The sequence below is a fragment of the Mauremys reevesii genome, linkage group 15, assembly GCF_016161935.1.
Source record: "Mauremys reevesii isolate NIE-2019 linkage group 15, ASM1616193v1, whole genome shotgun sequence".
NCBI lineage: Eukaryota > Metazoa > Chordata > Testudines > Geoemydidae > Mauremys > Mauremys reevesii.
Window position 1 is genome coordinate 44,481,155 of NC_052637.1, and position 70,393 is coordinate 44,551,547.

The following is a 70,393-nucleotide window of genomic DNA, read 5'->3' on the forward strand; positions in this document are numbered from 1 at the left end:
ATATTTTCAGCAAAGTTCTTGGCAGATTCCTGAGGCAGATGGTTAAAGACCATCAGTGTCCGACATTATAATTTTCACTCATCACTCTCTCACCCACAAAGCTGGAAAATTAGGCATTTGTTTTCTTTCTTTTGCTGCCCCTGTTCCAGTTAACAAAATGCATGTTAGATTAGTTTGGCTGCAAAGAATAATTCTAGGTACACTGGGGATAACCCCAGATTCCCATCAGGCTGCAGAACTGGGCTGACACCAGAATTCAAACATCCTCTGCAAGCAGAGGCATTCCTCTAATTATTTGGACTTGATGTGATACAGTATGGATGTCATGGATAATTCAGACCAATGGGGAGAAACAGAATAAAAATCAGTGTTTAAACACCTTCTGTACCCTGCACCCATCCCCTCTTGAGGACTTCTGAACAATGTAACAGCACAAAACATATAACAAATTTAAAGAAAGCCTTTGTTTGTTAGCATATGTATTCCTCTGTTAAAGCCATTTAAAGAATAAATGTCCTCCCTAGCGCATTCTGCTCCTTTAAGGAGCAGAGCACAGCCCCAGCCCTCCTGGAGTGGGGGAGGTAGGGCTAGCCCCAAGTCTTCCCGGTACCCCATACCCGCTAAAAATCTCTTGCCGGTACTGCATACTGGCAAGTACCAGCCCACTTGCACTCCTGAATGTGAGTGTTTTGAGGTACCTTGGTCTGAGGTAACAAGCCACACATAGTTTTAAATTTTTGCGCAGTAAAAAGCTTCTGCTGAATTGTTACTGCAGTTCCTCCTTTTGCCCAACAGAGGGCGCTGTGGCCCAAGAACAGCAGCGGCTCCCAGCGGAAAATAACTTCTGCAGTTCCAGCTTTGCCCACCAGAGGGTGTGTGGCGATAGAACACAGCAGTCACTCCCAATCAGCTAGGGAAGAGAAAGAGCCTGCCTTCTTCGCACCTCTGTCAGGCCCGGTCAGGAAACAGGGGCTACGGGGAGACAGTGTGGGGTGCTGCAGGGGGGTCAGACAGGGGCTCATAAGGGCTAGTGGGGGAGGACAGACTGGGGTAGGGGCTGAATGAGACTGGAGGCACAGGGCCACGGCGGAGGGAAGTGCAGAGTGATGGTGGAGGGGTGCAGAGCTACATAGGGACAGGGTTGTGGCTGGGTGGGGGCACAGAAACACATGGGGACAGGGGGAGGGGAGTGTCTGGGTGGGGCACAGAGAGATGGGGACAGGGTATAGAGCCACATGAGAGCAGGGGGAGGGGTGCAGGGCCACGTGGGATGTGGGTATCTGAGTGGGGGTGGAGGGACACATGTGGACAGAGAGTGCAAGGACACCCGGGGCTGCAGAAACACATGGGGACAGGAGCAGATGTGCCTGACTGAATGTGAGAGGATAAGGGTCAGCCAGGGTCTGCATGGGGAATCTTCCTAATAATCCCTCCTCACCCCCCCAAAAAAACTGTTCCATACTTTTCCCACCCATACCTAACAACCCTCCAAGTTCACACCCAGGCTCCTTCCCAGCAATTTACTTTCCTCTCCTTCAGCTCCTCCGTTATCCGACTCCCCCAAACCTTTGCACTGCTTCTGAGGGGTGCGGAAAATACAGTTCTGTATTGTAGTTTAAATTAATTATTACTGAGAGTTCTGTATTAATATGCCTAGTAAGGAATCTATTTGCAAAAAAAAAAAACGTCCTGAATCTTTTTGGCTGTCTGTATTGTTACAGATATACCTGATGACAGGTATTTTGAAATAAATTACCAAAAATAATTGAAACTGGTGTAATTATACTGTGTTATTTTGACAAAATATGCAGAATTTTAAAATATTCTGCACAGAATTTTTATTTTTTTGGTGCAGAATTCCCCCAGGACCAATTTATCTAAAGGCATCAGAGAATCTGCTCAGACTCTCATGCTGCAAACTTTGGTTAAGTGATGGCTGAATCCAGGTCTTAAAGAATTGAAAAAGTGGATGGAGTCTAATCCCTCAGCCCCATTGGTTCTGCCCTCTCCCCCTGCTTCAGTTCCTCTGGGCCTTGACCCCTGCCCTTTCCCAGGCTATGGAGGGACAGGGTGGGGCAGAGGAGCCCTCCCATTGGTAAGGAGGGGAGGTTGCAAAGCTGCCCTGAACTGCTGGTCTGGTTAGTTCCCCCCAGGCCCCATCCCTTTAAGAGCAGCTTTCACTGCCTGAGGGAGGGGATGAGAGCTTCACTTGCTTCCCACAGAAGGTAGGGAAGTGGGCAGCCAATCACCAGGGTTTTGCCTGCCAGGGATGCGGGAGGAGCTGAGCCCATGCCCATCAAGTGGACCCCAGCCCAGCATAGGCATCACAGCTACCTTGAGCTGCGCTCTCTGGCCTGGGCAACTCATGGGCCCAGCTGCCCATTGTCCTTGCTTGCATGCAGGCAGTCACAGAGCAGGTCTTACCCTGCACTGTGAAAGCCCCGGGCAGGCTGGGGATCATCCAGCCCTGCAGAGCAGCCCCGCTCCACTCTCCAGGGATCCCAATTACATCACCACCAGCAGGGATAGGCAAGGGGCAGCCAATCCTTTCACTTGGCCCACTGTAGCCCAGCTTGGGGCAGGCAATCTGGTCACCAGGGCCAGGAAGGAGGCAGTGTTGTGAGGGGAGGGCCCCACCTGTTCACAGACACATAGAGGATAATAATCATAGACTATCAGGGTTGGAAGGGACCTAGTCCCACCCCCTGCTCAAAGCAGGACCAATCCCCAGACAGATTTTTGCCCCAGTTCCCTAAATGGCCCCCTCAAGGACTGAACTCACAACCCTGGGTTTAGCAGGCCAATGCTCAAACCACTGAGCTATCCCTTCCAGGGGATGCTAGGGCAAGAGGCAATGGGCCAGAGCAGGGAGTAGGGCCCAGCCCTGTGGGACAGGAACTGGTCCAGGATGGGTGTGGGGCAGGCTCACTCTCCACTCACACACCCTAGGACTTCTGAGGTCCTGGCACTGACCAGCCCCTCATATCATCCCCTACAAGGGGCAGGACTCAATCCTCTGACCCCCATGTCAGACCCCTGAGGCCAGGACTTAACTGCCCCATCACACACCCCTGGCCCGCCAGTGGGCTTTAGTGGATTTTGTGGCCCTCTAGTTCCTTAAAGTTGCCCATCCCTTAAGTACAGTATCAAAGGCAACTAATAGAGCTTAGATTTGCCCCTAGGAACCCCACTTTTTGCTTTTCTCCCACACAGCCACAGCATAAGAATTCACTACATGTTTGAGACAAGACTTCTGTTACAAGCACTGTAACAGTCGTCCCACCTCCACCTGACTTATGTCATCGGTAAGCCGGAATGTCCCCTGAAGATGGGTCTGGGGAAGGGGCTCCATCAACAAAAGATAGTCATAGAGTGCACTGAGAGTGACCTGCTGGTAATACCCTTGTCTCCCGCAGAGGGTACACCATCAGGACAGGTCCCTTGCTCCAACCCTAGATCCAGAGGGTGGCTAGTTGTACAAATTGAGCCTTCAGCCTCCTAGGAGCAGAGAGAACCCCCGTCTCCTTCCCAAGGCAGCTGTCAGAAAGCTTCTGCTGGGATGTGCAAAGGTCCCCTTGTGCCCCTGAGGTAAAAAGTGGGTGAGTTGAGTTTGTTTCTGATGCTGCATTGTCTAGTGATATTAATCTATCAAGGAGTGGGGGGTGTTACCGTCATGTTAGTGGGAGGGGAGAGGCAAGCACTTGTTGCAGGTTAGAGAGTTTTCTGCATGTCATCTTGACAGTGCAGCAGCTAAGCAGCTCAGCACATTGTAAAAGCTGCACCTTCAGCACACTCACTAACAAAGACTTTTAAATTAAAGCAGATTTTGTGGGTAATTACAGAATGGTGGAATTCCCCCTTCTCCAGGATAATCCAACCAACACAGCTGGGGGCAACCGTCCTGCTGTGGAAAGTCCTATCTTCAAACTGCTTCTCCTCTAAGTAGGTGCACCACAGACGGACCAGAGCAGGAAAACTGCAAAGTCACTATGTGGATCACAGCCAGCAGTGGGGAACAATTATTCAGGGAGATTTCACTTGGAAATGAAGGTCCCAATAGGACTTGTCTATATGTGCAGATAAAACAGAGGCTGCATTTTTCACTGCCTCTGTTCAGCTCTGCGGGGCTTACAGCTGTCACCTGGGCACCTTCTCAGATGATTAGCAGGTCCTCATCTTGTTGCTAGATGCCTTGGACTAATCACTGCACTGCACCCAGTCACATTTACCAACCCTTCTCTAGTCAGCAGCTCACATCCCCGTCTCCAAGAATCTGCCTGGCCCAGCACTTTTCTGTTTAATGTATCTTAGGGAAACAACCCCCCACCCCCGAGTCTGCCCGTCATAATATTCCACCAAACACGTCCCTCACCATCAGATCACTCACCCTATTTACCCCACTTAGCACATCCTTTTCCTGGAACACATTACCTTTGAGCTAGACAGTGCTCTGCATAGGAACAAATGCAGTGTGCAAACACTACATTCAACTTTGCAACAGTTTAACCTCCTGCTCACCAGCCAGGATTCCCCTGGGATCATGGTCAAATCCTTCCCTCCCACCTGGAGTCCCAGTAGCTAACAGACCTGGGTTGGACTCTCAGAATTCATATCAATGCCTCAGCCAGGGCAGTCCTGAGGGGAAGCACTATCTCTTCCTATTGAACCTCAGCCCCCTTCTCCATTGTTAGTCTTTCTGCAGGGCCCGTGACTTCCCAACCTTAGGAATGTCCCCAGAAACTCATAGTCACCCATGCTGGGCCCTTTGTTCCAATATTCAGGAGTCTCCTCAGAGGAAATGAACTCTATATTAAACCAAGGAAGCGGAGAGCTTGTCTCTTCTAGCCCCTTTCCCAGCATCTGCTGTGCTGTGGATCCTGCTAATAGACAGTACAGGTGTTGTGGTAACAGACGGCTCTTAGATTAGAGGGGCTAGTGCCTTGCCCCTGGGCAGCGTGGGTGAATTATGTCAGTCTAAACAAGTAAAGGTGCTTGTTTGGAGACAAAAGCCCAGCTCTGTGGAACTGCTCACTTGAAGGGATGGGTTGGTGATAAAAGGGTATGTGATGCAGAACTGCCTGAGTAGAAAACATCTTGTCTTGTGCAGGTATAAGTCAGCTCCTACCCACCCCCTGGGGTGTGTGCGGTATTATGAATGAGATCCACCTGGATGGGGAACTTGGGAGATAGACAGGGGCTGACAAACTGACCAAATGTCACACTCTTGGCATCAGAACTTTTTGTTGCCAATTGGGCCCTGCAGATATAAATACCTTATACAAGAGATCAGACCATCACCATGCTGTGCTACCCACCTCTCCCCTAGAAATTCCCTCACCCCAACAGCTCTTCAGCAGCTCCTCTTTGCTGTATCTACATTTTCTCAATGCTACTGAAACGGCAGGGAGCAGCAGGGTCGCTACTGGAAATGCTGACACAGGAAAGAAGGTTTTGCAGCTGCTTCTTGTTTAGGTGCCTGTGATGGTGCTAAAGCAAGTCACAGCCAAAATGTATTAAGCCTGGAGGGGAGGCTTACTTCCTGCGTGAGAAGTGCTACTCTCCCCAGGCCAGGCCCAGCAGCCACCTGTGCTCCGAGCATTGGGGGAGTGGGTGCTGCATAAACATGAGGACATGGTTTCTGGCCCAAAGAGCTTCCAGTCTAAAAAAATGTCAGCAGAAGGGTAAGAGGGATATGTGCATATTCATGGTACTCAGAGGCACAGCAACACACAGGAATTAGGGTGACATGCTGGCTAAAGGTACTATGTCCTGGGAGGGATATGCTCTCAATCTAGGATATTCAGCAGGATATTCAATACACTCCCATGTAACACATGGAGGGGGGGAAAATGAAGCCAAACCCTGTATATGTTTTGAATGGGGGTTGGTGGGCCCTTCTCTGAGGGACCAGAAGACCAGCTGACCTAGAGCTCTCTGAAGCCCAGCTTGTAAAGTGAGTGCTAGAGCAGGGCTTTCCTTCCAGGGCACCCTCCCATGAGTGATGGTAAGGGCACTGGCATATCCTGATGTGCCTTCTCTGGAGGACAGAAACCTTTTAGCTCTGCTTGTTGTTCTTTATTGCACGCTGCCAGAGCCACTGTTTAGAACATTCCTTTCTCCAGTGAAGGCCAATGATTGCAGGTCAGCCCTAGGTGTGCTCTGCTTCTGCCCCATGGTGGTGCTGTGATCACCATCACAGGCACAGCTAGCTACAGGCACAGTGGCTTTTTGTTAAGAGGGGCAGAAGCCCAGGCCAGGATCTCAGGGGATTACAATTTCAAGACCCTTAACTGGCACAATTCAGCCAGAAAGGTTTTTCCCTCCATGTTTTAGACCACTAAAAGTCAGAGCTAATGAACCTGTGAGTGCAGCCTCTGTGCTCTTGCCCCCAGGAGCCAGGGTGAACAGCAGGGTTGGACCTTCATCTCCCACCTTTAGGAATTAGCCTCCAATGAAAACAAACCCTCCCACGTGACTCAAAATGAGTGCAGTGAGACACTGGTGACAGCTGGGCACCCTGCCAGTGAAGGGACACACTTCATGACCACACAGATCACACTAGCCACAGGCTGAGAAGCAACATTTATTCTGGAAAGAAGGAGGGGAAGAAAGTGTGTCTAATTCAGCAATAGTGTCCCACGCTGCCTCTGCTAAGCAGGAGCCGGGACAGCGAGAAAGCTTTTACCTTTGTGCCACCGACCGTGTGTCTCCACTGCAGCGGGGAGTGAGCCTCCCAGCCCAGGCCAGATGTGCTAGCTAGGCTTGAGAGAGTGCACTACAAACACGTGTGCAAAGTCTGACTAGCCCCCTTCCCTCAGTTGCAGGAGGGTGGGTCAGTCTGAGCTGAGCCGAGCCATATCTGCCTGTCTGGGGTGGGAGGCTCTCTCCCAGCCGCCGCAGGACACACCCTACATGCTATCTGCGCTGGGGCTCAGCCCCAAGGCTCCGTGCACAGAGGCCTGGCCCCCGAGGCTCCAACACCACCAGACTGAAAACCTCAGCTCTGAGACAGAAGCCATGGGCTGGGGGTGGGGGGAGGGGGGAGAGAGACTACCCAGCAAGTGAAGTGCTGCTGCCACCTCCCTTCTGGGTCCAGCAGCAGTCAGGATGCTGACAGATCAAGAACAATGCTAGCACCTGCAGACAGACTTTCCTTCCAGCTCCTGCCTTTCTTCTCCCCACCACCCTGTTGGAATAGAGGTAGGAAATGGTCTAGAACAATATATCATTGCCATGCCTGCTGGCTTCCACTGCACCCAAGGGAGGGCAGGAGGCTGTTGTCTACCCCATTCAATTCTTTGGTGCGTGACAGGGTTTGCACGGAGAGCGAGGGGTGTCAGCAGGGGCAGGGAAGCTACGTAAACATAGATCAGCTTAGCCCCTTGCTGTAAACGAGTCACACAAAGCAGTGAGTGAAATATTGATAGGCATCTGCCTGTGCTGCTGGTCCTGGAGTAGCTCCTAATGTAACTGGACAGAGATTCAACACCCACCTCCAGGGCTAGTGTCTGCCAGCCCAGGCATTTCTCCTCTCTCCCTTTAGTGCACCACCTTCCAGGGAGCTGGAGATGGGAGGCCATGTGACCGATAAGAGGAGAGGCAGGAAAAGAGAGAAGGAATGCAGCAGGGCCAGAGGAGGAACTGACAGGGGCTGCAGTACAGAGTGGAGAAAATTTGCAGTTTGAGCTGGAGCACAAAAGGTGGTGAAGCTGGAAACCATCAAGGACTGATGTAAACATTGGGGAATGAGATGAAATTAGAAAGGAATCACATGCATATGGAGGAATCCTGTGAAATCAGCTCTAAGGGAAGGTCTGACAGCCTCTGCATACACAACTGGAAAAGACACTGGGAAATGAGCAAATCCTGCTGGGGCCTGGAACCAGGTGTGACAATGTGGGTTCCCCTTCCCCTCTCTGCCCCCAGGGCAGCAGGTAGAGGACATGCTAAAGGAGCGGAGAAAGTGTTTCAGACATGGGATGAAACCTGAAGTATTCAGTGGTGGTAAGGCTGGGACGGGACCCTGGTCAGGCAGAAGGGAAAGGGAACACTCGCTTGAGTTGAGGCTTTTTAAGCTGTTCATCCAGGAAGGGTGCTGAAGGAGGAGAAGTGGCTGGGGCCCCAACAGTGTGTTCAGGAGGGGGATGTTCAGATGGCCTGGCCTGAAAATCACACCAGGCACACCAGAGATACATGCTCTGAGATCTGCACAGAAAGATACGTGGTCTGCACCAGGCAGCTACTGAAATGTGAATTCTGGGTGGTGAAGAAAAAGAGATGGGGATAGGAGCCATGGAGCCATGAGGGCCCCGCTCTAACCTTCAGAGCCAAGTAGCAGCAGGATACGCCTTAAAATAAACCCATCACAATATACTACTGCCCAGGAGATTATTGGGGAGTGGGTTGTAACTTTACAGAGAAGCCAGCCCTCTGGCCAGAGGAGATGCTTTGTGTCCCTGACAACCAGCTGTGCCAGTGATGGAGCAACCGCCCTCCCCCAAAGGGCAGAAAGTGCTAGTGACTGTGTTCCCACCCTCAGCTGGAAGTTAAGGTCCCTTCTCTACAGCTTTGCACCGCCCCCAAAGTTGCTGCAGGCCAAGAGCCAGGCAAGGGGCTGGGAACACCTAGGACTAGAGCTTTTCCTTTACAGAGTGAGAAGAAAGTGCATGCAGGGGGGGCGGGGGCTGGTGCCTGGAGGAGCCTCATCCCTTCAGTTCTTCTTGCTGTTGGGTGCCCAGCTGCTGCTGAACAGACTGACTTTGCTGGCAGAGGCCATGGAAACAGAGGGAGACTCCAGCTTCACCTTATCCAGAAGGGTCTTCTTAATGGCAGCTGGGGAGACCTTCTCCTGATCCGCTAGGTGCTGCAGCTCCCTGCAGGAAGAGCCTGTCAAGTTAGTGGGAAGAGCAGAACCACAAAGGAGAAGAAGGCATCTAGAGAGAAAGGAGCAGCAGAACTCTGCAGCCTTCCCTTTAAGGCAACAGCTGCCAAGTGTCAGGGAGGCCTTACGCCTGCTCACCTTGTGCGAATGCAGGAAGCCTCCACGGCATTGATGAGCAGTGAGCGAAAGCCTCCACTTTCCAGGAAGTGCAGGGCATGGATGGTGGCTCCCCCAGGTGAGCAGACATTGTCCTTCAGCTGCCCGGGATGCTGCTCAGATTCCAACAGCATTTTGGCAGCACCCTGCAGCAGGACAGGGAGGGGAAACATGTCAGAAATAGGACCAAGAGGATTCCTAACAGCTGCGAGTTCCAGTTCCCTGCTGCTAGATGGCTGCAGTAGGCAATAGGCCCCTTTCTCACATTTGCAGAGCTACTGGAAACCCAGCTCAGAATTGCAAGTCTGTAGAGGAGTAACGGCCTCGCTCTTTCCATCCCAGCCTCCCTCAGAGCCATCAGCAACTCCAATAATCTCTGGGAAATCCATCCAGGGCGATCTTTATGTGAAAAAAAAATGTCAGTGTGGGCCTGATTTGATCCAGTTTGCAGACTGATCTGGATGTGACAGATGTGAACTGAATGAAGTCTGGAAGAGAAGATACTGACCAGTAAGGCCTGGGCTCCAAGTCGGACAGCTAGCCTGCGGGGAAGCCCCATTTTCACACCTCCATCTGCCAGAGCATCCAGGGCTGTGAATGCCTGAGAGACCAGAAACAGCATGACAGTGATTCTGAAGTTTGGAGACTAATGTGTGCTCTCAAGGCTGTGACATTCTCAGGCAGAGGGACAGTGCCCAAGGCTCTGGGGTCACTGTGGACCTCCACCACTTAAAGGGACTTGATAAAAATCACTCTTTGTTGGGGACAATCTCTTAAGCAAATGAAGATGACAGACTGGGCAGACAGGAACTCAATCCTTAGGCTCCCCAGCATGTGCTGCAAACCAAGCCTCACATCCACCCAGAGGGCCTCGGTCTTGAGCAGGGCGATTCAGACTCTGAGGCCATTCCATCCTTGGCCTCAGATGAAATTGCTGACAAGTGGCCCAATTAGCACCCAGTTTTTGTAATGTGGACTCTTGTCCACTAGGCACTGAATAGAAACCCACACTCATTACTCAGAGGCCAAGCATAGTCTAGCTGTTAACAGGCTCTCATTGTTGAGCTGGCCTGGCTTTGAATGAGACACCTACGGGTTATAGAATACACACTACAGGTGATTAGAAATTCAAATATATCCCCTTGGTCAAATAGACTCAGAGTCTTTAAGGTCAGAAGGGACCATTATGATCATCTAGTCTGACCTCCTGCACAATGCAGGCCACAAAATCTCACCCACCCACTCCTGTAACAAACCCCTAACCTATGTCTGAGTTATTGTCTGCAGCCTAATCTGATACCATTTTAAGATGCAGGTGTGTTCTCAGCATTTCAACCCCAATGTTCTCCACTTGACTTGCATAAGCAAAGGAAGTGGCACCTACATAAGCAGGGCCGCTGCCGCTGAGCCCTGTAACAGCATCTATTAGGTCCTCTTCTACTTCAGTGCAGAAGCCCACACTGGCCATCAGCTGTTCCAGGAGCTTCCCATCTTCCACTTCTGCATGAGTCCCCGTGGCATAGACGGTAGCACCTTCCCGCACGATCACAGGTGTGTTAGTCATGCACCTGATCACTTTTGGGGTGGGAGAGAAGGCAGAGAGTTTCTTGGGATGGGAAAGAGTTGGAGACAGAACAGGAAGGAGAGAGAGACAGAGAACCAGATTTAATACACCTTCTACATCTGGAGTAACCCCCCCTCTAGGGAACTCCCAAAGGTCAGAGGGAATCCAGCAGGGTAAAGGACCTCTACCTCACCCCAACCCCAGGCACCTCTGCAGGATGGTCCTCAAGGGTCCCTCTGTTAAGCCTTGGCCAAAGGGGACAAGCCTTTAATGCAATGTCCCTGGGAATGTAGTTGAAACTCAGTTACAGAGTGCTGGGCAGACCCAGCCCATCCCTTGGTAGCAGAAGCATTATCATTCTAGCATGGCCCCTGTAGTTTTGGGGCCCCTGGGGACAGCTCCTGCAGACATCTAACATAATGAGTTTCCATGAATGCAGAGGGACTGGCAGCCCTCAGCAGGGAAAGACAAGACCTATTAAAGTTTCATATGATTATGGGGAACGGACAGGGACGATGCAGAGGTCCTATTAACATAGGCCCCAATTCTGGGATGCTTCCCAGACATTGCATGACAATCTTGCAGCAGAGGGGCTGGAAAACATATGGACCTCCCTACTGGCATAAGAAGGATTCCCTAGTGGTCTTGGGCCAGAATAGACCTACATCCTTTGTAGGACAGGGACATTCCATCTGTGTCGCTGGAATGCACAGCACTCTGATTATTGCGGGCTACCAGACTGCCCCTTACCGACCACTGCAGCCAGGGAGTACGTTAGTGACTGTTTTAGCTTATCCTGGGTATGATTAGGAGGTGCAAACAGGACCTAGTGCAACCTTTGCTCCACCAAAAATTGGCTGCAGTCCAGAAATACGCCAGAGTCTCATGGTGCTCAACTCATGAGCTGTAGTGGTCTCAGTGCCAGAAATGAACATTGTACTCAACTTCTGGCAGCTGGGAGAACAAGTCAGTCTCAAAGTCAGATACCCAGAGCTCCAGCCCTCTGAGAAAAGCTTTCTAGAGTTTTAGGGTATGTCTACACTGGAAACTTCAAAGCGCTGCTGTGGGAACGCCTCCAACAGCAGCGCTTTGAGGTGCGAGTGTGGTCGCGCGAGCACTGGGAGTAGCTCTCCCAGCGCTCCTGGTAATCCACCTCCACGAGGGAATTGGCTCCAAGTGTTTGGAGCCTGTCTACACTAGCAATTTAAATCACCCCCCTGAGCCAGTAAGTTAGAGCACTATAAAATGTAAGTGTAGACAAGTCCTCAGTGCCCTGACTTCAAGAAGCTTCAGGTGCAGATGCATGTAGCATGTAGTCCTATCTCCAGGCCCTCTGACCCCATCAGAGCTGTGCACCACACTGTCCCTCACCTTCTCGATGGAGCTGATAGTGACACCAGCAGCACATGAGACCACGATGTGGCGATTCTCTATGTCTGAGCCAATCTCGTCCAGAATGAAGGGAATGATGGGAGGTTTCACAGCCAGGAACAGAACATCGCTGTTTTTAACTGTTTCTTTGTTACTTATAGTGAAGTTTACACCTATTTTCTGAAATAATTTGAAAGTTACATAGCAGTAGCACCTCATCCCTAGAACTTCCTTGCATTCTCAGGTCTTAGAAATGGCATTTGAGATCAGGATTCAGCCAAGCTGGGTCAGCCACCAGCAGAGAATAATCTTGTTCACTAGGAGTCATATTTGATCAGGAGAGAGTACAGCAGTAACCCAGTGAGAAGAGGACAGGTTTTTTTTTAGTTACCATAGGGGGAAAAGCAAAAAGTTACATCCCCAGCCTTTATAGCTCATGATCAGTTCCACATTGCACTTTCACTGTAGTGCAGTCATGCACTTTGAACATGTGACTATTGACTCTATTTGTACCTTCAGATTCCCAGAGTGGTTCTCAACTGGCTTCTCTGGGCAAGAAAAATTCTTTGCCCCAAAGATGGGAATCACTCACCTTGCCTGGCTCTGTGTCAACTGCTGGCAATAAGTGAACCCAACTGCCAATGGCAGGAAGTTCAGATGCGATACGATTCAGACCCAAGAGTCTTACTGAGCCAAGCAGAGAAAACAACATGCAATATTAAACATAGGAGTCCTACTTGTGGCCACTGCAAACATATTGACATCTTTATGGGATTTCTGTAGGTAGGATTTTAGCTCTTACAAACACTAGAACTTACCCTCAGTCCAGATACAGTTGGGAGGTCAGTGTCTGGGGAACTTGCTGTGATCTTATGAGCAGCCAAAATCCCTAGGAAAGGGGCAGGTAACTTCAGTTTGGGTTCCATGTGTCCTGCTTACCCCAGAGTGTCTTCACTGTTATTTATCCAGGTTATTCTGAACTTGGTCATTCCCCCACCCTTATGTTGTCCCCTCACAACACCTCTCTTCTTCTGGCTCACTGATGTAAATACTGATCCTAATGGCTCTCTACTAAAAAAACTCCCCTATTCTCAAATTCTCAAGAATCCTGTGCCTTAGGGATGAAATACACAAATTTGCATCAAATAAATAGGGCAGTTTTAATTCACATCTTTCGTTATGTCAGTGCAAGTCTACGTGTGGACACGTATTTTGATATACAAGTGTCATATTTAAGTTTTGCTTGCAGCTTTTTAACATTTTCTTTACACTCCCCAGCGGGCTCACCTCCATTATTTCCATCTCTCAACTGTCTCTCCCCCAGATCCGTGGGAAAGAACAATTTTCCTTCTACAAATCTGCAGACTCCATTGAACCAGCCATGAGCTTTCCTGGATCCTAAACTGCTGCACGAACTCCTGTTACACTCCACGAGCTCACAGAAAAGACGGTGGGTTGCCACCCTCCTGAGCCAAGTTTCCCCAAGAAAACCCACTGCCCCCACCCACCCCTGTGCTGCGGAGCAAGGCTCGAGGCCGGAACGCCCTGGGGCGAGGGGTTTCCAGCGCGACCCCCTGGGAGAAGCCCAGTCCCGGGCGCTGGCGGGGAGCCCCGCACCCACCTGCGGCGGTGAAGCCCCTGGCCAGGGCGAAGGCGAGCTGCCCGGCTCCTATGAAGCCCACGCTCATGGTGCGTCTGGCAGGCGGCCGGGCCCGGCGGGACACACGAGGGGAGCCGCGGTTACGCGCACGGGGCCAGACCCGCTCCCGGAGCCCCAACCCGCTGCCCACGTGGCCGCTCCGGCGAAGGGAGAGTGGCGGCCCCGCCTCCACCACGCGTGGCACTGGGACAGCGCGATAGAGCCCCGCCAATCCATGGGCGAGGGGGTGGGGCCTCGCCGGACCGTCAGCCAATCAGAAAGACGAGGCGGGATCACCTCTCAGCCCTCGCCAGCCATTGGGGCAACCTGTGTTTGCAATTGCATCATTCGCTGCCTACAGGGCTGCAAGGGGTCAACGCTCCAGACGGCTATTGTATCCCGGCATGCAATGCTCTAGCTATACTGACGTAGGGCCCGATCTGCGCTGTACTCTGGGAATTGTAGTCTCGGGGGAGCAGAGTTTTAATAGTGGCAACAGGTTCTGGAACGTTCTAGATTGGCCTTCCGCCCTCGCTAGAGCATCGCAGGGCGCGCGGGGCGGGTCAGTGCCCGCTTCCCGCCTCAGCAGACTAGTCATGAGGGGTCCACATCTAGGGACCCAGGCCGGGTCCAGACGGACATAGGGAGGGCCTGGCTCAGAGCCTCTCGGGTCCGGACGGATGGACGGACGTAGGGAGGGCCTGGCTCAGAGCCCCTCGGGGACGGACGGACACAGGGAGGGCCTGGCTCAGAGCCCCTCGGGTCCGGACAGACGGACGTAGGGAGGGCCTGGCTCAGAGCCTCTCGGGTCCGGACAGACGGACGTAGGGAGGGCCTGGCTCAGAGCCCCTCGGGTCCGGACAGACGGACGTAGGGAGGGCCTGGCTCAGAGCCTCTCGGGTCCGGACGGACGGACGTAGGGAGGGCCTGGCTCAGAGCCCCTCGGGTCCGGACGGACGGACGTAGGGAGGGCCTGGCTCAGAGCCCCTCGGGTCCGGACGGACGGACGTAGGGAGGGCCTGGCTCAGAGCCCCTCGGGTCCGGACGGACGGACGTAGGGAGGGCCTGGCTCAGAGCCCCTCGGGTCCGGACGGACGGACGTAGGGAGGGCCTGGCTCAGAGCCCCTCGGGTACGGACGGACGGACGTAGGGAGGGCCTGGCTCAGAGCCCCTCGGGTACGGACGGATGGATGGACATAGGGAGGGCCAGGCTCAGAGCCCCTTGGGTCTAGATGGTCAGTTGAATGCAGATATGCGGATGATGCAGTAATATATGCCAGCCACAAGGTCAGCAATTAGGCAGACCCAGGATCAGGTGAGTGTAAATATAGGGTAGCTACAAACTGTCAGAGCAGTAGATCAGCCTCTTACTATGACAAGGGGAAGGGCCCGTAGCAGGACTCATGCCATCTCATATAGGGGCACTGAAGAATTCAGTGTGATTAGCTAGTTTTGAAAGGATGTTGTTGCCACCCTATTTGGCCATTACGTTTCTTGGGAGCACTTTGGCAACTTTGGTTGGTAAGGAGCTGGTGCCAGAAGCATCCTCAGTGCATCCACCGGTATCATCACCAAGGATACCCCCATCACCTGCTGAAATCCAGGGATTTACTATACCAATAGGGTGGCTTTTACCTGATCCTGAAATTTGTTCTGACCACACCTGAGGAGAAAGAACCTGCTAATCATCCACCCCGCTCCTGTCATTTATATGCAGTGCCCTCTATATGCTCTCTGTGTTTATGTAAAATAGAAGTTGCAGTGCTGACATTAACATGATTTATATTTAACAGGACTAGAGTGGCATGGGGCACATCTGATGAGGCACCAGATCAGAGAATGCAGCCCCCAGCACTGATGAGCAAAGAGCAGGGTAAGTTTACAAAATACGATTAGACAGGTATATGGCTAAGTATAACACCTGCAGTGAGCCCAGTTAGGATGGCACAATATTATTATTTGTTATATGTATTGCAGCATCCTCTACTAGCATACAGGAAGAGGTATATTGGTCTCACATCATAGGTGGGTCTTGAGGGATTTGAAGAAGGTAGAGGTTGTGTCCTTATAGAGCAGTTCAGGGAGGCCATTACACATACCAGTGTCTCACAATTGAGGATGATAATTCAGTGGCTTTCAAATCCCGTGCACCAGGGAATGAGCTGATCACCAGCTTGGTTAGAGTCAAGAGAAGGAGAACCTCCCCATGCCCCCTAAAAAAGGATAGTATTGTCATCATAAATGGTTTGTTCCTTTTTTGAAGCATCCAGCATTGGCCACTGTCAGAGGCAGGATATCAGATTGAACTATGTGGATTATTTAAAATACAATGATTTTTGCATTCTTAACTAATTACCCCTTGTAAAGCTCAGCTGACTACAGCTTCCATTTGCCTTCCCACCTACCCACACACCAAGTTCTTGAGCCTCCTGCTGTCCATTCCTCAGAGGAAAAAGTTGGGAGAGGAGGGGATTCTGTATTAGCCTGGAGGTGAGTAGGATGATGCGTCATGTTGATAAGTGAAAATAGAATAAACATATCTGAAATGGAAGAGTGTTTGGTCCATAACATCACCTTGAGCTCACTGGGATGAAGAGGGCTATTGAGATTAAGCTGTTGTTGCAGTTGCTCCTTTAGACTGACAAATCTGGACAGTTGCCAGATTGTGGAAATAAAGTCTTGTTAATTACAGCATTTTATAAAACTGCATGAATACTGTACCTCTTGGTCCAGGACTCTGTCACTTCTTGGCCTGTGACTAGATTGTGCATATGTTGAAGTAGGAGGGAAGTGTAGGGGTGGGTGTGACGTTCCCCTCTGGTGTTATCTGGACCAATGATCTCCTAGATCACTCCAGTCCTTGACTCTGGGAGCCAGCCTTACCCTGCTCTGCTGTGAGACTGCCCACTCCTGGGCTGTTCACGCACAGCCTCTAGCATGTAAGCTGCTCCTTGGATTGTGCAACCGAATGGGACCAGAGATATTGGCTAGCGTCAGACAACCCTAGGAACCTCTGTCTTGCAGTGTCCAGTTATGCCCACTGGATGCTGCAAGTGTAACAAAGAAATTGATATGTACCAGGCTTGTTATCCCTAGGGGAGTCTCTGACATGCTTCAAACCAAATGTGCTGCTTCAGGTAGAATAAAGAAACATTTATTAACTATAAAGATAGGATATCTCCATTAATTTAATCTATTTCCTAGAACTGGAAGGGACCTTGAAAGGTCATTGACTCCAGCCCCCTGCCTTCACTAGCAGGACCAAGTACTGATTTTGCCCCCAAATCCCTAAGTGGCCCCCTCAAGGATTGAACTCACAACCTTGGGTTTAAGCAGGCTAATGCTCAAACCACTGAGCTATCCCTTCCCCCTAACTGATTATAAGTCAAAACATAAGTCAGATTTGGTCAAATTAAATAAAAGCAAAACGCATTCTAAGCTAATCTTAACACTTTCAGTGCCCTTACAAACTTAGATGCTTCTCACCATAGGCTGGCTGCTTGGTTGCTCTTCAGCCAGACTCTCCCATTTGATCAGCACTTCAGTCACTTACATAAGAACAGCCGTACTGGGTCAGACCAAAGGTCCATCTGGCCCAGTATCCTGTCTACCAACAGTGGCCAATGCCAGGTGCCCCAGAGGGAGTGGGCCTAACAGGCAATGATCAAGTGATCTCTCTCCTGCCATTTATCTCCATCCTCTGACAAACAGAGGCTAGGGACACCATTCTTACCCATCCTGGCTAATAGCCATTAATGGACTTAGCCACCATGAATTTATCCAGTTCTTTCTCTCTCTCTTCACTTGGTGAGGTGTCTATAGATGTGGTGGAAGAGAGAGGAAGAGTATGGCAAAGTCTCTCCCTTTTACCATGTCCTTTCTTCCCTCTTGGCTTTGCCCACCCACTTCAGAGTCAGGTTAGCATTATCTCATCGCAGTCCCAAGCTGACCAAAGGAAGGGGGGTAACTCACTCCAGAGACCAACAGATCCTTTTGTTGTTGCCTAGGCCAGCATCCTTTGTTCCTGTGAGGCTGTGCTGGGTTTGTCCCATATATGCCCTGAGAAGGTGTAAACTGCCCCTCTGCTTCTGGAGAGTTTTTGTCTGGGCTTGCTTTAAGCCATGAGGATTCATTTTCAGCCTCATAACTATATACATGAAGTTATAACCTATAACATTACTATAACATCACTGTAACAATGCTCAGTACTTCATGAGCCTTCTGAAGACACCTGACATGACAAACTTCGCATTAGATACACAATCATATTATAAGAATGAACGTGGAGGTGCTGCGTGTTCCCCCAAGGTACAGAGCGTCACAGTGGGATCAGGATTTTATTTCACAGAAACAAAGGGTCAGATTTTCAAAAGAACTCAGCACCCATAGAGGCACCCAGATAACGTGAGCTCTTTTGAAAGTCTCCCCTTAAATTTGCTTCATCTATGGGAGTTTCTTCAGGATGAATAGAAAACAGCTGTAGAGATTTGCAGTTACTCAGCACAGGGCTGAAAACAGCTAGGAATGTCTCAGCACATTGTGTTGGTTTTCTGAGTTGGGAAGCCACAGAGGCAATTTAGGAGTCAGCCTGCCATGTGTTCATGCTCCACATTCTGGGAATATTTTAAATCTAGTGGTATCTTTTTACTCAACTGTCAGTTCTTTAGAATGTGGCTGCATGTAGAAAGGTGAGACCTTTATAAAGGAAACAGATGAAAAAATTGCATGTGTTGGAAAACCTTTTAACTCTTTGTACAAACCATCCTGTCTGTCAGTCCAACACAAATTTCAGGAAAGAATTTGGAGAGAAAAATCATGTTTTTAATCTTAATTTGACTTTATTTACAAAAGCTCTCCCCATGACAGATCAAATATGACACAGATCTAACCTGAAATCTTTAAATACATGTATAGATCTGTCATATCTATTCTGGGGAGATCTTGCAGTGTATATAGTACTAAGAGGAATAACTACTTTGGGGTTGGATCTGCTGGAACTGAATATCCACAAAACAGTTTTGGGACCTCCTGGAAATTAAACAAATTAATAGGTTTTAGGACTCCTGTAAATCTGGCACAAATCTGCCATGGAATGCTTTGGCGGGGGTGGGGGGAGAGCTTGAGTCATCCAAGACAACTGAGATTTGGATCCTGTCAATGCTGCCTATCTTCATGCAGACCCATCCTCCAGCTAGTCAGCTCAGCTGGGCAAATTCACCATTGAAACAGAGGGCTGTGACAAGTGACAGCTTCTCAGCACAATTGAGGCCATCCCTGGAAGTCAGTGGCACTGATCTTAGATAACATGAGACAGAGTGTAGGAATATAGGCCTATATTGGGCCTCAGTGAACTGTTTTTTTAAATTGTTTGTATATTAGCATGAGGAATAGATCCAAACCATGTGACCAAAAAGAATGAAATCATGAGATAGAAGAGTTGTTTGTGTTAAAATTGTAGTGATTCTTTAAATACCAGTGTTATCTTATTTACAGTTTGGGTTGAGGTAATCAGAATAAAGAAAACATGGTTAACTGGGAACGAGGTGCAGTAAATAATTGCTTATATATGGCTTGTTTAAAAAGAAATGCTTAGTCCAGTGGTTGGAGAAAAATATGGCAAAATTAGATCAGAAGAAGGCGGCCTGCCATTAATATTGTCTGGACTGGGGAAAAGGACAACGTGAGCAGTAGGGGTGTAAATACCATTTTTAAAAATACCTGTTTAAACTATTAAAATTATGTTGGTCAGATGTTTAATTGTTAACATGATGGGGTTGGAACTGCCACATGGTAGGGCTAGGGGTCCGAGTCTGCTGCATGGTGAAGGTCTGGGGTCAGGGTTGCCACCCAGTTCAATACAACAGGGGTCCAGGCTGCAAATCTGTTTTAAACATTAACTTCAATATATTAATGGTAAGACTAATACTTAGATCATAGAATATCAAGGTTGGAAGGGACCTCAGGAGGTCATCTACTCCAACCACCTGCTCAAAGCAGGACCCATCCCCAGACAGATTTTTACCCCAGTTCCCTAAATGGCCCCATCAAGGATTGAACTCACAACGCTGGGTTTAGCAGGCTAATGCTCAAACCACTGAGCTATTATCAGTTAACTATTTAATATTTTACATCTCTAGTGCACAGCCCTAAAACTGCCTTCTCTGGTTTTGGCTAAGGTCTGATAACCATCATTTGTTTATTATATTGTGTAAAAAGGCAAATTGTTTAGGGATATTCTTTGTCAGAACTTTTTCCTTACTCCTCTGGAGTTTCACCATGAAGGGAAGGTATTTCTTGAGCTTGATTCTGTTGTGAGTATTTGGCCAATGCTTGTAATTGTATTGTTGGTAGGATATTGAATGTGTGTGTGTTTGTATTGATATTTTGGACATAACCAACATCAAATGGTCTTTGGACTAAAAGAAATTCTTGTGTGGAAACTGAGTCATGGTAAACCTTAATAAATGTACTAAGGAAATTGTTTCCACCACTGAGCCTCTGCACAAAAGACGAAGGCAGGAGAAAGAGAGAGAGGCTATGGGCACATCTACACTTGCCCTTCAAAGCACAAAAAGTCCTTTTTGCGCAAAAAACATGGGAGCATCTACACTTGTCAATGACTTTTTGAGGTAAAACTCAGAAGTCTCACCACAAACAGAAAACCACCTTCACGAGCGGCATACAGTTCTTACCAGTGATACTTTTGTGGTGATGTGCAAGTGAACACACATTCTTCCTGTTTACACAGCTTTTAGCCTCCAGCAGATATCCCATAGTGCCTAGGTGACCACTCTGGCCAGCAGCTCTGCTGCTTTGATGCCAGGTAAACCAACGTCCACCCCTCCCCCTGTAAAGTCCTGGGAAATTTGAAACTCCCCCTTCCTGTTTTCTTGGCAAGTGCTCACTTATCTGGCCAGGTGACAATGGCTGCTCCAGGGAGCAATGCTGAGGTGCTGGAGCTGATCAGTGTTTGGGGAGAGGAGGCTGTGCAGGGACCCAGAATGTCCCACAATCACCCCTCTGCCCTTCCCACAAGGCCTATCCTCAAAATGCAGAGAGCAGCACTGTGGGATAGCTGCCCTCAGTGCGCTGTTCTCATCGGATGGAAGTGCTGCAAACATGAAAACAATCTGACACCTGTGGAAGTAAGTGAGAACACAAACCAGCGCTTTTCTTTTACTAGTTCCCTGTCACTGGTGAAACTGACAGCACAAAAACTTTGCAAGTGTAGACATAGCCTATGTCTCCTCAGTGGAGTTCTGCTGCAGGCCCTAGCTTTGAGGCATTCCTCTTCCTCTGCATCAGCGGGAGAGTGTCAGGCTATGGCTACACTGGTGCTTTACAGCGCTGCAACTTCCTCGCTCAGGGGTGTGAAAAAACACCCCCCTGAGCGCAGCAAGTTACAGCGCTGTAAAGCACCAGGGTAAACAGTGTCCCTGCTTCCAGCGCTGTAAGCTAATCCCCTCGTGGAGGTGGAGTACCTGCAGCTCTCCCAGTGCTGGCGCCGCGACCACACTCACACTTCAAAGCGCTGCTACGGGAGCAGTCCTGTGGCAGCGCTTTGAAGTTTTGAGTGTAGCCAGGGCCTGAGTGTTTGCAGTTGGAGTACTTTGAGACCACTAGCCCCTTAATTGGTTGAATTGAAACTTTTGGTGCAGGAATCTCAATCTCTTGCCTCAGGGGCTGCAGCACAGCCAGTGCTGGAGCTTCATAACACATTAGGCCCTTCCATAGAATTCCAGCTGCGTGAATCAAAGTGATGAGGGCTGCTATTTGTACTCAGACAATCTGAGGGACACATCTCATTATCAGTACATGTGTGCTACAGAGGAACATTGTGATGATGACTTCACATAGAAGGGTCCAACTTTTCATTGTAGTTCTTGCAGAACATATTCAAGACAATTGATTTGGAGTTGAAACCACTCCAGGAGTCTACAAGGACTCCAGTTGCTACTGGATACATTTATGCCTAAATTAAACATACACAGTACAAAGTGCACCAAATTCTAAATGAAAGGGATAGTATTCAGATTGTTGAATAAATGTATCTGAATTTCCTGGTTTTGGTTTCTTTTGATTTTGAGCCATAAAGTTACATTAAAATCAATTTTTTATATATGTATGTCCATCCCTCTCAGTCCCAGTTCAAGGGTTTGCCCTGGTGCCTCAGTGGTGGGGAGAAACTAAGAACTGAATGAATATTGTCTTTGCTCCTTGAGGGTATGTCTACACTATGAAATTAAATCAATTTTATAGAAGTTGATTTTTAGAAATCAATTTTACAGTCGATTGTGTATGTCCCCACTAAGCACATTAAGTCAGTGGAGTGCGTCCTTGCTACCATGGCTAGCATCGACTTACGGAGCAGTGCACAGTGGGTAGCTATCCCACAGTTCCCGCAGTCTCTGCCGCCCATTGGAATTCTGGGTTAAGCTCCCAATGCCTGATGGGGCAAAAACATTGTCGCGGGTGGTTTTGGGTACATGTAGTCAGTCACCCCTCCCTCCATGAAAGCAACGGCTGTCAATTGTTTTGCGCCTTTTTTCCTGGGTTACCCATGCAGACGCCATACCACAGCAAGCATAGAGCCCACTCAGCTCACCATCACGCACTTTAAAAAAGCTTGCTGGCGCTGTTTGCTGACTAGGTCAGACCTCAGCGCAACCAACATTCCCATCATTATTGCTGCTTGCTACACAAGGCTTGTTACCCTGTCATAATGGTCCTGTCTGGCTTTAGAAATATATGAATCTATAATAGCCCTGGATCTCTCTAAAGGGTCCTAAAACTTGGTAACCTGTTACACAGGCCCAAATCAAACCCAAGAGAGACATCAGGTTATTTCTTTTAGGTCAGTAAGACGTAAGTGCAGTTTTTCTGCTACTCCCTCTTACTCTTCTTAACAAATTAAAGAGTCTTTAGACCAAATTCAGTCATGGCAAAAATAGGTGAAGCCCCCCAGGACTGAATTTGATCCCTGGTGTTTTTAATTTAGCTTTGGATGGAACTGTATAGAAATTGCCATAGTGGATCAGACTGCAGCCCATCTAGTCCAGTATTCCATCCCCAACAGTGGCAACAAAAGATGCTTTAGAGCAGTGGTTCTCAAACTTATTTGATCATGACCCACCTTCTTTGTGACCGTAGTAGTTTACGTAATACACATCCCTGCCACCAGGTACATATACCGATTAAAGAAAAAAACATGCAACTTTCACTCAATATTAAAAACAGTGAGGCATTGATTCAAACAGAGCCAACATTCCATTGTCATAAGAGCAAAAGCAAAGCTGAAATTGTGGTCAATGCTTAGAATTAAATGTGTGCACTGCATCATAGCAAATGGATTAACATACACTGGCAACAACTTTGTATAATGTTATGCAAGCTTAACAGAAATCTGTCAAAATACACAGCACCATCTAGAGTCAGGTGCACAGGGCCATCTAAGGATCTGATATGTCTGGATAAATCATGTGACAAAGTTCCTCCTCTACCTTGGTGGGTCCTGGGCTTATTGGCAGATTTGCACACCTCAGTGATCTTCCCCTCCGGTGGGGCCCACAGTCTGGGTCAACACCTCCTGTGTTGGATCAGGAGTTGGGAGGTTTGGGGGGAACCCAGGCCCACCCTCTACTCCGGGTTCCAGCCCAGGGGCCCTGTGGATTTGCAGCTATCTATAGTGCCTCCTGTACCAGCTGCATGACAGCTACAACTCCCTGGGCTACTTCCCCATGGCCTCCTCCAAACACCTTCTTTATCCCTCACCACAGGACCTTCCTCCTGGTGTCTGATAATGCTTGTACTCCTTAGTCCTCCAGCAACACACCCTCTCAGCTCCTTGCACCTCTTGCTCCCAGCTCCTCACACACCCACCACAAACTGACGTGAGCTCCTTTTTAAACCCAGCAAAGAATCCTGTGGCACCTTATAGACTAACAGACGTTTTGCAGCATGAGTTTTCGTGGGTGAATACCCACTTCTTCGGATGCACCCACGAAAGCTCATGCTGCAAAACATCTGTTAGTCTATAAGGTGCCACAGGAGTCTTTTCTGCTTTTACAGAACCAGACTAACACGGCTACCCCTCTGATTTTTAAACCCAGGTGCCCTGATTAGCCTGCCTTGATTGGCTGCAGGTGTTCTAATCAGCCTGTCTGCCTTAATTGGTTCTAGCAGGTTCCTGATTACTTTAGTGCAGCCCCTGCTCTGGTCACTCAGGGAACAGAAAACTACTCATCCAGTGACTAGTATATTTGCCTTTGACCAGACTCCTGTACTTCACTGCTCTGGGTCTGTCACAATCAGCTTTGCTAGTTCTTTATTAGTGTGAGTAAAATCTGACCAGTAAAGTTTGTTTTTTTCCCTAAAGCGTCTCACAACCTCACAGAATAAATTCTGCATCCCCCTTCCAGTGAGGCCTTCCCCACAGTTTGATAACCTCTGTCACATTTGGCAGATGTGGGATAGTCTGCCTCCTCCAATGCAAGGCCTTTATACAGAAATATGCTGTGAGGGGCTGGCAGGGTCGGGTCACATCATTGAGGGCAGAGTACCTGCACTTAAAAAAATCAGAACTACACCCTTGTTTAAAGAGAGGCCTTACAATTATATTTAGAGATTGTTTCAAACCCTGAAGGGTGAAAGTTAATATCTCTGCCAAAATGTGTTACAGTTAATAACTGGATATTCTTATTAATATAAATGTCCAGTTTCTGTATAGATTCTCCCCCCCCCCCCCTTCTACATTGATGCCTCTAATTATTTTTGTTCCCCTTTTCTGGCTGGCAAATGAGGCAACTAAATCTGAATGTATGGTCCCTCATGAGAATTTCCCTTCGATTAATCGAATGGGTGCCTGGGTTCCAGATTAGTCTCCTTTCTTGTCAAGGCTATGGGGCTACTTGTACCTCCGTCCCTTTTCTAGGGTTTCTGAGCACACACCATCAGGCATTAGGGATTTTGCTCTTACGGTCTTGGGGTAATTTCACAATTCTCCCACTATTGTACTGAGGTCTGGGCACAATGTGCTGCAGTGTGGGGGGAGGGAATAAAGTGGACCCCAGGCTGAGCCATGTCTCCCCTCCTGCCACCCCAGCATGCCCTGGAACCAGAACTGTGCAGGGCGACCCCCCTTTCACTCTGGGGACACTAGCACCCAGGTGGTGCCTCTCCTCTGGTAACTGGTTAAAAGATAGGAAACAAAGGGTAGAAATAAATGGTCAGTTTTCAGAATGGAGAGAGGTAAATACTGGTGTCCCCCAGGGGTCTGTACTGGTCCAGTCCTATTCAACATATTCATAAATGATCTGGAAAAAGGGGTAAACAGTGAGGTGGCAACATTTGCAGATGATACAGAGTCACAGACTTTAAGGTCAGAAGGGACCATCATGATTGTCTAGTCTACACAATGCAGGCCGCAGAATCTCACCCACCCACTCCTGCAACAAACCCCTAACCTATGCCTGAGCCATTGAAGTCCTCAAATCATAGTTTAAAGACTTCAAGGTGCAGAGAATCCTCCAGCAAGTGACCCATGTCCCGCACTACAGAGGAAGGTGAAAACCCCCAGAGCCTCTGCTAATCTGCCCCGGAGGAGAAAACTACTCAAGATAGTTAAGTCCCAGGCAGACTGTGAAGAGCTACAAAAGGATCTCACAAAACTGGGTGACTGGGTAACAAAATGGCAGATGAAATTTAATGTTGATAAATGCAAAGTAATGAGCATTGGAAAACATAATCCTAACTATACATATACAATGATGGGGTCTAAATTAGCTCTTTCACGCAAGAGATCTTGCAGTCATTGTGGATAGTTCTCTGAAATCATCCTCTCAATGTGCAGTGGCAGTCAAAAAAGTGAACAGAATGTTGGGAATCGTCAAGAAAGGTATAGATAATAAGACAGAAAATATCATATTCCTCTATATAAATCCATGGTATGCCCACACCTTGAATACTGCATGCAGATGTGGTCACCCCATCTCAAAAAAGATATATTGGAATTGGAAAAGGTTCAGAAAAGGGCAACAAAAATGATTAGGGGTATGGAACTGCTTCCGTATGAGGAGAGATTAATAAGACTGGGACTTTTCAGCTTGGAAAAGAGGCGACTAAGGGGGGATATGATAGAGGTCTATAAAATCATGAGTGGTATAGAGAAAGTAAATAAGGAAGTGTTATTTACTCCTCATAATACAAGAACAAGGGACCACCAAATGAAATTAATAGGTAGCAGGTTTAAAACAAACACAAGAAAGTATTTTTTCAGACAACACACTGTCAACCTCTGGAAATCCTTGCCAGAGGGTGTTGTGAAGGCCAGTACTATAACGGGGTTCAAAAGGGAGCTAGATAGATTCATGGAAGATAGGTCCAATAATGGCTATTACTCAGGGATGGGTAGGGATGGTGTCCCTAGCCTCTGTTTGCCAGAAGCTGGGATTGGGTGACAGGGCATGGATCACTTGATGATTACCTGTCTGTTCATTCCCTTTGGGGCACCTGCCACTGGCCACTGTCAGAGGACAGGACACTGGCTTGATGGACCTTTGGTCTGACCCGTATGGCCGTTCTTATGTTCTCTTTCTCTGTTGCCTTGGTAGAAAACTGGAGAGGGGAGCCAGCTGGAGACTCCAGCTGATAGGAGCAGAAGCAGCCAAAGCTGGGACTTTTGGACATTGAGAGAACTTTCTACAGTTTTGACTAGACATGTGCTAAAAGTTTTCTGCCCAGCATTCCAACACACCACCTCAGAAACCCTATACAGAAAAATACGTTAGCATCCAGATCCATATTCACCACCAAGCATACTCACATCAATCACACTCCTTCTTAACATCTTATTTGCTCTTTTCATGGGCACAGCTGAGCAGACATTGTCACTGATCAGTGCACAATACCTAGATTGTTCCTAAGACGTGACCTTATTTAGGCCCCAGCACTATGTCTGAGTTGAAGTTGTATCTTTCTGTGTCTATACAAGACATTGAATTTCATCTGCCTTCCTGCTGCTCAGATACCATATTCTGCTGGACCCATCTGCAGTTCCTTACTCTCCTTAGGCCATATCTACATTGCAAATTTTTGTCAACATAGCTATATCAATCAGGGGTGTGAAAACACACACTCCATAGCGGACATAGTGATCCCAGCAAAACCCCCAATGTAGACACAGCTATGCTGACAGAAGAGAGCTTCTGTTAGCATAACTAATGTTGTTCAGGAAGGCGGTGTTACTGTGCCGACAGAAAAACGCCTTTTGTCACTATGTCTACACTGGGGGCTCTGCCAATATACAGTAGCTATACTGGCAAAACATTTGTAGCGTAGACAAGACCTTAGTCTCCTATAATACACATCATTTTGTATCATTGGCAGATTTTTCCAAGTCCCAGGTAATTAGTTCAGAGTGGAGGGAGACTCCAGTCAGGCATTGGTGCTGACTCTATGGGCGCTCCTGTTCTGGAGCACCCACAGAAAAAAAAAGTGGGTGCTCAGCATCCACTGGCAGACCCACAGATCAGCTCCTCCTCTCCACCCCCAGCACCTCCCACCCGCTGCTGATCAGCAGCATTCAGGAGGCTTGGGAGGAGGAGCAGGAGCAAGAAGAGGTGAAGGAGTGGCCAGGAAGAGGTGAGGTAGGGATGGGAACGTGAGGGGGGGAAGAGCTGGAGTGGGGGCAGGGCCTGGGGTGAAGCAGGGGTTGAGTACCCCAAGGGAACGGGGGAAGTCGGTGCCTCTGCACTCAGCCCTCACTGCACACAGCACTTAGCGATGTCATCTCCAGCAATAAACAGCACCTGCTTGCTGGACACCTGTCACCAGTGACCAACTCCCTGGGCTCCTGCCAGGCCTTTTATATCCACTGCAGATTCCTCAAAGACATAGTGTCTTAAAGAGACAGTCTCTTTTTCCACTTGCACTTTTTACAAAGCAAGCCAATAATTCCTGTATAGAGAGCTCCACACCTTTCCCAGCATCTGGGCCAAGTCCATCCAATAAATTACAACAAAAATACTTACAATAATAAATAATAAAACAAAAATAAATACTTTCAGTAAAACCTAGACTAGATGGGGTGTGGACAACTGTTTTTTATTTGTTGGGTGTGGAGTTAAAAATATAATAATACCAATTGAATATTTCTTTGAATAGTTATGTACCATGACTACTTTTGTCCACTTTTGATTAAGAGAGATAAATGCACTTCCACAGTCAGTGTTTATTAATGCAATCCATAAAACACCCCTAGTTATCGAGTACCACGCTACATAGTTTTGATCTCTTTCTATTACTACTGTCCCATTGAGCTGGCTGGCTCCATGTAGTTGGATGCCTTCCAATAGAGCCACTCACTCCCTTTTAGAGCTCCTGTCCAAGCTGGGAATCCGTGCAGGAGGAAAATCCCCTGTAAGGCTTTTGTCTACTGCTCCCTAGCGTGGTGAAAACCCTCTTGGGAAAGGTCTTTCATGCATTTTCAGGGAGCAGCTCTCTGTCTTGGGCTTGATAAAGCTTGTTCCTGGTGTTCGTAGCCAAAATGATTGCTTCTAACCTGGAGAGAGAGCTGCAGAATCACCCAATATCTTCCATATAGTTTTTCTTTAGCTGCCCAGACTTCATGATCTATATTGAGATACTGTGAAATGGTTCCTTCCTTCCAGATTGCACCTTCTTCTGAGAGAGAGAACAGCTGGGATCTTTAGAGACCCTGGTGCAGAACATGGTGCTCAGTGGACTTAACTATTAGATTTTGTACTCCCATCCTGAGTCATGTTAGACAGCACACACTTTATACATTAAAAATAAACCATAGGCTGAGCTTTTCCAGGGGGGAGGTATGTGTGGAAATCTGTGTTTAGTGGGGTCTGTCTGGGGAAGATAAGGTGGGATTTTTTGGGGGGGGGATAGAAGAGGAGTGTCTGTTGGTGTATTTTTGGTGGGAAAGGTGAAGTTGGAGAGGCTGTATCTAGGGAGGGGAAGGTGGGAGTGTATGGATCTGAGTGGGTGTGTGCATTGTAAGGTTACTATGTGGCTTTATTTCAAATTAAACACAGTTACTTTTGACAATGTGTCATTTTTATTTGTGTTTTCTAATCTGACCTATTAGATTCACACACATTCTGTACAAGTATCTGAATAAAAACAAACTGCTTTGGTTTCTTGCTGGATTGGGAATTCCCTTGGATGAACAGCAATTTCCATTGGGAGTAAACCTGAAATCCTGAGCCATGCTATAGGAGACCAGAGAGGATGTTTGCTGAAGAAGGATTAGGGAGGTGGCTGTGCAGCTGGCAGGTAAAGCAAAGGACAGTTAGGTGGGCACAGAGAGTTAGGGGGTCCTGAAATTTAATCTGGTCTGAGAAGATTGGCTGGATCCATTAACAATTTAAGCATTTCCCCCTCTCCCCCATGAGGCTGATCATCTCATCTGTAATCTGCAGAGGCTTGGAGCAGTAGGATGGGACCAGTCCATTTCTGTCCCCATTCTTTTTTTCCCCCACAGAACACACCTTTAATTTCCATCAGTTCAAATATATAATGGCTTATTAAGCAACTTTTATATGAGCATGGAGCTACTGTATCTCCAGACCCAGCTTGAGTGAACAGTGAGGAGCTCAACTAAAAATGGTTATTTCGAGGCCTTGGATCCACCACACACTCCAGTTCTGGGTAGTAGAGCTATGACTCAGCAACTTTCAGTTCTGTAATGGCTCAGAGTATCTTTAACAAGAATATTCCTAACCTTTCCAACCTGGCACATACACAAGGCTATGCTTATTCCACACTATGTGTGGGCGAGTGAGGGGCCTCCTAGTCTTCAAATCAGCATAACTGCTGTAATATTTTTCTCCTTCAGACCCATTTTGGCTAGAACCTCCCATATTTACAAGCAATGAATTTCTCACCATAACAGAAATAACATCAAATGTCTGGGATTTTGAAGGATCCTCATTCTGTTCTAGAGCTGGTGCTGTCTCTGAACTCCTCAGTCTTCCCTGGATACAGTCACTTCTAGGTTAGAGTTCAGTGTTGGTAGCAGTCCCAAGACCTCACTGATCCCTGCTTAATATTTGGCCTGATAATCCAGTGGCATACAGAGCCACTCTTGCAGCAGATGTTCATGTTTGGTGGAGATGCAAGGATACTATCCAGTTTGCTGTGCTATTCCTTTCCCTTATACAGAAGGGATGAAGCAAATGTTGAGGGGTAAGAAAGGTTGTTGTCTTCTTTCCCGACTCATCTGCTGCCCACCCATTACAGATTGTTCATTTACTAGTCTAGTATTAACCTTGAAGTTTGTTTCATTTATTGGTGTGTCTGGCTCAGCAGCTACTTTTTATGACCCCTGTCTCCAACTGATTCCCAACTCTGTTGTTGCTTGAGCCCTATGGCTTTGCAGGGGCAGCATTGGAATTTAAGGATGTGAGACAAAGCGGATGCGTTGGGAGTATGCCAAGTCCACAATGTAAAGCACCAGGTTCACATAAGTAAATATAGCAATCACCAGTTGGCTGTCCCAGGGGCATTTGCCCTGAGAGCACTGGTAGGGGCGCCGTGGGGACCCATACTTACTATCAAAGCAGAACACCGGCCAGATCACTGCTGCACTCACATACATGAGGATGGCCATGAATGTGTAAATGACCACGAAGCGCTCAAAGGGGCACCACAGCATTGCTGTCCTTCCTGTGACATTGAAGGCCACTACCACCACTGTCACCACAAAGCAGAAGCTATAGACAGCCACACACCATTGTGTAGCCACATAATTGCTGTACTGACTGTCATTTACCAGTGCCCCAAATATGATGCAGGCCACGAAGGCCTGGACAATTTTCAAGAGACCAGATACTGTGGCCATGTAGCTGGTCACCTGTCCTGGCTTGGCTCTGGTTAGAAACACCTCCACAGCATAAGCAATGAACAGGAGCCCTGCAAAGACACTGGCTGCTATGCGGAAATCTCTCACCTTGCAACTGATGGAATAACAGCCAAACTGGGCAAAATAGAGCGGGTAGATCACAGCCGCAGTGATGGACATGAGTGTGGCCAGCATGGCAAAGGCAGCTGTGAAATTTCCCCAGGAGATGCTCAGGCAGCTGTGGAGACGAGTGAACTCACAGGTTATTATAAAGATGGTGACAGCAAAACAGAAACACCAGACGAACATGCAGAAGGTGCCATAGGCTGCACTGAATCCCCCCTGATGGGCCACCAGGCTGAATGTAGTACATCCAAATGCCACCTGCAGCAAACGGGCTACTCCCACCGGGGATGCCACTGCTGCTGTGTTCAGATACGGCCCTCCTGAGCTCTCCATCATCTGATCAGAGCAGGTAACAAGGCAGTTGGAGACCGCAAAGCTTCCTTTCAGGTTAGCTCCGTTCTCTATCCCTCCACCAGAATCTTCGCTGAGCGTGCATTTCTGGCAACCTCTCAGAATAGCTTCATTTTCTGTAGTAAGATTATTGACTGGTTCTGTTTTCAGGTTGCAGGTATCAAAGAGCTATGAAGATCAGTTAACCCAGCAGTACCAGGCAGGATCTGTGAAGATTGTCTCTTATTCTGCCTTTTCACTGTCTCTTCTTTCAGTCTCTAGCATGATCACTTTCTCCTGGGTGGTTGACATTTTATTCCGTTTTAGCTCTGCAGCTGTAGCTCTCTGCTTTAGTGCTGTAGGAATGCAGCAATATAAATAGTTGGCTATATTAATAGTCCTGGAATGGAATGAACTCTGTCCCCTGAAATTATGATGAGCTGGTGTTAGTTACACTCAAACTGTGGACTCCATCAGGGGTTCCTGATTAACAGCCTGTATTTCCTCTACCGCCTGTTTTGTCATTTAAGCACTGACTGTCAGCATTCCCAGACCCTGCAGAGGTCTCAGATCCTCTTGGGGAGAGGGATCAGATCCTACCACACCACAGAACCTGGAATATGGTGTTGCAGATTCAATGGCACCAGATGGATATATGGATCTGGTGGGATCACAGAAGCTGTGGGATGGAGGGGTGTGGGCCCAATGGCACAACAGAGACTGATTCATTTTGCTTCATTTGATATTGGGTAGTAGAGTAGTTTGGCAAATGGCCAATGCAATTGTGGTGGGTCCCATGCTTTTCTTTGGTGTGATGGGTCAGGGTGCTGCCCCATCCCTGCCCCTGTTCTTGAGCTCTGCTAGTGCCCTGGAGGGGGAGAAAAGGGGAGCAGGGAAGGGATCCAGGTCCACCTCCTACTCCAGTCCCAGCCCCTTCAGCTTTGCAGGCTTCTTACCCTCTTTCCCCTTGGGCAGGGTTTCTCTCAAGCCTCCGTGCTGGGGAAGTCTCTCTGTCATGCCTGGGTAGGATCTCCCTGCCCCGGTACTCTGATCCTCTAGTCAACATCAGTCACCTCCAAACTACAGTCAGCTCTCCTTCCCTTCTCCTGGCTGACTGGGGTAGGGTTTTTTTATTAGGTCTCCGGTGGGGCCTTAATTGGCTCCAGGGGCTCTAATTAGCCTGTAGTCCCCTCTCCTTAGTCCACAGGGAATAAGGCTCTGATCATCCTGGGGCTTATATACCTCCCATCGAGCAGTCTCTTGCTGCATCACAGTAGTTAGATGTAGGCCAGGGTCCTGAGGGGCAGCATCTTGGGGCCGAGATAAATATTTCCATTACCATTTATGACGATGTGGTTCTGGCGGGACCCAACTGAGAGTGCCAATTCAGGACCAATTGCTTAAACAGGGCAGTTACAGCCCTAGGCTGGGGTTTTTCCAGCTCTAAGGCAAACCAAACCAGCCAGACAAAAAGGACTTCGGTTTCACCCCACTGGCTAACCAAAAGTCACACAAGCAATTTCCTTAGACACTCCAGTCTCCCAGTATCACCACCAGTGCCACTTGTCCTGGAGATGAATGGTTATGAAAACCAACACCCCCCCATAAAAGAAGATGGTTCTCTCAATCCCAAAGAATCAAGCCCCAGACCCAGGTCAATATACACATCAGATCTTACCCACAAATCACGCTGTTGCCAATCCTTTAGAATCTAAAATCTAAAGGTTTATTCATAAAGGGAAAAAGGTAGAGATGAGAGCTAGAATTGGTTAAATGGAATCAATTACATACAGTAATGGCAAAGTTCTTAGTTCAGGCTTGTAGCAGTGATGGAGTAAACTGCAGGTTCAAATCAAGTCTCTGGAGTACATCCCCCGCTGGGATGGGTCATTCAGTCCTTTGTGCAGAGCTTCAGTTTGTAGCAAAGTCCCTCCAGAGGTAAGAAGCAGGATTGAAGACAAGATGGAGATGAGGCATTAGCCTTATATAGGCTCTTCCAGTTGTAAGAACACTTCTTCTTCAAGTGCTTGCTCATATTGATTCCAATTAGGTGTGCGCGCGTTGCGTGCACTTTCGTTGGAAGATTTTTACCCTAGCAACACTCGGTGGGTCGGCTGGGTCGCCCCCTGGAGTGGCGCCGTTATGGCGCCGGATATATACCCCTGCCGACCCAACGGCCCTTCAGTTCCTTCTTACCGCCCGTGTCGGTCGTTGGAACAGTGGAGTGCAGCTTAGCTGATCTCCACTTCCCTAGCTACTCGTAGTTTTCTTACTAATTGTTGTGTATATAGTTATAATCTCTATAGTTGTAGTTAGTTTTTGTAGTTCTATAACATAGTTAGTGTATGTAGTTATGAGGGGTTCGGGGATTAGCCCCTTCCCCGCACCCGGTACCGGCGCTCATGCCCGGTTCATCGGGCTTCAAACCGTGTTCGGCCTGCCGCCACAAGCCGATGCCAATGGGAGATCCCCACGACTCCTGCCTTAAGTGCCTCAGGGAATCCCACCTCTCAGATAAGTGCCGGATCTTTAAGGCCCTTAAGCCGAGGATGAAGAAGGAGCGGGACTTTCGTCTCAAACAGGTCCTGATGGAGGCAGCTCTTACTCCACCGCCCTCGGCACCGAGCGCTGGACAGTTCACATCAGGGAGAAGCACTCTTTTGGCTCTGGATCGCCCCGGTACTGCTAAGGCCCCTCAGCACCGACTGTCGCCGGCACCAATGTCTGCTCGGCACCATTCCCTCTCCCCGCGGGTCAAGAAACATAAGACTCCTGCTGCTTCGGTGCCGCCTGCACCACAGTCGGAGCACCTGCCTAAGTCGGACCGCCCGGCACCGACGCCTGCTGCGGCACCGCCAGCTTCGGCACCGTCGATTCCAGTCCCACAAGGGCTATCGAGTCCAGTGCCTGAAAGCTCCCCGGTGCACGCCGTGGTCGAGCTCACTATTCCCTCCACGCCGGAGACCTTTTCCATGGCGAGGGAGCTAATCGCGCTGACGGAGTCTGCGCTGCCTCAACCCCCGGCACCGCCAGTGCGGGTCATACAGTCAATTGGCAAGCCTGCCCTGCTGAGGCCACCCTACTGATCACTGGGATGCTGAACCTAGTGTGCCCTCTTGGCTTGGGATGGAAGTTTTCTGATCTGTGGAATTTCATGCCCAGTTCTTGTCTCACTGAAGTTTTGTTTGTGCCCTGTATGCAAGGGAGTGGAGGAATATGTATTTTATTTCCTTCCTTAACGTGAAACATAGTGGTAGATAAGCTGCATTTTAATCTTAGCTCAGAAAATCAGAAAGGGTTAACCCTACAGCAATATTGGGGTATTTGTCACTATAAGGTATTGCTGTTGTTCTGTCCTGGACACCAGTGTCAGCCTTTAGTATGGGAACACCTTTAGAAATGGGTTGGCTGCTCTCTCTCTTGCTGTGTCCTGTCCTGCTCCTTCCTTTCTCTCTTACTTTAACAGTAAAGTGCAGGTTCCTAGAGCTTTGAGTGACAGGAAGGACTGCAATTGGCAAAATAGCACTAACTTTTGTTCTCCTACCTTTGCGGACTCCCCTTGTCTTACCTACTGACCAGGTTCTTGAAGTGCCCACAGTAATTATGGTAATATTCTTATTCCCCATTCTCAAAGGCTCATTTCCAAAAATGTTTTTCCCCAAGGTTGGTCTTTACCCAAAGGTGGATTATATTTTTATTTTAATTTTTGAAAATTTTAATAATGGAAGAGAGAAAAAATATACAAAAAAATCCTCACCCAACTTTTTTAGACCCTGCCACAGCCAAAAAATTAATACCTGAAGAGTGAAGTTTGGCCTGGACATAGTCCTCAGTAAGAGCTAGCATGTACTGAACATGCACTAAATAGGTATGCACAACTAGGCCTTGGTGTGTGTGTGTGTGTGTGTGTGCTTCAGGGGGACTCTGTTCACTTGCAAGAGTCCATCTGACTAAGGTTCAGGGCTCTAGTCAGTAAAGATGCACTGATAGGTTGAAAGAACTTACAAGCTGTCCTGGTGAAACCTGTGAACTCACAAAGCAGAACTCTTGTAAGAGCAGGAGTTTCCACATTTTATCATGACAAGAGTGGCCTGTGACCATCTCCCTTTCCTTTGGCAGTAAAATTACTCTCTGTGGCAACTATAGTAGTTGCTTACATGAAAAACAATCATCAGAAAAGTACTTATTCTACTTGCATCTTCTTTTAATGCAATTTAGTAGCTGGAAATAAGGATGGTCAGCATGTGGTGGCCAGTCATCTCTCTACAGACTACTAGCAAATGCTCCGTGGATCAGTTTGGGAAGTGCTTATGTAGAGCATGAAGCTCCAGAAACTAAGCTCTGGATTTTTCCTTCTGCTTTTTCACCCCTTCCCTTCCTTAAAAATACCCTAGAACCTTTAGTTCATTTAATGTTAAAGCTGTACTGTTAACATCACAAAAAGTCAGGAAATGCAAAAGTGAAGATTCCACTGGTATGTAGCATTCAGCCACATGAACATTCTATTGAAATGTTAACTTCTGCATTTCCTGACTTTTCATGTTGTTAACTGTGCAGCTTTATCACTGGATGAACCAAGTGTTTTTCAGATATAATGGCTAGTGTAGTGTATTACTACCTGCACTGTGACATCTCCCATAAAACACACAGGTTGTGCTACAAGGAAAAGTTAATGTGACTATTGGAATAAGACCCAAGGCAGCACAAGTCATTTACTAGTCCCAGTAATACCTAAGAACAGGTCAGTCTCTATTCTTATATTGAAAAACTATTTGAAGGGACTTTTTTACAAACAGCAATTATCACTAATACTCAGCATTTGTAGTGTGATTGGCAAACATGAACTCATTCATCTACTTATTAAAAGAAAAGGCTGAGAACTATATTTTCCCTGTTCAACTGGCCCTTAGATTTACTGCATAAAATAATACTCCAGAAAGAGAAGCCAGTGATAGAAGGTTCTGCCAGCAGAGGGCGATAGTATCAGTAATTGGACAATTCACGAACAAGAGGATAGATGCACTGGAAATAAACATGCTGCAAGATACTGGAGGGTTTCAGCTTGCTGTTTAAGAGCATTTGGGTTGAAAGTTGGCATTCACTGCCTTTGCTGGAGCCTTGGCCCTGCTCTGGATATTAATAAATCATCACAAATGACTGGTTTCCCTGAGCAGTTTTGTGGTTGTTGCACTTAGAAGGTAGCAGATTACAGCAAATGGCCGCTATACTGTTCTGAGGTGGCAGGCCCCAGTTTCTCCTACAGGACTCTGTCTCCTAAACTCTGGCAGATTAGCTATTTCAAACACTGCTGCACAGGACAGGACAGGACAGGACAGTCCTGCTTGGCTAATAGGCCCTGAAGGAAGATGCAGAACCACAGGCCAGTGTTTGTGAACTGCAAAAAGAAACTGTGCAGGTAAAACAAATTATGTGTGAGGCACATACACATGACTGTGTGTCAGATCACACTCTGTGATATTTAGTACCTTTATAAGGTGATTCACAGATAGAAAACATTACAAATCTAAAGAAAACCCTACCAGCCACAGAGAAAACATTGTTTTTTGTTTAAGCAATAGATGAAATGCTGCACACAGGAGCAGGAGCCCTGACTTCTTGGAATGCAGCCTAAACTACCACCAGATAAAGTCATATAGAAAGGTGAGAGATCCTGAGATTGTCTCTTACTAGGTGTCTGTGCAGAGTCAATTCTGATTGGGCCTTTTTACTTTAGGCACTACAGCAGTATAAATAAATAATAATGAATTATTTTCCTTGAGGGGCTCCCTAATTCCTTTCTATCCTATGAAGATTCCCCTGAGTCCTTTCTCTGGACTCCAGTCTTGTGTCCTATAATTCAGATTTTTTATACCATTGATCACAACATTCTTTAAATTTCACTGGAGCAGATTGTCATTCTTCCTGGCTGTTCATTTTCTGTTTTTTTGTTCTTTTCAGCCCATTGGACTATGCTTTGTTTTATTAGACTCATGGCTGATAGGTCTCCAGGTTCCATCTATGGGGTGAAGCCCAACACTGGAGTCATGCCCCTTCAGAGTACTGTTACTGGTTGTCGTATGCTGGTACCATTGAGTGGTTACTCAAGTTTTGTATGGCACGAGTTCAGAGGAAGCACTCTATTCCATCTCTTCTTGTTTTCAAGAGTTCTTGGTGTTATTCATTGGATGGGGCTGCTTCTGAAGCCAGTTTATAAATTTATTTTGATTCCAGACATGTATGTTGTATATCATTGTTATTCTGTATCACATTTCTTACATTATAAAGATTTTGTGTCTCCCTGCATAGAATTTTTCAAAACTGTTAAGATCACCTTTTGTTTTATTTGTTACACTTATATTTCTAATTATGTTGTCTGTATTTTTGGCTCCAGCTGTCTCTCTGAGCTGGAATTTAGTGTAAGTAGAGTGGGGACAGAGTCTACTCTCCTTTTGAAGATCAGGGGACATCTGTGTGTCACAGGAGGGACAGGCTAGGGCCAGGAGAAGCAAAGGTGACTCTGAACCACATTTTCATTGCCTGGACTCTTGGCTTGGTTGGGAGCAAGTGCAGCCCCCACAGGTATTCAAATTTATGGGAGCCCTATGCAGTCTGCTCTGAAGCTCAGAATCTTCATAGCACTCAGCACCTGGGAGCCTCCCTTCCCAGGACATCTCTCCATACACATTATGCTATGGGATCAGTGTAGGGTGGCTGCATGCTGCTCTTGTGCCAGAGAAATTCTTCCCCAGCCTGTTGTGATTTCTTTAAATCCCTTCTGTGCTATCAGAGCAGCATATAGGGGGCCAGAATTGGCCCTTGAGCTTATAAGTCAAACTGGTAGACATGTCTGTTTTCTAACAGGAGCAGGAGTAGACAGGATATTTTACCTCTGAATTTGGCACTGGTATGACCACTGCTGGAATACTGTGTCCACTTTCTGGTGTCTACTGTTCAAGGAGGATGTTAGTAAATTGGAGAGGTTCAGAGAAGAGCCAGAAGAATGATTAAAGGATTGGAAAACATGCCTTATAGCGGTAGACTCAAGGACTGCAGTTGGAGTTATCTTAACAGAGAGAGTTAAGGGATGACTTGATTACAGTCTATAAATATCAATATTTAATAATGGGTTTTTCAGTCCACCAGAGAAAGGTATAACATGAGCCAGTGACTGGAAGTTGAAGCTAGATAAATACTGAGTGAAATAAGGTGTAAAATTTTAACAGTGAGAGTAGTTAACCCTTGGAACAACTTACCCAGCATCAAGGTGGATTCTCTATCACTGACAATTTTTAAATCAAGATTGAATGTTTTTCTAAAAGATCTGCTCTAGGAATGATTTTGTGGAGGCCTGTGTTCTACAGGAGGTCAGACTAGATGATCAGAGTGCTCCTTTCTGGCCTTAGAATCTATGAATGCAAAGATTTTTAAACACTTAATATTTGAAACTATTTACTTGAGTTTCAGGTCTGCACATAGTCTGGAACTGTGATCCTGTATTAATCACTGCCATGGGATGGTGGATTCTGACTACCAAGTTCTGTAACTAGACTGTGCATTACATCCTTTCCATTCCAGAAATAACAACAAACATACTACAAAGGGAACATTGGAATCTAATAATAATAATAATAATTAATGCCAATACTGCCCTTTCCCACACACGTGATCAGAAGAAAACCCCATCCCCAAGAGCGGTATTTACAACTTTACAAAGACATTTGAGCAGTTCTCTGGGCAGCCCTTATAAATAGCATTTACACATTAAAATAAATATGCCCACATTGCCATAGTAGCAGGAGGTTTTTTCATTATTTAAAAAAAAATATGTTACAAAACAATATAATTAATTTTATATTTCTTGCTTAATTTTTTAAAAAATAAGTAATAAAAAAGTCAATTTATAAAATAATACAAAAGTAAATTGAGTATAAGCGTGTCCATTCCTAGCACATGTCCTTGGTTTGTACATTATGATACATCATGAGATGCTGACCTCTAGGAAGTCATGTAATCCTTCACTTCTAATTAGACAAAAAAAATCCAGTGCTTTTTTCACCATATGTTGTAAGTCTATGATGTGAAACATTCTCAGCAAGGGTAAGAGTCCTTTTAGCTCTTGGGAAGGGTTCTCAATGCTGGTGTTTATGACATTGCTGCTCCCTGCTTCAGGCCACCTTGTGTAACACAGAAAGAGATTCTGAACAGCCAGGATTGGGCCCTGAAGTTTAGAGGTAATGAGTTTCAGTCAAATGGTGTAAGCAAGAATCTGTTCTTTTTTTTCTTGACACACACTAAGTGTGCACGTGTACTTGTGAGTGTGCATGTGTGTAAGTATGCATATCTGCATGAGAATGGAGAAGGTTAAAGAGTTTGGGAGAGAAGCTTAGAGGCTCCTCCTCCTTATCTGATCATTCTGCCCTTTCATGGAGAACCCTTTCTAGCTACCACTACTCAGCATCCCCAGAAGTTTACTGGGCTCCAGGCCCTGTTGCTGTGCCATCTTCTGAACATCAAAACCCATGTGCATGAGGAACTGGATCACATTCATCTCCTGCCCCGTGAACTGGTCCCGGATGGTAGGACATGAGGGGTTACAGTGAGGCCAGGGACAGCTGTCAATCAGATGGATTGGGCAACCCTTCAAAGGGGCTTTCCCATTTTTGTTGCTGTCATGCAGGCTGCGGTCCCAGCAATGCAGGGCACGGGGTAATGAAGTCCCTTTCACCTGGATGTCTGTCCAGTGACTGCAAAAATCAAACCATACAGATTGTATCAGCGGGGTTAGGGTATCAGTATTACTATATTCCCTTTCTTGCTAACTCATGACATTTCATAAACTCTGAAGAGAGACACTTACTTGCGCGTAATGATCTCATGAGACAAACAGGCTGGAGCAAAGCTAGCACTGAAAGGAAAGAAACACAGATCAGGTATGGTGAGAAGGCAAAAAGGTGACTTGTCTCACAGATAATTCCCCGCTCCCCCCCGTCCTGGAATTGGCTAGAAGTTCTGCTGTCCCTGGCATGATGCTTGAATACCACAGTGCTGGACATGATATAAGAATCTGAATAGACTAGAACAGGGTGGAATTTTCAGAAAATGGCACATTTCCATAGCTTATTGGTTGTGTGCATTTATAGGGGCTCATAGGCGCTACAATGACTCCCATGAATAGCTGATCTAGCATGAAGCATCTAAGACATACGAGAGGTTTCATGTCATCCTTTCATCTGTTGCTGGGGTGTTTTATGATCAGTGTCTCTTAAAACATTCCAAAAAACTCTGTTCCCGCCTCATTTTTTTTCCCAGATATGTTAAGAGCATGTTTCCTGATGCAGATTAGATACAGATACCAAATAAATCACAATGGTATCAAGAGAGCCACTGTGACCCTCCCACAAACCAGCTTATGCAGGACTTCTCTTAAGGAAAAAAACACCCCAGCTTTTCCTACTGCAATACTCACGTCACATCCTTCAGGGTATTTCTTAGCTCCCGGCCCAGATTCTGGATGTAGAGCCACTGCCCCTCCTGGACAGGCTGTCCAGTTAGGTGCACATTATCTACAGTGAGCTGGGCCTCATCAAAGAGCCACTGCACCACAAAGACTGGACCTAGAGGGAAAAAGAATTGGAGAGTCTTCATCAAGTTAGCAGCAGTAAATGAAGGAATTGCCTAGGACCAATTTCAGACTCTCAGGCAGGTAGGCCTTTCTTTTTGCACTTACATCGAAGAGTGGGATAAATTTTATAGCCAAAAAAGCAATTCCATTCCTCCCCCTCTTTAAACTGCAGTTTGCAGCGTTCAGGAACAATGCCATTCCAATATCTGAAAGACATAGCAATGGTGGGGTTAGTGCCATGATGCCATGCAGTCTCATTCCGCTTGGAATATCTCCTATTCACTAGGACACTGGGGCATTTGCTGGTTGCAGCTGGAGAGTCCTCTGTGCACGAATGAAGCAGTGAGCACAAAAAACCCTGCACAGAAGAACAGAGCTAACCTTTCTTGATTCAGCTGGAAGGCAAGCAGGTGTGAACAGTACTATTTAATTAAACATGACATAAATAAGAAGGAGGAGAGCTGGGATTTCATTAGCCAATGATACTCTTTGTTCTGGAGGTGGACTGGCTGCTCTGATAGGACTTTTCCTGTCACTTGCTTTTATGATCCTAGGGCATGGAACCTTCCCCTAGATAACAATCACTCAGAGATGGGAGGATTAGAGAGATGGCAATTTCAGTTTACTAACAGCAACATTCTTCCCTGTGTCTGTCTGGTCACATCAATGTATTGTGTTAACTCAGTACAGTGTCTGCAATGTCACACAGTCTCATGAATATGCCTTTGAAATTATGGTTCTTTTCTTTAGAAGTAGAAGCTCATCAACAGAGTGTGAGGCACGTGATAGGTATCTTATAAATACAAAAAGGATGCAAGGAAGACAGGAAGAGTGTCAGAACCCTGCCTCAGGATTTCTCCTCATCCTTAGCTCTTGGGTAAGGGTAGTTTAGAATATTTTATTGTACCTGATTCCTCTCCTAATAGCTTCTGTTGGGGCACAGGTTATGGTATCAATACAGTCAGTTCTGCGGTACTGTTTATTATCCAGGAACCAGCCAGAGTCTGCCAGCCCTCGAACCTGAATCCCTTGATAACCCATCTCCTCCAGCTGCTCTGCTACTCGATCCACATTCAGAAGCACCCCAGTTCCCCCAGCACTGCAATGACAAGATCAGTAATTCAGTCACAGACCTGCAAGACAGCTACGATACATACTGCTTTCACCGTTTTGATGCATTGAGCAATTTGACCAGTCTGTAAGGGCATAATCTAGTCAGCAAGTTATTTCCTCACTTCATAAATTCTCAGAAATAAAAGCATTGCTAACTAGTTCAGCAACCAAAGGCTATCCATTTTATTTGCTTCTTTCTGGCATAGCTCTTTCCTGTTATTAGCAAGAGCTTTGGCAGCTCAAAATAGAAAGACCCTGAAATTTGGAGACAAAATTTTCCATGTTTCTATTGTCTAATATTCTTTCCCCATAAATAAATTCCTCTGAATCAAAAGCTGAGATTCTCCTATAGCCATTATTTCTACATCATTCCCTATTGCAGCTCCTACAAGAAGAGGCTGAGAGGAGTATTTGTGCGAGCTTTCCGCTACCAGTGCTCCTGCCTCACTCCTCGTAGCACCACCTGCAGGCCGTGTCTGGGAACTAATCTCCCATGACTAATCTAAAGACAGTGCTCCATTGCAGTTGCTCTTTCCTATTATTTCTCTCTTCATTGTAGGACAATCTTATGCAGACACTTACCTGCTTCCTGCCAGGAGTAGTACCTTTGCATTACTAAGGCCTTTTCCCACCAGCTCCTTTACTACCTCTTGTATTATGAGGGCTCCCATGAAGGCATATTCATCTGCAAAAGAAAGAGTTAATCATCAGTAGGACTGTGATGTGTAGGCTAAAACTTTGTTGAAGAGGCTTCCCTCACACATCCCCATTCCACAGTTGCTCAGGACCCTGAAGGCAGAGAAACTGTTTGCAGTGAACAAATTCTACCATTTGAAGCCTTTATACACTGAAATTTACAAATTGTAACCTTGAAGAATGTTAGTCCACATGAAAGTAAGAGCAAGGCAGGTAGGTACTGAGGGCCTTTCCTAGCACAGGCTTTCACTGGCTTGATCCAGAGGGAAGCATATGTCCTGCTGAATTACTAGTACTACTTCATGCAGCACCTTCGGGCTGATGCTTCTTAGTTACACCAGGCTGTATCAGGAATAACTTGACTAAAGTCAGTGGAGTTTCATCCAGTGTAAGTGAGAGAATAAGCCCCCTTGAGTTTTCTGTAGCGGTCTCACATCCAAGTACTAATCCTGGTTATCTTTTAAGACTCATCATATCCTGAGGTGGCATGATTCATCTGCAGGATGTTAAAGATCTTTAATTTTATCTGCATAAGGAAATGTCCATCTGTGTGTGCCAAGGAGACATCACAATTTTGCACTGTTGTCACAGTGATATTGTGTTGATCCAAAACAAATATCATCAGGCAACAGCATCATATTATAATGCGCAAGTTTTGTCTTGCAGGCCAAATTGCAAGCAGCTCCTGCCCAACAATGAGTGGGCTGAACATCCATTTGGGACAAGAATGTGACTGAATTAATTACACTTATCACTCAGGTCAGCAATATGAGAAGACATTACAAGCCATGGTGCCTCAACCATTCCATTTAATTTGCAGTGTATGCAGGGTAGGAGAGGCTTATCTAAAAGGAAAGGCTGCTTCAGGAACTCCAGGTGCAACTTGCAGGGACTAGATGTGCATCTGTGACATCCCTGCATGCAGGGACTCTGAACCATGTCCCTGCAGGATGTGATGAGGGAAGAGGGATGTTTTATCTGGAGGTTACTTGTTATTCTTTCCTGCTCCTCAGCAGGAAAAAGCTTGTCCCTCATTCACATAATTTCAGAGAAATCAGGCCATATCCTCTTATGTGTGATGATTGTCTGGCAGCCAGCCCATCGGCAGCACTCACTTTTTTCAGATTTGGAAGAGGCACCACTCCAAACATCACTTGAGCAATAGGGGATGAAACTGCAAGAGATGAGAAGTTTGTGAGCGTTCATTTTCCCTTTACATACAGAGGGGTGAGGCTGGGGTCAAGGAGCTGGAAGGAAATCCTGCAGAGAAGGGAAGAGACTGTTTTTTTTTTTCAGTGAGATGCTTCTACCACCCCCTTGATTACCTCCCGTGGCAGTCAGTTACTGTTGCTTTTTTTTTTCCTTCTGGATGTTAGCCTTTTTATTGATCTAATTAAGTAAGGCTACGATTTAATCATGGGTATTCTTAGTAAAAGTCACAGACAGGACACGGGCAAGAAACAAAAAATTACTGCCCATGACCTGTCAATAACTTATACCATAAATACCTGACTGAATCTTATGGGGGGTGCTGCTGAGGGGGAACCCTGAGGGGCCAGTCAGTGGCTGCTCTGGCTGCTGCCAGAGCGGTAGCCCCAGGGGGCCAGCAACTGCTCCGGCCATGGCAGGGGGAGGGAGGGAGTCCTGGGACCACTTCCAGGAGCGGCGGCTGCTCCTGCCCCTCTGAGACCGCTGCTCAGATGGTCCCAGGGCCAGCTGCATTGGTCCTGCTCAGATGGTCCCAGAGCAACTGTCAGTACGGCTGGCTTCGGGGCCGGGGCCGCTCCAGCGATGGCTGGCTCCAGGGTCGCCCAAGCAGCTGGCTGCAGAGCCACTCAATCAGCGGCCACTGTGGCTGTCCCCAGGGCCTCCTGAGCAGCCCTGGGATCATCCACACTGGCCGCTGCAGAAGTCATGGAGGTTGCAGGAAGTCATGGAATCAGTGACTTCCATGACCTCCATGACAAACACGGAGCCCTAATTATGAGGCATCATGCTCTAGAGCACAAATCTAAATTCTAATCCTGGCTTTTCCATTGACTTGGGCTGTGTTGGGCAAGTCACTGCCTTTCTTTGTGCTTTAGTTTCCCTCTGTATAAAATGGGGAAAACTCACCTACCCTATGTAATTGCTAAGTATTGTTATTAAATGTCTCTGCAGGAATGGAACTATCTTTCCATCTCTTAGCTTTTTGTCCCCAGCTGCTGCAATAGAAATTGTCACCTATATCCACTTCTCTTCCCTTCTTGCAGCACTGCAGTCCAGAGGGTCTATGTAGAAGCACAAGCAAGCCAACCTCCCCCTCCTAGGTCTCCCCTCTGAACAGAAGTAGCCATCCGAAGCTCACTGAGAACTGTCAGGCACGTCACCAGCCACAGGGCCTGATATGGTATTTCCCAATTTATTCCTTTGGAGGATATCCTCTGGGATCTCCCCAGTTTTTCTTGAGGTTCATCATTAGACCAACCCATGCCTTCAGCTGAACTGGACACAGGTCACTCTGGACCTTGTCAACACCGCTCCTGGGAAAGGTGAAGTAGTAGACAGAGAGAACAATGTAGGATTTTCCCTTTTACCAAGGATTAATTATGTTATCTGCCACTGTAGCACTCCCTGTTCTTGCTGTCCTAGGAAGCAATAGATCATGTTTGCATGGTCCACTCCCCATTCTTACACCACGTCTGGGGTATAATCCCCTTCCCTTTTCCTCTCATGGTGCCTCTTTGTACATAATTTTTGGAATATAAACTTGTTCCCCTTGGTGCCCCTCCTTACACCATGTTTGCGTTCCACCAGTGCGGATTTTCTTCTGGTTGTGATGACAGGATCCCAGTTCCTGCAGGTGGATGAAAAGAAATATACAAAGGCTGTTCTCAGATTTTAAAGCAATAAGAATGAGGCTGGTGTGGGGGCTCTGGCTGTACAGAAGGGAAACTTACACTGTAATAGCCATTGGTGAAGTGGGAGGGAAAAACAGAAATGTGTCTGTGCCTACATCTTGGTGGATATGATTTTCAGCCCTTGATTCACATCAGAGGTGAACCCCAGCACTTCAAGAAGCCTTATTACCTTTCATGATGAAGAGGCGCTGTGATACCTACATAAAAGTACATTCTTCCTAAATTCTGTAAGATGAATTCCAGTACTAGCAATTATAGGATTTGTGTGAATGAGAGAAAGAACCTACATGTACAATCAGCCCTTGGCATAAACAGTGCAAGGAAAGGTAGAGATCCCATAATCCTGTGCTGACTCAGTAACTGTGTGGTTTACAGACGTGGGGATCCATGGTGTTACCTGCTCCTTCTAAGCAGTATTAAAAGAAAATAAAACTTTATTAAATGCTTCCCTAATCTTCACAAAGGCAATTGTAGTACAGTAGAACCTCAGAGTTGTGAACACCAGAGTTACAAACTGACCAGTCAACCCAGGGCCATCCCTAGCTATTCTGGGGCCCTATGCAGCACCCCTGCAGGGATGTGTGTGTGGGGCCCCAGGCCTCTGTGGGAGGGAATGGGGGGGTTGTCCCCAGGCCTCTGCGGAGGGGGGCAGGGCTGGCTTGGGGGGCAGGGGAGAACCACCCCCCAGCACTCACCGGCAGCGTGGCTGGGGCTGCGCTTCCTGCCGCCAGTGAGTGAAGGCCCAGCCATGCTGCAGAGCTCGGAAGTGGGGGCAGGGCTGGGGTGGACCAGGGGCAGGAAGAGGCGGGGCTGGGGTGGGAAAAGGGAGGCAGGGGCAGAGTAGGGTGGGGGCCCTGGGGAAGAGCCGGAGCAGGGGCTTGAGCAGCATGCAGCTGCACAGGGCACAGGAAATTTTGGGCACCAAATTTCCTGGTGCCCTGTGCAGCTGCGTACTTTGCATATGGGTAAGGATGGCTCTGAGTCAACCACACACCTCATTTGGAACCGGAAGTATGCAATGAGGCAGCAGCAGAGACAAAAAATAATAGCAAATACAGTGCAGTGTTAAACATAAACTACCAAAAAAATAAGGGGAAAGCAACATTTGTCTTCTGTACAGTAAAATTTCAAAGCTGTATTAAGTCAATGTTCAGGTGTAAACTTTTGAAAGAACAACCATAACATTTTGTTCAGTTATGAACATTTTATGAATACCCACCATTCCCAAGGTGTTCATAACTCTAATGTTCTACTGTACATGACAAAGGAATGTTACGCAGTTATGAATGGGAAAAGGGTGACCAGATGTCCTGATTCTATAGGGACAGTCCCGATTTTTGGGTCTTTTTCTTATATTGGCTCCTATTACCCCCACCCCCCTCTCAATTTTTCACACTTGCTGTCTGGTCACCCTAAATGGGAAGGAAGGTAGGGCTTTCACAAGGCCATATGGGAGGGCAGGTGAGGCCCAGAAACTCACAATCTGGTTTCCCATCTGCAGCAGTTTGGGGCCTCCAAGTCATAGGACCAGGCCTATCTGGGATAGATAAACTGATCCAAGTGAATTACATAATAGCGTGTGTGTGTCTTTGCAAATACATTCACTGGTGTGTGTGTGTGTCCCTCTGTGAAGGCCTCTCCCCCAAACTACAGTGTGATGGAGTAGGGACTGTCTGCATGGGGGATGGGAGAGCAGGAGGTGACTTTAGGTGAGGGACAGGACCTAAGCCTGTAACCTGAGCCAGGTAGGAGGGAGGTGTGTCAGCACCTTTGCCCGGGAAGCTGGACAAAGGAAGGGGCCGGCTGGAGGGAGTTAGTTTAGTTTAGTTTAGTTTCAGTTTTGGGTTGGGTGGTTGGAATTCAGGGAATCCCAAGCTGGGATCTAAGCTTCCTGAACCCCCAGAAGGACTTGATTGAGGGGTCCTGGTTGTGTCTACAAGCTCTGCTGTAGCCTGCGTTCCTGTTGTCCAATAAACCTTCTGTTTTACTGGCTGGCTGAGAGTCACTGTGAGTCTCAGGAAAAGGGGTGCAGGGCTGGACTCCCGCACACTCCGTGACATACAGTGAATGAATTTCTTCCGGAAGTTTGACACGCCAAGACTATTATACAAGAATTATATAAGAGCCTGTTACGATGATTACCCCTTTAAGAACAACAGATGAAATACTGAAGTCCAAAGGTTCCAATGAGGCTGGCCAAAGAAGTAGGAGACACAGAGTCAGATTCTGGCCTCCACTATGACCCATTTATACCATTCTAGTGATGTAATGGGACCTCAATGGCCCTGATGGGAATTCCTCCAACACAGGAGCAGTGTAGAGCTGATGTGGACAGCCATTCATCATTCTCCTGTGCAGTCCCCAAAAGTAGAGCCATGCCAGGGAGAGAGCCGTGGTTGGTGTATTGAGGGCTGGATGGGGAGTGGCCCAAGTGCAAAGTAGTCCAGTTATTTCCATTTTCAGCTGTGTCAGCTATACAAAGCCACCATAAATTGAAGCACCCCCTAGGACTACTGTAATTTACGCTGGGAGTTAAGCCACCTCTTAGAGAAGCTCAGAATTAGGGAAGTGAATATGTGATGTATATAGCCACCTCCTGTGCTGCGCCTTCTATGCTGTGCCTCCCGAAAGGTGCAGCATTTAATTTGGCCCACAATCAGGGAGCAGTGGGGTATGAAGCTCAGCAGCCAGAAGAGGAAAGAGAGGAAGGAAGGCTGGTAATCTGTATTTCTAGGCATTTATCTGAAGCTCTGAGCATCAAGCATCATTCACCCCATTATACAGAGGGGGTGGAATGAAAATAAAAATAAGATACAGGGAAGTCACCAAACAATAAAAATAGGAAAACATTTAAATATAAACTGCTGTAATTGCTTCCAGTACTACAGGAAGCTAAGCACAAGAACCCATATCTTCTGGTATGAGCTACTTTCCACTACCCAGAGTCACAAAGTAGATAGATTCTGGCTGAAAGTGGCTAACAGAAAATTTCCCTTGTGGAGGGAAATTCCAGTTTGCATAAAGCCAGCTGAGGCAGGGCCTACACCAGGTTTGGGCAACATGTTAAGAGATGGAGGATACCTATCTTTCTCTTATGCCAGTGCCATAGGTTAAAGTGGGCCATCAGCTGCTCTAATACTGGAGCAGAATCAGGGAGTCAGTTATGGATCAGCCCCTATCCTGCACTGAGCGGAGTTTGGGCACAGAGAAAAATTGAGCCTAGATTCACTAAATAAGAGTATGTACCATTAAATGTAAATTTTCAAAACAGATTCTGCTGCCGGCTTTGAGTGGCTCATCCATTATGGGCAGAATTGCTGACTAAGGCTCAGATCTTTCAGCATGAGGGTAAGGGTCTCGGGGAGAAAATCTGTGTGAGCATCTCCTTGCAGAGATCCCTCCCACCTCATCCCATTGGTGATGAGGAGTCAGGACAGTGTTTTTCACTGGTGCCTGGGGATCTGCAGGAAGTCAGGGCCATCCACATGGTGGCACTGTCTGTCTCCACTGACTCTAGCTCCTTGGCACATTAGAGCCATGTTACCATGGTGGTCCCCCTGCCACAGCTCCCTCTGGGACCTCAGAGGGAGGGGAAAGGGAGGGACCCCCCCTAGAATATTATATATTTGATTGATTTACATAGGGCTGGAGGAGGGAGGTGATGTGTACCCCGCAACCTACCCACCCAGTGTAGACCTTGGACTACACTTTGAAAGACTCTTGTCTCCCATGTGGCAATATATAAATCAATGATACTCCTTTATCTGGGCTGTGTGCAGTACTGGTCATCCCATCTGTAAAATTATATTGCAGAATTAGAGGGGGTTCAAAGAAGGATGACATCCCTGCAAGTGTACATGCATACATGTGTATGTATGTTTTCATGTTTTTGCGAGGGCATGTGCATACTAATTAATGGAAGTGTGTATGCATGTACAGGCAAATGCATGTGACTTACATTATGTTAATATCTGAACAGGAGCAATTACGGGGAAGTGACAGTGTATATTGTGAGGAATTCTGCTACACTACAAAATCTGTGTATTCCCCCCCCTCACTTTTTTTCCCTTTTGTTATAGAGGGTAGATGTAATGTGTAATGGTGTTTCCACCCCCTGCACAGAAAGACTTACCAGTTTTGGTAATGGGCCACTCTTTGGAGCTCATCAGCCTCCTCATTGTATCATAGCGGGTATCACAATTTTCTCTATTAAAGCAATACCATCCCCCTGGGTCATGAAAAAAAAAATCAAGTCAGTTCCTTGCTGTCATTTTGTTGAGGGAAGGAGTGGCAAAGTATCAAAGAGAGAGAGAGATGAATGTGTACAATAGAACATGGGATTCCCAGGCTGAGATGAATGATGCAAGCAGTGAGTAAAGGAAATGGCAGAAAGAAGTAGCTGGATTAAGAAGCTTTAATTAGGGTCAGGTGGGTAGTTAGGATGCCAAGAAATCCACTAAATTGTCAGGCAGCAGAGGTGTATGACAAAGTGAGTGTGTCGGGTGGAAGGATGGAGACACTGGTTATGCAGAAGGCAGCCAGCACACACATTTTGCACAGCCTTTGAAGAAAGCAGTTGGGTAGCTCTCCTCCTACCCCCACCTCTTCATTTACAAAAGAGGCTAAAAAGCTTGACCTGTGCTTAAATAAAAAATAATCCAGGCTCACCTTCCAGGAACAGCAGCCACCTTCTACTGCCTTTCGATTCTTTGAGGTAGTAGCTTAAAAAAAAAAAAAACCAAGCAGAAAGCAGCATTAAATTCATTAGGCAGACTGACTAGCTTAACCACAAGCTCTTTGAATCACAAACTCATTATAATATCAAGAGGGTTACATAAAATATTTGGTAAAAGAACAAGAGAAAGAAACAGGAAGGCTGTCAGAAGAGCTCCAAACCATCTGATCAAAGGGCCTTCCCGGAGATCCTGAGCCAGGCAGATTGGCTTTTATCTCTCTCCAAAATAAATGCATTAAACAAATTCCTAGAATTCTTAAGAATTTCCAGGCAGGAAAGAGTTATTCCACCTGTTGCTTGCTGTGTTTTTAGTAATGACCACGAGGTGGAAGCAGAGATTGAGTGCTAGACAAGAATGTTCATACTTTGTTTAAATATACATAAAGTAGGAATAGGAGAGGGCCAGCAATCATCATCATAATAATAATAATAATTGGCACTTCTCTGGCTTCTTCCATTACAGGATCTCAAGGCACTTTACAAGGTGGGTAAGCATTATTATCCCCACTTATACACACTCAGATGAAGAACAGAGGAGAGTGCTGGCTCCCTGAATTAACTACCTCATGCTGGTGAGGGTAAAAATAAAAGAGGGGTGAGGATGAGGGTGAGTGATAATACAGGAGGAGTCAGGATCAAGTAAAATAGCCCCAGGCAGATTTCTTTCTTAGGGACTCTGCCCCCATGTCATCCTCTCCACCCCTGTGTCTGTGAACTTCTTTGGCTGCCTTTGGATGTGCCCTTAAATGCTTCGGATTCTAATGGACTTTGGAAAACTACTGATAAGTTACAATGAAGGACATTGACCCTCCCTTCCCCACCCCTCCGGGTTGGGAAGCAAGCACAGAGAGGGATGTGAATGAAGTAGTTCTAGTAAAGTGAATGAAGCAGGAGAGGAGAGGAGCATGGAAGAGATGGAGTAAACGAAAGGGCCGGGAGTTGGAGAAGCAGAGGCGTATGGGCTGGGTCATTCCCCGAAAACTTTGGGGATGGTTCTCCGGTATCCCCTTCAGCCCGCAGGAGCCCTCCGAGGGCAGGCTCCCGCCCGCACAGCAGCTTTGGGGCGCGGGATAATGCGGGCGGAATCGTGAAGCCAATGGGGGGGGGGGGTGAAAGGGCCTCCTGTAGTGCGGGAGAGCTGAGGGGCCAGGACTGTAACGGGACGGGTGCGCTGGGGGCTGGTCAGGACCAGGCTCACGTCAGGGTCAGGGGAGGCTCGAGCGGGTTGTGTGCTGGACAGGATCCCAGCCCCGCACTCACCCGGCCGGGCTGCCGTCGTTGCAGGTGACCGAGCTGTTGAGCAGGAGATGGAGGCGCAGCTCGTGGTGCAGGTTCTGGGCCGAGCAGGGATACAGTGACTGCGCCAGGCTCTTGATCTGAGCCATGAAACTGTCCATGTTGCCTTCCACGGCGGTGAAGTCCAGCGGGAAGCTCTCCACGGGCTGCCCGGTCGCTTCGCTCCGCTCCCGGGCTGCAGCCGCAGCCGCCGGCTGCTGCCCTCGCCGCCTCCAGCTCTTCCTGCCCTCGCCACCGGGGCCCCAGTGCAGCAGTCCCAGGAGCAGCAGAACTTGCACGGTTCCCCTGCCCATCGCGACCCGGAGCCACCTGCGGGGGAAGGAGCTGAGGAGTTGGGCGCTCGGACGAGCTCTGCCCCCTGCTTCGCTCGGCAGCAGACTGGCGGGGGCTCCGGGTCCCGGAGGAACTAGTCCCGGGGGCGGGCAGCGCTTCGCGGGCTCCGTCTCCCCCGGGCAGGCCGGAGCTGGGGTCTCGGTCCCGGGCCTGCTCCTGCTGTTCCCAGAGCAGCGCAGGGTCTGGTCGCTCCGCTCAGTCCCGCTCCAATGAGCGGCGAGGGCAGCGCCGGGGCGTAGTTAGCGGGGGCCGGCAGCTGGTGCCCGGGCTCTGCGGCGGGGCTCGGGGGCGCTCGGCTTTTCTTGGCGCACGGACTCGCCTTCTCGTCCCAGGACAGACGCATGACAGAGGGGCACGGGGAGCCCGCCGGGGGCGCCGGCAGCGCGGGCGCCGCGTGGGGCAGCAGCCGGCCAGCCCCCGCCCTGCCCTCCCCTCCGCCCCTTGGGATCCAGGCGGAGGGTGGGGGGGGGGGGGGGCTTTACTGTTTCCTTGCCAGGAGATTCCGGCCTTTGCTCTGCCGGCTCCCGCCCCGCCTCCCCCGTCCTGTCCCGTCCGGGCGCTGCGATGCGCAGCGGGGGGCAGCGGCGGCTCCCCGAGCCAAGGGGCGCTGGGCTCCAGGGCGGGCGGAGCCGGACAGGCCTTTGAAGTGCCCCGCTCCCGCCGCCCGGCGCTCTGGCCCGGCGGGCTTGTTTGCTCCGGGAGACGTGCCCATCCCGCGACTCACCTCCCGTCCGCGGCTGGGCTCAATGTGTGGGGCTGCGCGCTCCCGCCCCAGCCCCGCGAGCAGACTCACGGCCTGGGACATTTCCACTGGCTGCTTCTCAAATGGCTCCTTCTCCCTGCCAGGGCGCTTCCCTGTCCCCCGTCCTGCCGCGGGGCTCGGTTCCGTCCCCCCTTCAGGGGCTCTCCGGCCCTGCGCGGCTCTGAACTGCTCCTCCCACTCTTGCACGCTGGCAGAGCTTGCTCGAATGAGTGTGGCAGCCCGATCCCTGTTCAGGAGCCGAAGGAGTCTCCGGCTCGGCTGTTTGATTTGAGTTTGAAACAAAGGCCTCAATGTTTAGGACTGCGGGGGGTGCAGGCGGCCGCTCCCATTGCTCCTCTCTTTCCGCCAGCACCTGCCTGGGCAACAGCAGGGCAGAATGAAATCCCATCCCCACGTGTGACCCAGGAAACCCCGGCCTCCCCGCCTCACGTGCCCTGCCAAGGCTCTGGGGTAGGGTCTGGAGCTGGAGCCGCAGAACTCACCAGGCTCTGGAGCGGAGGCCAAGGCCAGGCCCAGACCCGTTCTGTCTCTGGTGCTAGAGTTGAGCAATCCAGAGGGCTAATGGAGTGGGAGCCCTTAAGGCCCTGTGCCTGGAGTCTCTCTCATATGTGCGCTTGGGGCGGCGTGCTGTGGGAGGGCGGCAGGCGGCTCCGGTGGACCTCCCGCAGGCATTCTGTGGAGGGTCCGCTGGTCCCGCAGCTTTGGTGGAGCATCCGCAGGCACGTCTGCAGGAGGTCCACCGGAGCTGCGGGACCGGCGACCGCCAGAGCGCCCCCCGCGGCGTGCCGCCCTGCTTGGGGCAGCGCAATTCCTAGAGCCGCCCCTGCTCATATGAGATGGAGCCTGTGCTATTGGGTGGAGAAGGAGAAATGAATGAGCTTGGTGAAGGTTGAGATGGGACCCAGGACAGGTGTTCCTGGTTTTCAAAGGAGAAAAGAACTGCCTTTGGTTAGCTCCAATTCTGCCCCTCCAGTGCTCTCACTAAGGGCATGTTATATTCTTCTTCGAGTGCTGTCCCTGTGGGTGCTCCACTGTAGGTGACAGTGCATCCCGGCGCCGTTGATTGGAGATTTTTGGTAGCAGTGCCTGGTCGGGATGCACGCACTCAGTTGGTATCTCCCGTCTCGTTGGAATCTTCCTGAGCGCGTGCGTCCTGCACCCTCCTCAGTTCCTTCTCAACCGCCCTCGGCCGAAGACAGGACTCGGAGCAGTGCTGATCCTCTTCCCTGGTCTCTGAATGAAACAATTACATAGAAATAGTTAGTTAGTAATATCCTAGTTGTTTCCCTTCCTTTAGAATAGTTACTTAGTTTAAAAAAAAAGTTTCCTCAGGTTTGTCTCCCACTGAGACTCTCTCCCCTGGCATTACTAGTTCAATAATGCCAGGGGCTTCAGGATTCAAGGAATGTGCTTCTGTCAGGACTTTATGACAATGTCCAATGGGCACTCGTGCTGTGTGAAGTGCTTTGGCAAGACACATGTCCCTGCCAAGTGTGTCCACTGCACGAGCCTCAAAACCAGGGCTCATCCTGACAGGAACCTGCCACTGAAACTGCTTCTCATGCAGAAATCCCTGCAGCCGCCTCTGGAGACAGGTAATGGCAAACCTTCTCCCTCACGCTCCCTGGCCAGGTCCGAACAACCGGGAGCATGGTTTCACCCTCTCTGGAGCAGAGGCAAGAAGCTCTGCAGATGCCTATGGAGCAGGACAGTAAACCCGCTCCCTCACGCTCCCCTGCCAAGGCAGAACCAACTGGGAGCATGGCTTCACCCTCTCTGGAGCAGAGGCAAGAAGCATTGCAGCTGCCTATGGAACAGGACAGTAAACCCGCTCCCTCACGCTCCCCTGCCAAGGCAGAACCAACTGGGAGCATGGCTTCACCCTCTCTGGAGCAGAGGCAAGAAGCATTGCAGCTGCCTATGGAACAGGACAGTAAACCCGCTCCCTCATGCTTCCCTGCCAAGGCAGAACCAACTGGGAGCATGGCTTCACCCTCTCTGGAGCAGAAGCAAGAAGCATTGCAGCTGCCTATGGAGCAGGGCAGTAAACCCGCTCCCTCACGCTCCCCTGCCAAGGCAGAACCGACCGGGAGCCCGGCTTCACCCTCTCTGGAGCAGAGGCAAGAAGCATTGCAGCTGTCTATGGAGCAGGGCAGTAAACCCGCTCCCTCATGCTCCCCTGCCAGGTCAGAACCGACTGGGAGCCCGGCTTCACCCTCTCACGTGAAGAGGCAGGAAGCCCTAATGTCGCCTCTCAGAGACACTCAAGAGGGTAAATGATCTCCTGCAGAGTCTTTACCCTTGGTGCTGTCAGCGCCGCCGAGAGCAGGCAACTCTGACCGCCCCTGCACTGTACGAGCAACTCTCACGGGGCTCTAAAGCAGGAACCCGACTTCCCGCAGCGGGAAGCTCTCCTCGGCACCGGTTTCCCCGGCACCGACAATGGACCCAGTGCCAACAACGAGTTCCACCTACGGCACCGAGCCTGCCTGCTACCCCCAGCAAATTCAGACCCTCTGCAAGGCTCACAAACAGCTCTCGGCTCCTGCCAAAGTGAAACTAAAATCACTCTGGGCTGCTGCTCAGACTTCATGCTCTGCAGCACACCAGCCTACGGAGCAGCAACAATTCCTGCATCAGCAGGATATCTCTGTGGCCCCTAGGCCTGACTCTCTGCTCCAGGACAGGGAGCACTCATTGTTTGAACAGCAGCTCTCCCCACATGACCTGGATACTTTCACTGATAGTGAGAACGGCACACAGCATCAGGCAGGGTTCTCCCTGCCTGAGTCTTCCCCCCCTCCACACCGGAGCCATATATACCCCAAGACATGGGGCATCATAAGAATCAGCCTCAGTTTCCCTACTTTGTCCTCCAGGGCTGGGACCCATTTTTTTTCCCTACCCGATGCCCTGGCCTCAGTGGTACCCGTGGTCAGGTCCTGCCACTGCTTCTCCTTGCGTTCCTTCTACCAGACCGCAAGCTCATCCTATGCCTATATCCCCAGCTCTATCAACATCTAGAGCTACTGAACCCCCTCCTGAAGACGTGGGCTATGACCCCTTCCCTGTTTTACTGGCTCCTGCCTTGCCATCAGCCACAGAAGTCGCCCTTAGGCCTCCACAAAACATGGACGGCTTTATGCAATTCCACGAACTCAGGACATCCCTTTGGAGGAAGTCCAGGAGACACAACATAGGCTTCTCAAAATCCTCCAACCCTCTGCACCTTCAAAGATAGCACTACCCATAGAGAAAGCTCTCCTACAACCAGCTGGTACTCTCTCGCAGACCCCGCCTCCATTCACCAACATGCAAGAAAGCTCAACATAAATACTACATGCCTGCGAGGGACATTGATTTCTTATTTTCCCACCCACAACCCAATTCTACTGTGGTTGATGCAGCAACATACAGAACAAAGCAGCCACGCTACTGGCCCGCTCTGCAGGACAAGGACTTCAAACGTCTTGACCTCCTGGACCGCAAGGTTTATACTCTTCTACTTTGCAATTTAGAATTGCAAATTTATTCTACCCTCCTTGCAAGCTATGACCATGACAACTACAACAAGCTCTTTGATTTGCTTCCCATATACCGAAGGACAGGAGAGCAGACTTCCAGTTAGTTCTCGTCGAAGGTCAATTGGTGTCTAGCATGGCACTATAAGCATCCCTGGACGTGTCTGATCCAGCAGCCCGCACCACTGCAGTGGTGATGTGCTGGTCTTCTTGGCTCTTGGCATCCGATATCCCCAAAGATTTGCAGTCCAAAGTGGAGAGTCTCTCCTTTGACAAAGATAACCTCTTTTCCCACAAACAAACAAACACAAACAAACCCAATATGAAATCTTTCACACTATGAAAGACTCTAGAGCCACTTTCTGCACATTGGGCACTTACCCGTCCCTCCCCAGGAGACAAGGGTATCAACCTTACCAAACGCCCAGCACAGAACAATATCACCAACCCCAGTCTACACCGTATGACACTGGTAAAAACCGCAACAGACCTCTTAGATGCAGGCAAACCCAGGCACAACCAACTACTTCCCACCATTGGGTAACAAACAATTTTGAAGTGCTGGTCGGGGGTACATGCAACCACCCCTTGACTCCATCGCCTATTTGCCCATTTGGCTACCGCCTCCAGACTTTCCACCAAGTCTGGCAACAGATCACGCAGGACCGTTGGGTCCTGGAAATAGCTCAGTCAGGTTACTCCATCCCTTTCCTATTTTCCCTGCCCATCCTTTCTCCTTCTCTGTCTCTCTTAGGGACCCCTCTCACGAGCACCTTCTCTGCGTGGAGGTGGCTCATCTTCTCCACCTAGATGCAGTCAAGCATGTACTGATGCAACATCGGGGAAAAGGATTCTGCTCCCAAAAGAAAGGCGGGGGGTGGAGACCTACATTGGATCTACGCCAACTGAACATGTTTGTACAGGTGCAAAAATTCAAGATGGTCACATTGGGCACAATAATACCCACACTGCACAAGGGGACTGGTTCACAGCTCTCACCCTACAAGATGCCTATTTCCATATATACATTCATCCAACCCAGCAGACATAGTTTTCTGCATAACACTGACTCCGCCACCGAACATATTGGCCTCCCTACATTGGTAGACAAAACCAGAGAACCTATGCACGGACGTTCCCTTCCATCCACGCTCCCCAGTACTCAGGTTAACCATGGTTGCTTCCCAGATAGATTGCGGAGTGCACTTAGGCAACCACAAGGCACGGGGCCGCTGGTCCCTATTAGAGACGCGTCCGCACATCAATCTCCTAGAACTCCGAGCTGTCGGGCAGGGAGGAGCACAATCTCACTCCCTATGCACAACGGCCATTAAACTATGGAATTTGTGCATACATCATCACATAAAAGTCACCGCTTCCTACCTGCCCACGTGTCATAACACTACCACCGACACACTCAGCAGACAGTTCTCTGAGAAACACGAATGGGAATTACATCCATCAATACCCCAACAGTTGTCCTCCCACTGGGGCACTCCATTGATAGACCTGTTTGCCCCACCTCAAACTGCAAATGCCATCTATTTTGCTCCAGAACAGGACTTGGAAATACACCTCATTCCTTGGAACATCTCCTTCATGTACACTTTTCCACTGATTCCACTCATACACAGGGTTCTACACAACATCACAGAGGACAAGGCCCGGGTCATACTTTTTGCCCCAGCTTGGCCAATGTAGGCAGACATGGTATCCTTTCCTGCTACGCATGTCCATCCATCCTCCCCGTACTCTCGCCGACAGACCACATCTCTTCTCCCAGAACTGCGGTCAGCTTCTTCATCTGCAGCTCTGGAAACTCCATCTGATGGTGTTGTTCTTTCAAGGTTTCAATCCCACAAATTAGCCTGCTCAGAACAGGTCCGACATGTTCTCCTGCACAGTAGAAGGGACTCCACTCCTAAGACTTACCTGCAAAAGTGGAAATGCTTCTCTATCTGGTGCTCCCACTGATGCTTAATACCCCAGAATGCAACCCTCCCTGACATCTTAGACCATCTTTTCAAACTAAAACAGGACACATTTTCACTCAGTTTTATCACAGTATGCCTCGCGGCCCTTACCACCTTCCATGACACTCTGGACGGCTATTTCACTTTCACACGCCCCACCATGAAACGCTTCCTCACGGGCCTGCAAAACTTCTACCCTGAGATTCATTCACTAGTAGCCTCCTGGAGTCTCTACCTAGTTCTCTGCGCTCTTATGAAACCTCTTTTCAAGCCCCTGGCCACTTCATCCCTGCTCCACATGTCCAGGAAAGTGGCTTTCTTGGTTGCCATAACGTCAACAAGAAGGGTTGGTGAAATAAGCGCCCTGATGGCCTACCCTCCCTACACCATTTTCTCTAAACACAAGCTTACCATACAAACCTGCCCCAAATTCCTCTCCAAGGTGGTGTCTACCTTCCACCTTAACCAGTCAATACACTTACGTGTATTCCATCCTAACCCTCACATGACTCCACAGGAAGCTGCATCACATACCCTCGATGTCAGACGGGCTCGTGCATTCTATCTTGACAGAACTAAACCATTTTGTGAATCCCCTAGGCTTTTGTTTCTACTACCAAGAGATCAAAGGGTGATTCTATCTCTAAGCAAAGACTCTCCAAGTGGATCTCCACTTGCATCAGATCTTGCTATCAGACCAGAATGTTCAACCACCAGAGGGTGTTAGGACTCATTTTACTAGAGCAATGTCAACATCCATTGCCTTCCTCCACAGCGTACCTGTTACAGACGTATGCAAGGCGGCATTTGACCACACTTTTGCCAAACATTATGCTATCGCATGGGATACTACAGCAGACACCATAGTCGGCCATATGGTACTTTCTACCTTTGTTCCTCACACAACTCCAAAATCCCACCAACCATAGTGGGTACTGCTTTACATTCAGCTACAGTGGAGCACTCACAGGGACAGCACTCGAAGAAGAAGAGAAAGTTACCTTGTAGTAACTGAGGTTCTTCGAGATGTGTGTCCCTGTGGGTGCTCCACTCCCCACCCTCCTCCCCTCTACTTTGGAGTATTAGTATGATTTCTCCACGGTAGAAAAGGAACTGAGGAGGGTGCGGGACGCACGCACTCAGGAAGATTCCAACAAGACAGGAGATACCAACTGAGTGTGTGCGTCCCGACCAGGCACTGCTTCCGAAAATCTCCAATCAACGGCGCCGGGATGCACCGTCACCTACAGTGGAGCACCCACAGGGACACACATCTCGAAGAACCTCAGTTACTGCAAGGTGAGTAACTTTCTCTTCCCCAGGGTTTAGGTGTGGAGAGGAGGTACTTTAGTGCTTTTGGAATTTCAAAGGAAAACACTTGTTGCATGGAAAAGCTACCCAGGCTTCCATCTTAGAGATGGAATCTCCCCTCCAAGGATGGTCAGTATATCTTTAATTATTGGAGAGGGTGGCTCCTTTGTCTATTTCACTGGAAGTTATCCCAATAGCACTCCCAGAATTTTTTCACATGGTACACAAAAATGAACCTCCTCATGTCTGCCCTTTCCCCCCAGGGCTCCTCACTGCCCCTCTCCCGGCTGGCTCCCCTGTGTGGGTACTAACTGCAGTTCCCCATACTTGTAAGCAGGTCCTGATGCACTCTGTGAGTGAGTCCTGCAAGCAGAGAGCTACTGGAATTGGGGCAAGGCCAGGCAGGGCCCTAGGGTGGGGTAACTCTGGTGCAGGAGCTGACCCTATGGCTGCACCAAGGAGAAGCAGAGCTGGCCACCCCCCTGCCCACTCAGGTTTGGCTCCACACCCCCATGATGGGAGTCATGGGGCCAAAATTGAGTGAGTGGCATTGCAGCCTGGCATATGCAGCACCACTCAGGTTTGGCCCTGCAGCCCCTCCCTGATGGGTGGGGCTGTAGGGCCATACCTGAATGGGCAGTGAGGCAGCCAGTGCCGCTCCTTTTTGCAGCTGCTATGGGGCCAGAACCTACACCAGTGCTTCCACCTGGGGGCCTGCCCAGCGCTTGTGCCCTTTGAGCCCCTGCCAGTGGTGACACTGCACATAAGGTGTAGGGCTATGAGCACCACTGAGTTATTTCTGAGTTTTGGTGCCTACTAGATCCTCTTTGCCCCACAGCATCAGCACCCCACTCCAGCTGTGATATCAGTCATAGCTCTCTTACTGCCTTTGAAGTCTTGACATAGTCCCCAGTCACTCAAAAGCAAAGGAGCTAGCTCAGGGCAAACCAAGCCCGTCTGTGGAAAAGAGTCAGTGTAAGTGGTCAGCATAGCCCCCAAAACTAGGAAGTGCCAGCTGGGGAGTCTGCATGGCCAGGCAATCAGGAAGGGTGTGACTTGAGTGGGGACCTGAGATCAGTGTGGGACTGCTCATGTGAGAAAAGGATGCAGGATACAGACCATACAGTTAAAATCTAACACAGTACATATACATACAAAAGGAAATTAAAAACACCCAAATCAAATCAGCAACTTTCTTCATGGAGGTGCCAGTCATGGTTCCATCATGAAGGCTGAGTTCCATTTTGAGAGATTCAATCTCATTGTTCTGTATGAAAACTACAGTGTATCCTCTCTGAACTTCCAGTGTTCACTCTGAGTGCAGAAAAAAATTCTTGAGAATTTACAAGTAAATCTGTTAGTTTATTAAAAATAATTTAAAAATGTGTCCTTTAAGATATGTAGCATCTGTAATAGACTTTTATTTGTCCCAAATTATCTTGACAACTGAATGGCACAGACTCATCAAAGCTTTCACATAGTTAAACTTCACTTATTTGTAGGCTACATTTGAAGAAATTTAGGTGTAATTAAGCTAAAGTTATTAATAGCTGTTGTATGTAATTGTTATGATTATATAGGCTACAGGCAAAGTCTGGTCAACATCTCAGGTAATTTAAATGGGTCCATTTTGACTCCACTGATCACTTGTCTCCTACAAATTATTTGCATACAGCAGTTCTATTGGTTGTAATTAATCAATGGTATGAGGAAGACATGTGGATACATGTCCAAAGTTCTCATGGGTCCAACTGTTGCTGTTGCTCTTTAAAGGTTCCATGGCCACATGCTAGTGGTTCCACTGCACACAATGAAGCATGGTCTGGGAGAATTGAGACATGAGCGTGCGGGGGACCTCAAAGTGCAGATGTTGAGCTCTCCAACCTCTCCTTTTACATAACACCAGTCTCTGTAACTTAGCCCTTTAAACCAATAGAGTAATTATACCTATCTCATAGAGCTGGAAGGGACCCCGAAAGGTCATCAAGTCCAGCCCCCTGCCTTTATAAGCAGGCCCCAGTGCTGATTTTGCCCCAGATCCCTAAGTGGCCCCCTCAAGGATTGAGTTCACAACCCTGGGTTTAGCAGGCCAATGCTCAAACCACTGAGCTATCCCTCCTCCAAATTAAGGATTAGAGCCACCAGTACATTTTTTTGATGCTATGGAGATGCAAAGCACCTGTAAACCCAGCCTAACTAGCCAGTGTACTGTGGCTGATTTACACTGCTCTGGTATACTGGTGAATTGTTCTTAAAAGTTAAAAATTTAAAAGTGATTTAAGGTTGGTATGATTGAGTATGAGATCATGAGAACTATCTCATAGTAGCATTTTCTTTGTGTGTGTGTTTTGGAGGGGTTAGTGTTCATGTATGACATTTTTAATAATTTAATAATTTAAAAAAAAATTCCCAGACAAAAAACTATGTTCAGATGGAGTTAGGGCTGAGAGCACATAACAATAATTTAAGGATAAAAAATATTACAGGCTGTTGTAAGTATCCCCAAACCATGGATTATAAAAGGAATACACTTTAAACACAAACTAATTTAGGTAGGGAGTGCACAATGAACCAAACAACCTCCACTCTGCCATATATTGACACCATCAGGGGAAAAATAAAAACATCTACGTTTAAATCAGTTTAATCTAATATGAGACCACAAGAACTAAAATGCCTTAATCATGTAATTATATGGTATTTGCAGGGCAGAGTTAAGGCCGTTTGGATGCCTAACTGTGCATTTCTTACCTTAACATGTTTAGATGTCTTTGAAGTGACCATGAGAACAAAAGAGTGACCATACTGGGTCAGACCAATGGTCCATCTAGCCTTATATCCTCTCTTTTAGCAGTTGCTGGTGCCAGAGGCTTCATAGGGAATTAACAGAACAAGCCAATTTATCGAGTGATCCATCCCCTGTCATCCATTCTCAGTTCCTGGCAGTCAGAGGTTTAGGACTGGGGTTGCATCCCTGACAATCTTGGCTAATAGCCATTGATGGACTTGTCCTCCATGATTTTATCTAATTCTTTTTTTAACTCAGTTATACTTTTGACCTTCACAGCTTCCCCAGGCAATGAGTTCCCCAGGTAGACTGTGTTGTGCAAAGAAGTACTTCCTTATATTTATTTTAAACATGCTGCCTATTAATTTAATTGGGTGACCCCTGGTTCTTGTGTTACATGAAGGTGTAAACAACACTTCACTATTCACTTTCTCCACACCACTCATGATGATATAGATTTCCATCATATTCCCCTGTGACAGGGTGTACTCCCCATACTGGCTCAGAGTAGGGTTGCCAACTTTCTTATGGCACAAAACTGAATGCCCCGCCCCTGTCCCCAGGCCCTGCCCCTACCCTTCCAAGGCCCTGCCCCTGCTCACTCCATCTCTCCTCCCTCCATCGCTCATTCTCCCCCACCCTCATTCACTTTCACTGGGCTGGGGCAGGGGGTTGGGGTGCAGGAGGAGGGTGAGGGCTCCAGCTGGGGGTGCAGGCTTTGGGATGGGGCCAGGGATGAGGGGTTCAGGGTGCAGGAGGCAGCTCAGGGCTGGGGCTGAGGGGTTTGTAGTGTGTGGGGGGTGTGGGCTCTGGCTGGGGGTGTGGACTCGGGGGTGGGACTGGGGATGAGGGGTTTGGGGTGCAGAAGGGGGCTGGGGCAGGGGGTTGGGGTATTGGGGGTGTGTGGGCTCAGGGAAGGAGTTTGGATGCAGTAGGGGACTCTGGGCTGGGGCAGGGGGTTGTGGTGCAGGAAAGGGTTCGGGGTCCCAGCAGTGCTTACCATGGCTCCTGGGAAGTGGCTACCAGGTTCCCACAGCCCCTAGAAACATGGGTGGCCTGGGATGCTCTGCATTGTGTGCACTGCCCTTGTGCCCACAGGTGCTGCCCCTGCAGCTCCCATTGGTCACAGTTCCTGGCCAATGGGAGCTGCGGAGCCGGTCCTTTGGGTGGGGGCAGTGTGTGGAGCCACCCTGGCCGCCCATGCTTCTAGGGGCTGCAGGGACCTGGTGACCACTTCCAGGAGCTGTGCAGAGCTAGGGCAGGCAGGGAGCCTGCCTTACCTCCGGGCCTCTGCTATGCCGCCAACCGGGCTTTTAACAGTGCCGACTGGAGCCGCCAGGATACCTTTTCAACCAGGCGTTCCGGTCAAAAACTGGACACCTGGCAACTCTAACTCAGAGAGGGCTGAGGTAGGCCAGGTGGTCCCAATCAGCCAATTAGGTTGCAAGCTGGGAGAATTAAGGGTGCAAGGAAAGCTCTAATTAGAAGGAATCTCATGTGAGTAGAGGTAGGATGGGCTAGCATAAACTCAGGAAGCTGCCAGCAGCAAAGGTTGCTGGGAGGAAGTTTGTGGTCAACCCTTTGTTTAACAGAGAGAGAAGGAGGAAACCGAGGGAAAGAGTAGGACCCTGGGGGCCTAACATGGCCTGAAGGGAAGGGCATATCCTGAAGAGAGCTGTGTGGAGAAGAGAACCTGTGGGGTAGGAAGTAGCAAGGTTGGTGACTGAACAGATATTGACTGCGTATTGTAGGGTCCCTGGGCTGGATCCCAGAGTAGAGGGTTCCCCTATTTGCCACTGGGGAAGGAGCAATGGCAGGGCAGTGAACTGGAAGACTGCCTGGGTCACTGCAGAAGTGACAGGATCAGGGCACTAGGCATGAGGACTGCTGGATGCCTCTTAAGCAGAAAAGACTTTGGGTACGTCTACACTACAGGATTATTCCGATTTTACATAAACCGGTTTTTTAAAACAGATTCTATAAAGTCGAGTGCACATGGCCACACTAAGCACATTAATTCGGCGGTGTGCATCCATGTACCGAGGCTAGCGTCGATTTCCGGAGCTTTGCACTGTGGGTAGCTATCCCATAGCTATCCCATAGTTCCCGCAGTCTCCCCCCCCCATTGGAATTCTGGGTTGAGATCCCAGTGCCTGATGGGGCAAAAAACATTGTCGCAGGTGCTTCTGGGTACAACCTCACCCCTCCCTCCGTGAAAGCAGCAGCAGCCAACCGTTTCGTGCCTTTTTTCCTGGGGGAACTGTGCAGACGCCATAGCACAGCAAGCATGGACCCTGCTCAGCTCAAGACAGCAATCATGGACGTTTTAAAAACCTCGCGCATTCTCGTGCACTCAATGCTGAACCGGGACCTGCAAAGCCAGGCGAGGAGGCAGCGGCTACGGCAGCGCGGCAACGAGAGAGATGAGGACATGGACACAGAATTCTGTCAAACCATGGGCCCCTGCGCTTTGGAGATCCTGCTGGTAATGGGGCAGGTTCTAGCCATTGAACGCCGATTTTGGGCCTGGGAAACAAGCACAGACTGGTGGGACCCCATAGTTTTGCAGGTGTGGGATTATTCGCAGTGGCTGCGAAACTTTCGCATGCGGAAGGGCACTTTCATGGAACTTTGTGACTTGCTTTCCCCTGCCCTGAAGCACCAGAATACAAAGATGAGAGCAGCCCTCACAGTTGAGAAGCGAGTGGCAATAGCCCTCTGGAAGCTTGCAACGCCAGACAGCTACCGGTCAGTCGGGAATCAATTTGGAGTGGGCAAATCTACTGTGGGGACTGCTGTGATGCAAGTAGCCAAAGCAATCACTAAGCTGCTGCTACGAAAGGTAGTGACTCTGGGAAATGTGCAGGTCATAGTGGATGGCTTTGCTGCAATGGGATTCCCTAACTGTGGTGGGGCGATAGATGGAACCCATATCCCTATCTTGGCACCGGAGCACCAAGGCACCCACTACATAAACCGCAAGGGGTACTTTTCAATGGTGCTGCAAGCACTGGTGGATCACAAGGGACGTTTCACCAACATCCACGTGGGATGGCCAGGAAGGGTTCATGACGCTCGCGTCTTCAGGAACACTACTCTGTTTAAATGGCTGCAGCAAGGGAATTACTTCCCAGACCAGAAAATAACAGTTGGGGATGTTGAAATGCCTGTCGTTATCCTGGGGGACCCAGCCTACCGCTTGATGCCATGGCTCATGAAGCCATACACAGGCAATCTGGACAGTAGTCAGGAGCTGTTCAACTACCGGCTGAGCAAGTGCAGAATGGTGGTAGAATGTGCATTTGGTCATTTAAAGGCACGCTGGCGCACATTACTGACTCACTCAGACCTCTGCCAAACCAATGTCCCCATTGTTATTGCTGCTTGCTGTGTGCTCCACAATCTCTGTGAGAGTAAGGGGGAGACCTTTATGGCAGGGTGGGAAGCTGAGGCAAATCACCTGGCCGCTGATTACGCACAGCCAGACACTAGGGAGATTAGAGGAGCACACCAGGAAGCGGTGCGCATCAGAGAAGCTTTGAAAACCAGTTTCATCACTGTTCATCACAGTCTGACTGTTGTGTTTCTTTCTCCTTGATGAAACCCTCCCCCCCTTGATGGACTCATTCACTGTAAGCCACCTACCCCCCCTTCGATCACAGCTTGTTTTCTAAGGAAATAAAGTCACTCTCGTTTAAAAATCATGTATTCTTTATTACTTAATTATAAAAAGAGGGAGAGAACTGACAAGATAGCCTGGGTGGGGTTTCGGAGGAGAATAGTAGGGAAGTAAAAGGCCACTATAAAAATTTCATAATTTCATAATAATGAGAGCCTTTTGGTTGGGCTGTCCACTGGGGTGGAGTGAGCGGGTGCACGGAGCCTACCCCCACGAGTTCTTACTCATCTGGCGGGTGAGGAGGTTAAGGAACATGGTGAGGGGGGAGGGTGGTTATACAGGGGCTGCAGCGGCACTCTGTGATCCTGCTGCCGTTCCTGAAGCTCCACCATACGCCGGACCATGTCAGTTTGATCACGCGCAGCAGCCCCAGAGTTGCATCCCGCCACCGCTGATCTTCCTGCTGCCACCTCTCATCTCGAGCATCTCTCCTCTCATCTCAAGCATCTCTCCTGTCCTCACGTTCGTCCCTCCTATCCTCACGTTGGTCCCTCCTGTCCTCACGGTCACTGGCATCTTTCCTGTACTTTGCTACCACGTCCTTCCACTCATTCAGATGCGCTCTTTCATTGCGGGTCACTTCCATGATTTCTGAAAACATTTCTTCTTGCGTCTTTTTTTTCCGCCGCCTTATCTGAGATAGCCTTTGGGATGGAGTAGGGATGCTTGAAAAATTTGCAGCTGCATGAGGGAGGGAAAAAAGGGAGAGAAGTATTTAAAAAGATACATTTTAGAGAACAATGGTCATACTCTTTCACGGTAAACAACACTATTCACCTTACATAGCACATGTGTTTTCACTACAAGGTCGCATTTTGCTTCTTAATATTGAGTGTCTGCGGCTTTGGTGTTACAGATCACAGATGCAGGTCCGGGCATCAGAATTCTGCTTGCATGCGGCCATGGTAAGCCATTGTCTTTCATCTTCTGCAGCCTTCATCTATCCAGCGCCCTCCTTTCCCAAATAGCAAGCAAAGCCCATTGAGTGCTGCTTCTTTCCTGTTAACGTGCAGCAGCAGAAACCACCCCGTGGCTGGTATCATGGAAGATCACTGCTAAACACCCCCTTTTCCACCACCCCCCAACCACGCGGCTGGTAGCAGGAAAGATCCCTGCTAGCCAAACGCGGAAAAGTGCAGCGCCAATCGCGTCCCCCACCTTCCCCCCACTTGGCTACCTGCAGGGAAGGATTTCTTTTAAGCAACAGGCAAACAGCCCAGTAGGAATGGCCATCTCTGTCCCCTTACTTAAATTCCTGAATTTCAACCAGGTTACCATGAACGATATCACTCTCCTGAGGATAACACAGCGAGATAAAGAACGGATGTTGCTTGAATGCCAGCAATCACCGGGACCATACGCAGCTAGGCTTTGTCATGCAATGATACCAGATTACTTGCTACATGCCTGGCGTGGTCAAGTGTCCTACCATGGAGGACGGAATAAAGCAGTGCTGCCCAGAAACCTTCTGCAAAGGCTTTTGGAGTACCTCCAGGAGAGCTTCATGGAGATGTCCCTGGAGGATTTCCGCTCCATCCCCAGACATGTTAACAGACTTTTCCAGTAACTGTACTGGCCGCGAATGCATCCCAAGTCCTCAGGCTAAATTAATAATTAAAAAACACTTGCTTTTAAACCATGTCTTATATTTACAAGATACACTCACCAGAGGTCCCTTCCATGGCTTCATTGTCTGGGATAGTTGCTTGGGAGGGCTGGGAGGATAATTCCGTCAGGGTGAGAAAAAGCTCCTGGCTGTTGGGGAGAACGGAGTGCTGTGTGCTCTCTACAAGCTCGTCCTCCTCTTCCTCCTCATCTTCCCTGTCCGCAGAATCCTCAGCCATGGCTGCGATTACCACCCCCACCTCGGAATCCACGGACAGGGGTGGGGTAGTGGTGGCGGACCCCCCTAGAATTGCATGCAGCTCAGCGTAGAAGCGGCATGTTTTTGGCCCTGCCCCGGACCTTCCGTTTGCTTCTTTGGTTTTCTGGTAGGCTTGTCTGAGCTCTTTAACTTTCACACGGCACTGTACTGAGTCCCTGGTGTGGCCTCTCTACATCATGGCCTTGGAAATTTTTTCAAATGTTTTTTCATTTAGTCTTTTGGAAAGGAGTTCTGTTAGCACGGAATTCTCTCCCTTTACAGCGATCAGATCCAGTACCTCCCGTGCGGTCCATGCTGGAACTCTTTTTCGATTCTCAGGAGACTGCATTGTTACCTGTGCTGATGAGCTCTGCGTGGTCACCTGTGCTGATGAGCTTTCCACGCTGGCCAAACAGGAAATGAAATTCAAAAGTTTGCGGGCTTTTCCTGTCTACCTGGCCAGTGCATCTGAGTTCAGATGGCTTTCCAGAGCGGTCACAATGGTGCACTGTGGGATAGCTCCCGGAGGCCAATACTGTCGATTTGCGGCCACACTAACCCTAATCCGATATGGCAATACTGATTTGAGCGCTACTCCCCTCGTCGGGGAGGAGTACAGATATCGGTATTAAGAGCCCTTTATATCGATATAAAGGGCTTCGTTGTGTGGACGGGTGCAGCGTAAAATTGGTTTAATGCTGCTAAATTCGGTATAAACGCGTAGTGTAGACCAGGCCAGAGAAGGACTCTACCCTGTAAGGGGGAAATGCTGAGTGACCTGGCTGGAGGGCCATGTCACAAAGAGGCAGCTTCTGCAGCGAGAGAGGGGGCTGTAGACGGAGAAAGAAGGATGGAGGGACAGCATGCAACTGTGGGTAGGGGGGTTGACCTCGTGAAGCAAATACTCAGAACAGCCAGGAGGAGGTGCCATATTGTGGTGAGTAGAACACCTTGTCACACTCCCCCTTAGTCATCTCTTTTCTAGCCTTAACAGTCCTGGTCTTTTAAATCTCTCCTCCATATGGAAGCAGTGCCATAGCCTTAATAATTTTTGTTGCCCTCTCTGTACCTTTTCCAATTCTAATATATCTATTTAAGATGGGGGTGCCAGAACTGCACACAGTATTCAGGGTGTGGGCATACCATGGCTTTATATAGTGGCATTATGATATTTTCTGTCTCATCTATCCTTTTCTTAAAGGTTCCTAACATTCTGTTCATTTTTTTGACTGCCACTGCACATAGAACAGATGTTTTCAGAGAATTATTCACAATGACTCCAAGATCTTTCTTGAGTGGTAGCAGCTAATTCAGACCCCATCATGTTATATGTATAGTTCGGATTATGTTTTCCAATGTGCATTACTTTGCATTTAATTACCAGCATTGAATTTCATCTGCCATTTTGTTGCTCATTATCTTGAGTAGTTTTGTATCATCTGCAAACCATGCCATCACACTGTTTACCCCTTTTTCCAGATCATTTATTAATATGTTGAATAGGACTGGTCCCAATATAAATCCTTGGGGGACCCAACTATGCACCTCTCTCCCCTATGAAAACTGACCATTTATTCCTATGCTTTGTTTCCTACCTTTTAACCAGTTACGGATCCACGAGAGAACCTTATTTCTTATCCCATGACTGCTTAGTTTGCTTAAGAGCTTTTGGTGAGGGACTTTGTCAAAGGCTTTCTGAAAGTCTAAGTACACTTTATTCACTGGAACTGGATCACCCTTGTCCACATGTTTGTTGACCCCCTCAAAGAATCATAACTGATTAGTGAGGCATGATTTCCCTTTACAAAAGCTGTGTTGGGGGGTACGGATCAGTGTTCACGTCGCACTCCCCATCAGTGCCCTGGCCGGGGAAGCTAATGATCCAACCACAAGACCAAATTCGGTGATGAATCCTGGTCACGTGCCACCTGAGGCACGTGGTGCATGCGCTTAGAAGAAGAAAAGCTGTGTTGACTGTTTCCCAACTAATCATTTTCATCTATGTGTTTGATAATGCTGTTCTTTATTATAGTTTAAACCAATGTACCTGGTACTGAAATTAGGCTTAAAAATCACTGTTGCATTAGATATTTGCTATTCATCTGGTACTGAAGCTAATTATTGCAGAACTTCTAACTGGTTTGTAGTCTGAGATCCTTCAGAATGTGAATGCCATCTGGTCCTCGAGACTCATTTCTATTTAATCAGTTTGTTCCAAAACCTCTTCCATTGACACCTCAATCTAGGACTGTTCCTCAGATTTGTCACTTAAAAAGAATTAATGGCTCAAATATGGGAATTTCCCTCACATCCTCTGCAGCGAAGACAGATGCAAAGAATTCATTGAGCTTCTCCACAATGCCCTTGTCTTCCTTGAGTGCTCCTTTAGCACCTCAGTTGTCCAGTGGCCCCACTGATTGTCTGGCAGGCTTCCTGCTTCTGATATATTAAAAAAAAAATTACTGTCAGTTTTTGTGTCTTTTGCTAGTTGCTCTTTTTTTTTGTCCTGCCTAATTATACTTTTACACTTGACTTGCCAGAATTTATGCTCCTTTCTATTTTCTGTAGTAGGCGTTGACTTCCAATTTTTGTCTTTTGTCTCTTTGCCTCTTTTACTCTGTTAAGCCATGATGACTTTTTTTTGGTCCCTTTTTCTTTCTTTCTTTTTTTTTAAATTGTGGTATGCATATAGTTTGAGCCTCTGTTATGGTGTTTTTAAAAAGTTTCCATGCAGCTTGCAAGCGTTTCACTCTTGTGATCGTTCCTTTTAATTTCCACTTAACTAGCCTCCTCATTTTTGTGTAGTTCCCCTTTTTGAAGTTAAATGCTACTGTGGTGTTTTTCTTTGGTATTTCCCCCATACAA

At 48.3% G+C, this 70,393-nt stretch overlaps 3 protein-coding genes and 1 long non-coding RNA gene across 6 annotated transcripts; 1 reads left to right on the forward strand and 3 right to left on the reverse strand.

The window, feature by feature from the left end:
* Positions 1-6,563: 6,563 nt before the first annotated feature.
* PYCR1 (pyrroline-5-carboxylate reductase 1) lies at positions 6,564-13,824 on the reverse strand. 2 transcript variants are annotated; one of them, XM_039501998.1, is made up of 7 exons: positions 13,594-13,824; positions 12,791-12,861; positions 11,973-12,152; positions 10,422-10,643; positions 9,546-9,638; positions 9,020-9,183; positions 6,564-8,886 (listed from the first exon to the last, which is right to left on the reverse strand). In XM_039501998.1, exons 1-7 carry the CDS (start codon positions 13,658-13,660, stop codon positions 8,823-8,825), a joined length of 861 nt encoding a protein of 286 aa, XP_039357932.1. In that variant the 5' UTR covers positions 13,661-13,824; the 3' UTR covers positions 6,564-8,822. The 2 variants fall into 2 exon arrangements, with proteins under 2 accessions (XP_039357932.1, XP_039357931.1); XM_039501997.1 differs by having other exon boundaries at positions 6,564-8,873; positions 13,594-13,823.
* Positions 13,825-14,620: 796 nt separating this feature from the next.
* On the forward strand, positions 14,621-41,687 carry LOC120384069. 2 transcript variants are annotated; one of them, XR_005588618.1, is made up of 5 exons: positions 14,621-14,926; positions 15,405-15,484; positions 40,843-40,966; positions 41,307-41,433; positions 41,547-41,687. It is a non-coding gene; the product is annotated as an uncharacterized LOC120384069 (long non-coding RNA). The 2 variants fall into 2 exon arrangements; XR_005588619.1 differs by lacking the exon at positions 40,843-40,966.
* MYADML2 (myeloid associated differentiation marker like 2) lies at positions 29,591-31,272 on the reverse strand. Its single transcript, XM_039502417.1, has one exon. The coding sequence runs from the start codon at positions 30,938-30,940 to the stop codon at positions 30,032-30,034; it is 909 nt and encodes a 302-aa protein (XP_039358351.1). The 5' UTR covers positions 30,941-31,272; the 3' UTR covers positions 29,591-30,031.
* On the reverse strand, positions 38,872-52,582 carry NOTUM (notum, palmitoleoyl-protein carboxylesterase). Its single transcript, XM_039502416.1, has 12 exons — positions 52,354-52,582; positions 51,261-51,605; positions 49,934-49,986; positions 49,398-49,493; positions 45,141-45,201; positions 43,481-43,539; positions 42,252-42,354; positions 41,464-41,655; positions 40,662-40,762; positions 40,401-40,548; positions 39,792-39,839; positions 38,872-39,678 (listed from the first exon to the last, which is right to left on the reverse strand). The coding sequence occupies exons 2-12, from the start codon at positions 51,587-51,589 to the stop codon at positions 39,372-39,374; spliced, it is 1,497 nt and encodes a 498-aa protein (XP_039358350.1). The 5' UTR covers positions 51,590-51,605; positions 52,354-52,582; the 3' UTR covers positions 38,872-39,371.
* Positions 52,583-70,393: the final 17,811 nt, after the last annotated feature.

Bases quoted from the DNA above. Each gene is read 5' to 3' on its own strand.
- PYCR1 (XM_039501997.1), bottom strand. From the start codon at position 13,660: ATGAGCGTGGGCTTCATAGGAGCCGGGCAGCTCGCCTTCGCCCTGGCC. The intron at 9,184-9,545 runs GTCAGTATCTTC...GTCCTGCTGCAG, and splicing joins TTGGAGCCCAGGCCTTACTG to GGTGCTGCCAAAATGCTGTT. The intron at 8,874-9,019 runs GTGAGCAGGCGT...CTCTTCCTGCAG, and splicing joins GCTTCCTGCATTCGCACAAG to GGAGCTGCAGCACCTAGCGG.
- MYADML2 (XM_039502417.1), bottom strand. From the start codon at position 30,940: ATGATGGAGAGCTCAGGAGGGCCGTATCTGAACACAGCAGCAGTGGCA.
- NOTUM (XM_039502416.1), bottom strand. From the start codon at position 51,589: ATGGGCAGGGGAACCGTGCAAGTTCTGCTGCTCCTGGGACTGCTGCAC. The intron at 45,202-49,397 runs GTAAGTCTTTCT...ATCCACCTGCAG, and splicing joins GTGGCCCATTACCAAAACTG to GAACTGGGATCCTGTCATCA. The intron at 41,656-42,251 runs GTAAGTGTCTGC...TTGTCATTGCAG, and splicing joins CTACTCCTGGCAGGAAGCAG to TGCTGGGGGAACTGGGGTGC.